General features: G+C 39.8%; 1 protein-coding gene across 2 annotated transcripts; it reads left to right on the forward strand.

The window, feature by feature from the left end:
* The first annotated feature begins 2,880 nt into the window (after positions 1–2,880).
* LOC148031724 (uncharacterized) lies at positions 2,881–56,301 on the forward strand. 2 transcript variants are annotated; one of them, XM_087685305.1, is made up of 11 exons: positions 2,881–2,952; positions 3,236–3,340; positions 3,488–3,593; positions 3,862–4,411; positions 22,831–23,055; positions 23,142–23,410; positions 23,534–23,727; positions 23,898–24,023; positions 52,786–52,971; positions 54,997–55,134; positions 55,247–56,300. In XM_087685305.1, exons 1-11 carry the CDS (start codon positions 2,896–2,898, stop codon positions 55,562–55,564), a joined length of 2,274 nt encoding a protein of 757 aa, XP_087541431.1. In that variant the 5' UTR covers positions 2,881–2,895; the 3' UTR covers positions 55,565–56,300. The 2 variants fall into 2 exon arrangements, with proteins under 2 accessions (XP_087541431.1, XP_087541432.1); XM_087685306.1 differs by lacking the exon at positions 52,786–52,971 and having other exon boundaries at positions 55,247–56,301.
* Positions 56,302–72,089: the final 15,788 nt, after the last annotated feature.

Consider the following 72,089-nt stretch of genomic DNA (forward strand, 5'->3'; position numbering starts at 1 on the left):
AAGATATTGGTGAAGGTAGTGGTGGTGGTGGTGGAGCTAGCGATGGTGTTGGCAGTGACAGTGGCGGCAACAACGACACTAAGTTGTATTGGTGGTGGTAGAAGTGGATGTGGATATATCTAAGGGTGGAATAAGTGAACTATGTGGAACAATAATAGCAAGGGGTTGCCCAAAAAGCTCACTTCTTGCCCTCCCCCCCATGGCAGCAAGGTCGTGAGTGAATAGCAACATACATGGATCATTGTCAACCTATTGCAATTACAATGTGATAATTGGATGGTAAGTGCGCTTGATACACCACCTCAAATCGATCTATCCTTGGTAGGTCAGTTTATATGTTTCTGTGCACGTGTAAGTAAGCTAGATAAGAGATAGCCTCTACTTCATAGATCAAAACTCTTGAAGGAATAAGAGAATGTCCTTGGTCCCAATGGAGCATGTGAACATAACACACCTTGACTAACCATAGTGAGCTCTTGATTGAGACTTGTAGGTCTTGATGTCTTTGTTGCACTAGATTAGATCGTTTATGTCATAATTTTTGCCCTTTTCTTCTCTCTTGGATCATTTATTTGCATTTTTATTTGATCCAACTTTTGGTTGATTTCTTAGCAAATTTATGCTCCCTATCTAACTTCATTCTTGAAAAATTGAATCTTGGGTGGCCAAATCTTCAAGTTAACATGTTGGTTCCAATCCCATGGTTGTGTTGCTAATTAAGTAAAGCATGTAATGATACCAGTGTTTTTGAAATGTTAAGGTTTGCTTCAAAGACCACCCTTTCCTTGATATCTACTCTCACTAACCACATTGGTTGACCATATTGATAGGTAGTTTGGTTGCATTGAATATTGCTTACTATGCTTAAGAACCCCAAAAATTTGTATAGTTAATTTTTATTTGTAATTTAACCAATGAAAGCTTGGTGTTGTTTCGATCCTTTTGAGTACAAGAATGGCCATTTTTGGAGTCTACATGCAAAACTTATGGCCAAATGAGCTCTCACGACTAGTTTGATTAGGCATCAATAGTGGGCAGGCTAACAATGATTTAGTACAATACTCAAGTAGGCTAACTTGAATAATAGGGATGTTAAAGATGAAGAGATAATGGTTAGAATGGGAGCTATTGAGGGTGAGGATGGATGTTCATGATTCTTTAGGGCATGTCTCTGAGGTGCACTAGAAATAAAACCTTGTGCTCTCTCCCTGAGTGTAGTGCCTTACCTACGAGTGCTAGTGATCCATGTGCTTGTGCAATGTGATTAGGAGATGGCTCTAATTTTAGGCAAGTTGAAACCTCTTAGCAATGTGCCATACTTGAGGAGACAATCAATGTACCAATGGTTTGTGCAATGAAACTCAGGGTGACAAGTCTTCCAAGCAAGCCCAAGGGTCCTACCCTTGATATGTCGTAAAGTTTTGTAGGGAAAATGGTCTACTAGTTTAAAAATGGAGCTAACCAACCAATGCCATTAGACACTTCTAACTTGAGGACCCCTAGATATAGTGCTTAATGTGTGTGCCTAGCTAAGGATGGAGCTTTTGCTCTCTTCCATTGCTTGATTTTCTCTTTTAGATGCAATTTCAATCCTTAAGAAGGGGGCACATGATTTGAGTAAGGCAAGTCATGCTCATTAGGTACTTCTTTACAACTAACCGCATTTGAATGGGAGCCCATAGAAGGAAGGGAAGAGAGTAATGGGAACCTTACTCTCAACCAAGTCTTCTAGTAGCTCCAATCAGTATGCTAGAAAGAGCATTGCATAGAGGATGAACCTAACCATGGCATCTCGGTCAAAATTGACCTTAATATACAAAAACAAGGGTGACAGTTGCTTCTCATATACTCTCTACATTTGTCAAAGTAGTAATATAGATGTGTGAAGGTAATTTTAGGTTACCAAAAAGGAGGGATCTAGAAAATTCACTAAGGTCGTAAGAAAGGCAAAGAATCGATGTATTAGATCCCTTGGCTAGAATAGTCAGGTAGAATATGGATCCATAGCATTCATATTTGATACCGTCAAGATGTTGAACCTCTCATGCCTATGTAGATCAAATGAAGCACCATGCCACCTTGGATAGGGCCAACATGTTATATTCTCTTTCCTATGTTATAGCCCTATAGAATGCAAACCATGCATTGCCATTTGTGTCTAGAATATTCTTCTCTATATTGGTTAGATTCCATAGGCATCCTTTAGTCTAAGTGCATATTTAGCTCTCCAAGCTTTGTTGTTCTTGGTTGCACTAGCAAATGCCTCTTAGTTGATTAATTCATAACATCTTCAAGCTATAAAGATACTTGATTTGATGAGCATATCAATTGTGGAGATAAATAGTACCCTCCTAAGGTTTGGTGGGATCACGAAGTTCAAGGCAATTGGGATATCAGCCTTGACTTGTGCAAACTTGAGTTTCTCAACTGACACTTCAAATTCTTTGGACTCCTCAAAGTTTGGCACTTCTATAGGTGTTTTGTTAGGTACATGTTGGGTTGCAGATCCAGAAGTCTTCATCAAGTGATGAGAGAGAGAGAGAGAGAGAGAGAGAGAGAGAGAGAGAGAGAGAGGTTTCTGCACAGGGAAAGAATAAATGTTTCCCTCACCACGGTCACAATGTTGCTTTATGACACATGAAACGACCTAGGGTAGAGGAGTCAATCATGTGACACCTTTACAAAAGGTGCTATGATCTCTACAAATTTGTTGTAATTTGGCAAACAAATTGGATCAGCAATTGCACAGATGCATCCCCATAATAGTGCAAATGACACAATCAAATGTGCAGCTTCCCATGGGTGCATTGCTGAGAATTTGTGAATTGCAACAAGAAAAAAAAAGGGCATTTAATTGTTGACATCCAAGTTGCCTAGTAAATAGTTCGCTACGGGATGAGTAATTGCGTTAACTACCAAAGCAAACGACCTTGTCAGGGCATTAGTCCGCAGGTAAACTCTGTACAAAGTGTTCGCTTACTGTTACCTGCTTTTTAACCACGGAATTGCGCTCCCCTAACAATTTTGCTCGCTAGAACGAGAATGGCCGCCGTTTAGTAAACCCACGGGTTTGGCATCCCGCATTCTGTGACTGATGATCTTGTAGCCTTGCAACAGCCAAAAAAAACCTCCTTGCGAGTGCAATTCAATGCTGGGTTTTGGGGGGCGGGGGTTTGGCGAATCTTCCATCCTATTCGTTCGTTTGTCTGACATACAGAATCCCTTGTCTTTATAGAAGCTCAACGTCTACGATGCTACAGTCCTGTTTGCTTCGGCTACCATGCTAGGATCTTTCGGACGACCTATTATTTCTATACTCCGAAAACTTCGCCACTGTCAGGTGACCACTTTCGATGTGCAAGTCTTTGCTGTTAAAGTCATTCGGAAAGCTGGGAATCCAAATAAACCTCACACATCTTCATCACGAACATTAAATTTGGCTTATTGCTGCTTTTTATAACGATTGGGATGAGATACTTATCTGTAGGCTTTCGCAAAGGAAATCCCCTCTGTACCAGGAAATCGAGGTTCATGGCAAATATCATTGGCTTTGTGTGCCTGCTGCAACAAAGGGCCTCGAAGACACTTCCACGGTAAGATTATGCATTGAAAGAAGGAATGGTTGTGTGTTGGGAAGAACTAAACAGAGCATTGAGCATTTTGGAAAAGCAGCGTTGTTCAAGCCGCTGGACCGACTCTTTAGAACCTTTACCTGACAAAGATCAACTTGGTTAATTCTTGAAGACATGAATTGTTTACCAGCATCCTAACCGGCACTCGTAGCACATGGTATGTTTTGTTTGTGAGTTTAGCTGAACTCGTGCAATGACGAATTTGGATTTTCTGCCAAGGCTGTTGCAGGGTTTCGTGTGGAGACTTCTGGAATGCTGTTCAATAGAGTCACAGGAATGCAAAACACGAGCTTGTCCGATGAGCATCCTCAGTGTCAAACAAAGGTGGTATTTGCAGATGCAAACAGTGTCCAATGTTTCAGTAGAGTGGTTGATAGAGCTTTCAGCACAGAGGTGGAGCTTGTGGCAGGAAATGGTGCAGAAACTGCAGAGCTGGACCTTGTGGCAGAAGAAGGTGCAAACAGTGCAAGATGTTGCAGTTATAGCACAGAGTTGGACCTTGTGGCAGAAGAAACTCCAGTCCTGGAAGTGTCTTCAGAATCTACGGAACTGGACCTTGTGGCAAGAGAAGATACAGACTTTGAACTTTCTGATGCAGAGAATCTATGTAGAGTTGAAACTTTAGAAGCTGAAGATTCCACGCATTTGGAAGACCAGAATCAAATGAACCAGAAAAGATGTAGCATGAATGTTCCTGGAGTCAAAACCAAGATTGATTTGCTGCCAAAGGTTATGATCTTAGGAAGACCAAATGTTGGAAAATCAGCATTATTCAATAGGTGCGAACCATACAACTCTCTCTTTCATGAAGATTTAACTTGTTTTTAAATCAAATCCTGTGAGCGGCCTTTTTGCCTTCTTTTCATGCGCTTTCTTATTGTGTAAGGGGGCAGCTGAGTTAACCTTATAATAGGTCCCCATGTGTAAACATATGTTAAACATCATATTGAGATAAGCCTACAGGATGGTAGCATGTGTATATAGTCCAATGCAGGTGGTGAGGTTAAATAACTATGAACTGCAGGTTGGGTGCAAGCACAACAAGAACAATTCGAACAGAAAATGGATCATAGAACTCAATCTATCCTTTGCATAACGCTCTCTTTAGCTGATCATGAAGCACACAGACAATCTTTGGTTTTTGTTAGGAACTTCTCAACTCATATGGCAAGCCCATAAGATGAGCTTATTAGGACAAAATGATTTAATAGTGTGATTCAGTTTTTCACAAAGGCTTGAGCATCAGGTGTGCCTTAGTTTTGAATCTTTGGAGTGGTCAACTACTTAGATGGTTGAGCTTCCTTGTCAATAGTGGACAATACTAAGGGCAATGTTGTACATATAGGCATAGGCTATCTAGAGTGTCACCACTGAAGTCTCTGTTGGAAAATGACAGCTAGCTATGGAGAGAAAAGAGAGACAATGAGAGCATGCTGAAGCGAATAAGTAGATTGTACTTCCTGAACTGAAAGAATGAGAATGAAAGGTACAAGATAGATCTAGCTCCAACTCAACTAGAGTTAACTGACTCTAGCTCTAACTCTAAGAGTGGTGACACAACTTATAACTTTAGTTGTGTTCACACTAAGAACTTGTAGGGCAAGGATAGGTACGGAGATCAAGGTAGACAGACCTTACGCGCAGTGAGGGAGACAGAGAGAGTGCGAGTGAGCAGAGTAGAGAGTGAACACGTTTTTTTGGTACAATGACAAGAGTGTACCACTTTAGGTTTTTAGATAGATATATGTATGAAAGTACAATGTGCTAAGGGTGTGTCCACACCCGTGTACTTATAAAAGGCATGATGGACCTTTATTCCCAACAACCTCCCACCTAAAGGCAATGTGCCTTGAGAGGAGAAAAGAATCAGCTAAGTCTAGGTATGTCCAAAGCTGAAATAAATATATCTATCCAACTCCCATCATCTGTTGGCAATGAGCAAACTGCTTTGCTGGAAGACCCTTCGTAAGGTCTGCAGGATTATCATCTGTATGCACTTTGACAAGCTCAATGCTCTTGCTGTCAAGTACATCTCTAATGAAGTGATACTTCACTTGCATGTGCTTTGTCTTTGCATGAAAGACAGGATTTCGTGCTAGCATAACAGCACTTTGACTATCACAATGGAGAACAGGTAACTCTGTGATGCCAAGCTCTCCCACCAGACGTGAAAGCCATAAAGCCTCCTTGCATGCCTCAGTGGCAGCTACATACTCTGCCTCTGTAGTAGACAATGCAACACACTTTTGTAGCCTGGAGATCCAAGAGACCGCTCCTCCTGTGAAAGTAAACACATATCCAGAAGTGGACTTCCTACAATTTGCATGACCAGCATAGTTTGCATCCGTAAAGCCAACAACAGATGCCTTCTACTTTCCAAAGCAGATGCACAACTCCTTTGTGCCTTTGAGGTATCTCATAATACCTTTCATTGCATCCCAATGCTTCTTGCCAAGGGTTGCTATGTATCTGCTAATCACTCCCACTGCAAAAGCAATGTCAGGACGTGTAGTAACCATAGCATACATCAAATTGCCAACAGCGGAAGCATATGGTATCTTGGCCATTTTAGCCTTCTCATCATCAGATGCAGGGCTATCCTCTGCATTGAGTTTCACATATGGAGGCAATGGAACCCCAATTGTTTTTCCCCCTCCATATTGAAACGCTGCAAAACTTTGGAGATATACTTCTGCTGAGATAGATAGAGTAAGCCTTTAGATCTATCTCTGATTATTCGCATGCTAAGAATGTGATTTGCATCACCAAGATCCTTCATGTGATATACTTTTGCTGAGATAGATAGAGTAAGCCTTTAGATCTATCTTTGAGTATTTGCATGCCAAGAATGTGATTTGCATCACCAAGATCCTTCATGTCAAAGCTGCCATGAAGACTTTGCTTCAATGAATCCAAGGCATGAGTATCCCTGCCAGCAATCAGCATGTGATCAACATACAAAACCAAGATCAACATACAAAACCAAGATAATCAGGTTGCCATCTACTGCCTTCTTGGTGTACAAGCAGTGATCCACTTGACTTCTATGAAAGCCTTGGGACTGCATGAATGTATCAAACTTATGATACCATTCTCTTGGTGCTTGTTTCAGCCCATACAAACTTCTTTTGAGTTTACATACCATTTTTTCTTTCCCTTGTTCAACAAACCCTTCAAGCTGTTGCATATATATGTCTTCATGCAGATCACCATATAAAAACGCAGTCTTTACATCCATCTGTATGAGCTCCATATCCTCAATTGCAACCAAGCCCAAAATGATTCTCAATGTAGTTATCTTGACTATAGGAGAGAAAATCTCATCAAAGTCAATTCCATGCTTCTGCTTGTATCCTTTTGCAACCAATCTTGCTTGTACTTTGGTGAGGAACCAGAAGTGACCATTTTGTAAACCCATTTGCATGGAAGGGTTTTTTGCCCTTTAGGCAATTGCACCAAGTCCCAAGTGCATTTTTTTCAAGAGATTCCACCTCTGATAGCATGGCTTTATACCATTTCTTGCTGTCCTGATTGTCTATTGCTTCCTTGAAGCAAGACGGTTCACCACAGTCTGTCAACATGACATACTCAGCCACATTAATTGCACCAGGAACAAATTTGTCAGGTTGTATAGTAGCCCTAGACGATCTCCTAACCCAATGGTCATTGTTTGCTGGCTGTTCTTGCAAATTTCCATTTTCAATATGCTGTCCTGGCATTTCAGCCTGCAAATCAGCATTAACAGCTTGCTGTCCTGGCTGTTCCTGCACATGTAATGGCTCATTTTCATGGGCAATAGCTGGCTGATCATTTCCAACATCATTTCCTGCATTTACAGGTTCATTTACAGCAGGTATTTGCTGCTGTACAACGGGCACATTTTGCTGTCCAAAAGGTATTTCTTCTCGGAATACAACCCTACGGACCTCCTCAGTCTTTTCGGGCTGTTTGTGCATGCGATTATCGTGGAAGATAACGTCATTGCTACGTACTATTTTCCTTTTCTTGGGATCCCATAATTTATACCCCATTTCACCCTCATCACCATATCCTAGGAAAATGCATTTACAGGACTTTGGCTCAAGTTTGCTGCATTTTTCTTTACGAATGTTCACAAAAGCCTCATAGCCAAACGCTTTCAGATGAGCATATGAAGGTGGCTTGCTTGACCACGCTTCTTGGGGAACCCCCCCGTTTGGTGACCGATTAATCAAGTGAATGACTGTCATAACAGCCTCTGCCCAAAAACCATGGGGTAATGCAGCATGAGACAGCATCGTACGGACCTTATCCTGTATGGTCCGATTCATACGCTCTACAACTCCAGTTTGGGGTGGATTATGAGGGGCAGTGAGCTCCCTCTTTATCCCTTTGCTGTCACAAAATGCCTGAAAGGCTTTAGACACATATTCCCCACCATTGTCAGAGCGAATATACTTAAGTGTCTTATTTGTCTGATTTTCAGCCAATGCTGAGAATTTTTTAAACTTGTCAAGCATTTCATCCTTGCTACGAATAGGGTAAACCCATACTTTCCGTGTAGCATCATCGACAAGGGTGACACAATATTTATTTCCCCCTAAAGATAATCCTGGCATTTGACATACATCCGAATGTACTAACTTTAGAGGAGAAGATTTCAAAGAAAGAGACTTTTTGTGAGAAGTCTGTGCATGTTTGCCATAAATACAATGATCACAGTGCTTAAAATCAGCATAACGAAGACAAGGCAAGTAACCCAAATGAGAAAGCACTTTCATTCCTTTTTGACTCATGTGTCCCAACCGGCCATGCCACAAAGAAACACTTGGCTGCTCGGTCACGGCAACAACATGGTCACGCACACTAGATACATGAAGTGGATACAACATATCACTCTTGCAACCTTTGGCAATAACCCTAGATCCCTTATAAATCTTTCATTTTTCATTAGCAAAGGTGATATGAAAACCATCATCATCTAGCTGCCCTGTGCTAATCAAGCTCTTCTTGAGCTGAGGTACATGCTGTACATGCTGAAGTGTAAAGACAGAGCCATACTGAAACTGTAACTGCACATTGTTAATACCTGCAATCTCACATGCATAGTTGTCCCTAAGATGAACAACACCATGTCGACCCCTTGTATATGCGGAAAACCACTCACGATGAGGGGTGACATGAAAGGAAGCACCTGAATCAAGAATCCAGGTATGCATGTCATCATCTGTATCTGCAAGTAGAGTATGTGCACCAAAATGTGAAGAGACAAAGAGTACATCACTTCCACTGTCACTGTAATGAGTGACTACATTCACCTCTTCAATTTTTACATTGTTTTTCTTAGGCTGACTGTCCTTCTTCTCTTCCTTGCAATCATCTGTCTTCTTGCCTTTTCCTTTCTCTTTCTTCCATTTGTAGCAGTCATGTTTAAAGTGACCCTTCTTGCCACAATGATGGCATTCAACATCTTTTCCATGTGATTTACTGCGTTTCTTGCCATTATATTTGCCCTTTTGCTGTGATCTGCCTCTAGTATGCAAAGCATTGGAAGACTTACTAGATGCATTGTTCTGCCGATTCATTTCTTTCATAAGTAGAGCACTCTCTACATCAGCATACAAAAGGATCACATTAGAATTGCTCATAGCAGTCCTGAATGTATCCCAACTCTCTGGTAGAGTGCAAAGCAAGAAAGTAGCCTTAAATTCCTCATCAATCATGAACTTCAAGGCAACCAGCTAGCTGAAAATGGAGTTAAACTCACTCAAGTGAGTAGACATTGCTGTACCTTCTTTCATATGCAAATCCATAAGCTTTTTCAGCCAATACACTTTACTTGCAGCTCTCTTTTGTGCATACAGTTCTTCCAGTCTAGTCCATATAGCATATGTAGAATCCAAACCTTCAATATTGATGAGCAAGGCATTAGAAATCGATAGCTCTATGGTTGAGTGTGCAAGCTCATTCAACTCATCCCAATCGTCCTGATCCATGTCCACAGGCTTTGCCCCTTTAGTTTTGATCGGTTTTGCCTGCTTCTTTTGTAACAGGATATTGTAGCACTATTTTTGCCACACTGCAAAATTATGTGTGCCTTCAAGCTTCTTTATATGCATCAAATTACTGCTGTCATTGCTGCCAGCCATGGTTTTCAGCTCAAAAGTAACCAAAAAACTAGTAAATGCAGGCCCAAATTGTCACCCAAGTGACCAAGGTACAAACAAGTATCAATCAGCAATAAATGACCACGCGGAAGTACCAATTTCAAATCTGTAATTCAGTTTTCAGAAGCACCAAACCAAGTGCTATAGCATTATCCAACTGATTACAGCCCTTCTAAAGGGCATGTGCATCACATTACATGAGAAATCCCAAAATTTCAGCTGCAATTTCTGTTGTACGTGTACCCACGGGCATAAAATTTGGCATGAACGGTCAAAAGCCCCAAAATTTTGTGCTCAAAAGCGTCAAACACTCATTTGCATTTCCTTTGTCATGCATAGAACTGTCCAATTTTGCCAAAATAAAGCAATTTCAGCAAAACCCCCAAATTTTACCAAGTGTTGGTGTCCAAATTGCGCGGAATTCAACCTGCATGTACATAAAATGACCAAATGCTGCACAAATTTTGCCCAAATCGCAAAAGCCCCAAATTCCACGAGGTCCAATGTGCCTCAATGTCAAGAAATTGGGTAAATTTCAGCCCAATTTGTGCATGTAAATTAAAAGCCCCAAATGTCGGAGGCAAGATTTCACAAATTCTTGCAATTTTCGAGACAAATGTGCTTGTCCTGCATCACATTCTCCAAATCTGGGAAAAGCCCCAAATTTTATGGATCCAATGTTGAGAAATTTCACTCAGATGAGTAGAATTTCAATAATTTTGGCGAGATCCCCAATTCAAATGCGCACAATGTCTGCAATTTCTGACGCAGATGCCTCAATTTTGCATGAACAATACTCAGTTTGAAGATGCCCCAAATTTTTGTGCCTAAATCTGCACAAACTTGCGAATTGTGCTTGAGCACGCAAGCCCCGGTTAGTGAGCAAGGGGTCTCCTTGTAAAATTAATAAAAAATTGATGTGAATTGCTGATATCGTGACGAAAACATCAGCCGTTGACCAGCCGCCTGTCCCACTTGCCTGTCACCTAACAAATCTGCCTGCGCCTGTCCTCGTGAGCTGTCGCCTCCCTGTCGTCTGCTGTCGCCTGCCAGGGAGGATTCGTTTGCAATTGTCTGCTGTCGCTTGACTATTACTTGCCTGGGAACTGTCGTCTGCAGTTGTCTGACTTGTGCAGGCTGTCGCTTGCCTTTCGCCTATAAGGCAGACCAGAAAACTGACGACTTGACCTGTGGGAGGTGATAGCTTGCTGAAATGTGTTGCCTTGATGCCCGCGCAGTAGTTTGCTGAAAAACGACTTGCTGTTTTCTTCGCTCGCGCGAGCTGAAACTGACTCGCCTTGACTTCGGGAAGTGCGCACCCCTTCATCGAAGCTCTGATACCAGTTTGTAGGGCAAGGATAGGCACGGAGATCGAGGTAAACAGACCTTACGCGTAGTGAGGGAGACAGAGAGAGTGCGAGTGAGCAGAGTAGAGAGTGAACACATTTTTTTGGTACAATGACAAGAGTGTACCACTTTAGGTTTTTAGATAGATATATGTATGAAAGTACAATGTGCTAAGGGTGTGTTCACACCCGTGCACATATAAAAGGCACGATGGCCCTTTATTCCCAACAAAGAACTAAAAAAGAACTAAAGACTAAAACATTGGGTGTTGCCCATAGAATTGGGAAATTCTAACACCTCCTTGCAGTGCTGATGTGGTAAAGTACAGGAATGATCAATCACCAAAGGGTAGCAATTTTAAGGATTCACGAAAAGCCTTAAACTTCTCATGAGGTAGTGCCTTGGTGAAAATGTCTGCAACATTTTTTTGTGTTGGAACATACATCAAGCTGATCTCTCTTGCATAGCACCTCTCTCTAACATAATGGTAATGCACCTCAATATGTTTCGTGCAAGCATGAAACATAGGATTTTGTGCCACTGCAATGGCACTCTAATTGCTAGAAAGAATGGGTGTGGGACCCTACAATGGTCTATGTAGATCAGCCAACAATGTGTGCAACCATACACATTCCATTGTTGCTTTGAAGGTTGCCCTATACTCAGCCTCACAGGATGAGGTAGTCACCACTGTAGGTTGTTTCTTGCTTAGCCATGAAATGCATGAATGGCCCAAAAAGAAACAATGTCCACTAGTAGAGTGCCTAGTGTTTGCATCACCAACCCAATTTGCTTCAGTATAAGTTTGTAATTGCAAGTCTCCCCCCGGGAAATAATAATGCATGTGATTGAATACCTTGCAAGTATGTGAAGATTTGCTTAACAGCTTGCCAATGTATAGTGCGTGGGCTATGCATATACTTGCTCACTTCAGATACTGCATATTGAATGTTAGGGCATGTGTTGCAAAGATAAATAAGATAGCCAACAGCTTGTCTCCATAGGAGTATACATAGGTTTGTAATCTTGCATATTAAACCTATGTAACAGCTTATCCACATACTATGACTATGACATGATGATACCATGCTGATTTTGGGTGAATTGAATCCCGAAATAATAGTGTAGACAGCCCATGTTTGACGTATCAAAATGCATGTTTCAATTCAGCCTTGAAATCTGCAATTTTTGCTTTTGAAGGTCCATTGAGTAGCATGCCATCTACATAAAGAATGATAATCAGCAACTCCCCTTTTCATTCTTAATGTATAGAGTGGGGGTAGTTGGGCTGTTTTTGAACCCTTTGTTGGCCAAATATGTATTTGGAGTATTATGCACGAGGAGCGTGCTTGAGAATCCTTTGCTGGCCAAATATGCATCAATTTTAGAGTACTATGCACAAGGAGCTTGTTTGAGACCGTAAAGAGCTTTGTTTAGCTTGCATACCATGTGCTCTTTCCCCTTAACCACAAACCTTGGAGGTTGTGATACATCAACATCATCATGCAAATCCCTATTCAAGAATGTTGTCTTAATGTCCAACTGATGTACTTTCCAACCATAATTTGCAACCATAGCAATTACATAACTCACTGTACTTATACGGAATGTAGAAGCAAAGTCTCTTCATAATCTATGCCCTTTTTATGCATAGCATTTTGCTATCAACCATGCTTTGTACCTATTGATGGTATCATTAGCCTTGCTTTTGAGTTTAAAAACCCATTTTGTGCTAATGGCCTTCTTGCTAGGTGGTAAATCCACAATATCCCATGTAGAGTTAGTGGCAATAGAGTCTAACTCATCCTGCATGGCTTGCATCTTCCCTCTCTATTTCTCTACCCACCCCTCTTTCACTCTCTCTTTACCTTTCTTTGTTTCCTCTCTCTTTGTTTCTTCCCTCTCCCCCCCTCTCTCCCTCATCGTTTCTCGTGATCTCACGAGTAGCCTTTGGCTTTGCTTGCCTTTGAAGGGCTGTTGTAATATTTGCAATTTCCAATCATCCCCTTGCTGCCTTGTGATACGTGTACCTGTTGACGAGCTACTACCACCATGCATAGTCAAAGGGAATGGGTAGGATGGACCTGTGGGACGTCAGGACGTCATCCTCGAGGTGGACATGTGACGAGATGTGCCACGTCTTCACGTGATGCCACTTTTTGTGGTGTCACAAAGTGACAGGATGAGATGCGAGACTAACTTGTTTGTGATGCAGAAAGAGATAGACATGGATGGGGTTGATTGACTTCTTGATTGTGAGGTCCTATTTTAGCCATATTATACCTGACGTTTAATATATTGATTAAATGTGACTTGAGGTTCAACGTTAACAAGGGTGATGATACGTCAAATAAAAAATGAGCTGAGCCTTTGCTTTTCTAAGGCGATACCAACTCGTTTATTTGCGTTGAACACAAAGACGTATCCCAACCGTTCTGCCACTTGCGATTGAATTGAGAAAGGCTCAAGCAAGCTCCAAGCTCCACCTTAATAGTGTGTTTGCAACTACAACCTTCCCCTCTCTCTCCCTCTACAGTCAATACACACTCTGATGTAGCTTGCAAGTTGCCCCAAGTTTCAATCCCTTGTTGAGCTAAAATAAGCATTACATGTTGAATCGGCCTCTTAAACAACCCCAAACATGCTTAATTAATGAAGACCCTAAAATGATGTGCCATTTGAGAGAGTTTAAAACGATGCGTGGTTCGAGGTCCCAAAATTTTCTATGAATATGTAGGTTGTCCTCCATTTAATCGAATCTCGTTTTTGCAAGTTTCAGACACTCTAGCTTTGTTGCCCACATTTATTTGGCCAGAAGTGTCAGTGGTGACACTAGAGATGTGGCGTTTAATGGTACTTAATGCCGATCCGATGGGCAAAAATGGCACAGGGACACTTGGGAGATGAAATGGCCTAGCCAATTTAATTATTTATTGGTTAGTTTATTTTTCCGGACACATGAATAATTATTAAATTAATTTTCAGAATTTATATTCTGAAATTTAATATAATGGGCTGTATAATGCTGAAAATTTAGTTTGGAAGACTGCTGCTTGGCAAAACTTGCCCATGTAAGTTTGGGAAAGCTGAATTGGGGCTGAAGGGAGAAAGAAATCTCGTTTTTGCATTTTGCAGCTATTGGAAATAGAGGTTAGGTTGCTGTTGCTTGCTTTTGGGGACATTTCTCAGCCATTGGAGACCATTTGGGTGAAGGTGTTTGCATATTCCTAACTAGAGGAAGTTGGTGATCATGGCTGATGCTCTTTCTCTTGAAGGTTACAACCTCTAATGCTCCCTTTGTTGTTGGTGAATCCATTTGGGGTTGGAAAATTGGGACAACAGCTCAATTTTTCAAAATTCTCACGCTAAGTCTCTGAATTTTCTCTCTTTACTTTCTCTTTCTCTAGGCATTTCCCAACTTTGCTTCAAGTTTTACAACAATCCAGCCACCTGGTAGCCATGGGAGGTGAGGATTTTGGGTGAATCTTTGTTGTAAACCCTAATTTACAGCATAAATTAGGGTTTGGCAGTTGCCTTGGGAAGCGTGCCAGACATTCAAGACTCCAAGTCTTGAAATTATTTAGGGTTGAAGGTGACTTTTGGTTGAAATCAGGTGGATGACTAGACCTAGCTAGCCATAAAATTTGGGGCATTTTTATTCTTCTTGAAGTGGGTGAAGGCCAATTACTTGCCTAAATTAAGGAGCAAATTAGATTGAAGACTTGCTGGTCTCTTTGGACAGCAAGTGGAGTTTGGATTGCGAAGGGGATTGGGAGAATCCCATTGTAAATCAACTTCTACTTGAATAAAGCTAAAGAAATATCGAATGGGATACTAGTTTTGGGACCAATCGGGTGTCCATTGTCCATAGATTAGTAGGTAAACTTGTATTTTCAGTTTTGCAATAAATGCTTAGTGCTGTAATTAAGTTGTAATCGAGGAATTACTGCCCATTCATCGAAGAAAGGTTGGTTTCACGGTTCCATTGTTGGGATACCATCAAATCCTTTGAATTGGTGGGCCCGTGGCATTTGATTGCAACATGGGATCATTGCAATTTTGCTGAAATTGCTCTCAGCAGTGAATTATAGCAAGCATGTCTTCACACGGTGATACGGGATCAAGTGGATAGGATGCATCACTCCTTGATTATTCATGTGGTGAAGGGGGAAATGCAATGATTGATGTTGGATGTGATTCTTAGCATGGACAGTAAGCTGAAAACATGGGAAATGACCCAAATGTTGGCACTTCTATGCATCAAGAGGCTAAAGAATTGGATGATAGCTTCAAGGATTGGATGCGGATAGTAGCAAAACTGTTTTTTGAATTGACAAAGGATCTCTAGTTTACTTGATTCTTGAACACTCCAAGGAAGGACAACAAATGTAAGGAGAAGAAGACCTCTTCTAAAGCTTTTGGATAGTTGGAAGAACTGAAGGAGATGCCTAAGTATTAAATGCGGGAGTCCTTTCTAGCGGTGCCCCCTCACTCAGCTATCGAGAACGAGCACGAGAGAGTTGTCTTCGATTCTCCCCCCAGCCACGTCTAGGAAGTTGCTGGCTAGAACCCCAAGTCGTGTCTCTCTCACCAGCCGTCCCCTTCAGGTGAGTTATACTATTTTAAAACTCACTCACTTCCTAGGCTCCCCTTGGCCCCGTTCGGGTGCCCAAGGCCCCCGGACGGTCTCTCGCACTTGTTCCCCAAGTATTACACCATAAATGTAACATTTCCTTCCCCTTAAGAATCAGTTTCGTCCTCGAAAACGATATTTGGAAGGTCGAACTGTAAATTGGGAAACCTTTTCCCTAAGGTACTTACTCGCTCCCATGTTGAGCTTTCTTCTGAACAATCTTTCCATTTCACCAGATATTCTTGATAAATAGTATTCCTCGTTTGTCTGTTACGAACACTTGAAATTCTTTTTGGTTCATGTGGAATAGATTGGTCACCTATTAGCTTCTCAATGTTATCATTTAAGATTAAATTATCCATATCACCCAGCTTCTTTCTTAACTTGCTTAAATGGAAAATTGGATGTGTTTTACTACCAGTAGGTAGTTGGAGTTTGTAAGCGTGTTTTCCCACCCTCTTAAGTATTGTGAATGGACCACAATACCTGGGTGAAAGCTTTGGACATCGTCCTGTTTTCATGGTTTTAGTTTGTTCAGGCACCTTAAGATAGACCAATTTCCCTTCTTCAAAAAAGATGTCTCTTCGGTGAGGATCTGCATAAGCTCTAGCTCGATTTTGAGCTTTCTTAATATTTTCTTGAGCAAATTTTAACATACTATTCATATCCTCCAAAAAATCCTTTGTTGCCTGAACCTTTTCCTTGTGCAATCCTACTGCATGAGGAGCTCTGGGCTGAAACCCACACATTAGCATAAATGGACTATATCCAGTGGAAGAGTGTTTGGCACTATTGTATGCAAACTCTGCTATCGGTAAATACTCTTTCCAATTAGTTTGCCTTTTACTTACATATGCTCTCAACATATCTTCAAGGATTTGGTTAACCCTTTTAGTTTGCCCATCTGTTTGCGGGTGCTTCGCCGTGTTCATGCTAAGTTTAGTATCCAATTTCCTAAATACAGCACACCAAAATTGACTATCAAATTTTCTATCCCAATCAGAAACTATATTTGCTAGAAGGCCATATAATCGTATATGTTCTCTATGAACAATCTAGCCAATTCTAGTGTTTTAACATCAGTTGAAGTTGGAATAAACCTAGTCATTTTGGTTAACCTATCCACAATCACCCACACAGAGTCGTGCCCCCTCTGTGTTCTGGGTAATGCGACAATAAAGTCCATGGAGATACTCTCCCATTTTCTCGAAGAAATCTCAAATGGGTGGAGAAGTCCTTCCATTTTCAATCTTTCAGCTTTATTAACCTGGCATTTATTACATTTGACCACATAGTCAAGGATGTCCTTATTCATTCCAGGCCAATAGAATTGCCTTTTAATAAGATTATAAATCTTATTAACTCCTGGATGTCCCGCACTAGGGGTATCATGACACTCAGAGTATCTGGCGTCTTATTTCTTCATCTTTCAGGACACATACCCTACCCTTGTAGAGTAAATAACCATTATCAATGGTAAAATTCTTCCACTTGAATCCCATTTGAGCAACCCTTGATGCTCCATTTCCTTGTTGAACATCCTCATATGTTCCTTTCTCAGTGGAGACCCTTCCATTTGAATCCCCATTTTCTATTGCTTCCCATATGTTGGAATATACTAGATCCACCTGGCATTTCCCGTTTAAGGATTCAAGCAAATCGGAAGTGAACTTAGTAAAACTCAATTCATTTATGATGGGCATTCTGCTGAGTGCATCAGCCACTATATTATTATAGTTTCCTTTTCTATACCTTATTTCATAGTCGAACTCTTGGAGGAGTTTGGCCCATCTGGCTTTACGCCCTTGTAGATCCGGTTGGTCATTAAGCCACTTAATGCTCTCATGATCCGACAAGATCAAAAGTTTGGCACCGTACAGATAGTGCCTCCATTTCTTCATTGCATGTACTATTGCATACAACTCCCTCTTATAAATAGAATAATTCCGTTTTGCACGGTCTAATTTCTTACTTTCAAAAGCAACTGGTTGACCTTCTTGTAATAAGACCGCGCCTCCTACTCTATCACTGGCATTAGCTTCAACCACGAATGGTTTATTGGGATCCACAATTAATAGTATTGGAGCTATAGCAATAGCTACCTTAAGTTTTTGAAAACTTTCATTTTAGTCTGTTCCCCAATTAAAGCTCTTCCCTTTCCCTTTAAGTTGGTCCGTCATTGGAACAACTATCTTGGCATAATCTCGAATGAATCTACAATAAAATCCAGATAAACCTATGAAGATTTGCCTTCCAGGTTCCTTGAAGATGGGCATTCAATAATTGCCCTTACCTTTTTTGGATCCATCTTGATTCCCTCTTTCGAGATAATATGGCCCAAATATTTGACCTCTGGTGCGAAGAATTCACATTTAGTTTTTTTCGCATAAAGGGAATGGGCTCTTAACAATTGGAATACTAATCGCAAGTGTTCCAAATGTTCTTCTCTTGATTTACTAAATGTGCGAGGTCTCGCTCAACTGCCAAGATCCACGGATTGCTTATTGCTTCAAGCGTTCCAAGCCGAGCACTAATGGCTACCTCTCACATAGCCGATGCGCCATCCATATCTACGGGTGTAGTGAGCTTACCTCCATGTCGATCGAGTTACCTCCTCTTCCGCGCAGCCCGGTAGCTCCACGATCCAAGTGCAAGCTTCAAGTAAGCTCTATCCTCAAGCTCCACGCTCCAAGCTCCATTGCCGCGACCAAGGGAAGAGAAGAGAAGAGAAGAGAAGAAGAGAGGAGAAGATGGAGAGCTTCTCCTCCTCGGTTCCTCACCCTCACACACTCACTCTTTCACTCTCTCATTCTCCCTCTCTCAAGCACAAGCTCAAGCAAGCAAGAATAAGAAGAGATTTATGTTTGCAAGGGTATATTGACTCTGATTGGGCAGGAGATTATGACACCTGGTGTTTTCACGGTGGCTATCTATTTACCTTGGGCATGGTACCCATCTCTTGGATTAGCTGTAAGTAGGAGATGATGGTGGCTTTCACGGCCGAGACTGAGGATAGGACTCTCTACTAACTTCCCTTCATAGAATGGAGTTGTTGAGCGTAGGAACTGGACCATCGTGAATCTGACACACACTATGCTGTTCGCAACAGAGTTTCGTGAGCGCCTTTGGGTTAAGATTGTTGACACTTCGATGTACATCCTTAATTAGTGTCTGACTGTGGTTGTTAATACTTCGGTATACATTCTCAACCGGTGTTCGACTGCGACTGTTTTTTAGAAGACTTCGTATGAGGCATTTTTTGGTACTTGACTTGTAGTTTTCCACTTGTTATACACATATCTATAGGTAGTAGTAGGGAAATTCCTTTAGTTAAGTACACTAGGTGAGATTTAGCATACTCATTTCATTTGCTTAGTCAGTATTTCACTGCACCTAGGATATCGCATTGGATTGTATATCTTTGTGTGTTGAGATATTTGTAGTGTACCTATTCTTATGGCATGATTTATGGTTTTGGTTTATGTTTGCAAGGATATACTGACTTTGATTGGGAAGGAGATCATGATATCTAGTGTTTTCATGGTGGTTACCTCTTTACCTTGGGCATGGATTCCATTTCTAGGGCCAATTGTAAGTAAGAGACGATGGCATCTTCCACGGTTGAGACCAAGTATATGAGTCTCTATGATGGTACTACGAAGACTATCTACTTGAGGAGCTTAAGGGTTGTACTTTAGTTTCCATGCGACTCTCCTACCGTTGTCTACTACGACAACTAGAGTGTGGTTCCCCTTGTGGGCAATCCGATCATTACTCCACGAACATGGCATTCGGAAGTCCACTTCCACTTCATCAGAGAACAGGTTGAGCTAGGTACCATTCGCCTAGAGTTTGTGCCTTTATTAAACAATTTTGTAGACATATTGACCAAGGTGGTCAATTGACTGATGTTGCAGTATATTCTACTAAGGATCGGCTTGGATATGCCCTGCTCTACTTCTTCAAATTGACAAGGAGAGTGATTTCCTCCATGTTTGCCTTCTAGTTTGAGAGGGGGTGGCTTTCTTCTCTTGGTGGTAATAGGATGTTGTTTATAGTTTCTTTTCAAACATTATGTATCTTGTACTTTCTATCTTCATCCACATCATCAAAATGATATGATTGTAAAAGAACGCTTGGGCAAGTGAATAATTTTTTTGTCGAGGGTATTGTTCAAGTGGCACCACTGCATAGCATTTTGCATGAACATAATGATACCTACATTGCCTCTTGCATAACTCTAGTGCATTGACATTTTGTTCTTATAAATATGTATCTGTGCTTTCCAAGGCAGTCTCCCTTACATGCTTAGCTTTGCTAGCTTGCTTTCCACACTCTTTTTTGCCTCTCCACATACTTACTTGTATTCGCTTCAGACACCCTTAGCATATTTCTTTGTCATTGACATCCAATAGTGGTAGGGACAGCTTACTAATTTTGTGAAAGCCTTTGGGTCTTCCCCTTAGTCTCTCGTCAATTACTTAATTGACCACAATCCACATTTTTTGAAACAAATACTAAAAAAAAAATTCATTGTGGTTATATCTGCCTTTACAAGACTTAGAAGGCCAGTGGGCAGCTAATATGCACTCTTTGTTTGATGCCCTACCCTCTTTGGGGGTGACCACTTGGACTTCCTTGGTAAGATAACTATCACCTTTGTACTCTTGGTAGACCATTGTGCAGCCACCGTGCGTCCTTTGTTCGATGCCTTGGTTGCTTTGGGATTGGACACCTTGGGTTAAAAAAAAAAAACAAAAATAAAAATACACAAAACTTTGGGTTGGCCTTCTTTTCTAGCTCAGTTTTTGGACCTAAGAGGGAATATTGAGCCTAAAATAAGCATTACATGTTGAATTAAACTCTTAAATAGACCAAAAAATACTTAATTAATGAAAACCCTAAAATGGTGCGTGATTTTAGAGAGTCTAAAACAATGCGCGGTTTGAGGTCTTGAAACTTTCTTTAAAATAACTAGGCTGCCCTCCATTCAGTCCAATCTCGTTTTTGCAGGTTTTAGGTGCTCTAGCTTTGTTGCGCACACTTTTTTTGTGGAGGACATCTCAACCAAGGCTGCCTAATATTGTCTGCATCCATTTGATATGGTTTCTAGACTCCATTGTGAAGTCTACATTGGTTTGTGCCTGCATTTGCTGATCAATCACATTGTCTGCAAGATGACTTGCTGAATTGCTGTGTTTGTGATCTGTGGCTGCTGTACAAACTACCACGTCACCATACATGTGTTTTTATTGTTGTTACCTACCACGTCATCATACCTGCGTTTTTGCTGCAATCTGCATGCCATGCCATCATTAGCTTGTTGTATTTGTAGTTTTCTCTCTGTCCACTTGCACGACACTGATTCAACATTGCCCTTGTTGTGTTTGTTGTTGTCAGATATCTTTGAGGTTGCCTTGCTGCATTTCAAGATCCATCGGTATAACACACTCCCCAACCCATTACCTCTAACTTAGTTCTTGAGACATGAGAGTTTGGGGTGCAAGTTTCATTCCTTGTACAATTTGTTTTCTGCATGAGCATTGTATATTCGGTATTTGGTCATTCATTCATATTTCCACTATGTTCTTTGTCTTTGAGTTACCCTAACCATTATGTATTCTATTGAGTTTATACTTTGTCATACGCTAGGGTATTTCTTCACATCTCTCTCTCTCTCTCTCTCTCTCTCAAGTTTCAATCCTCCTTCTCATCTCATGGTATCAACATCCCAAGCACGAGGTAATCACTCTTGTTGAGGTAGTCATCATGGCGGAAGAACTAGGAGGAACGACGCATGGTCTTGGTGGGATGAGGTGCAGGTTGAGTGCCCTAGAAGTTGGGGGGGTCTCGTGCATGGGATCATCGCATAAGTGGGACAAGCAAAGTTTGAGCTCACTGCTTGTACATTGAAGGATATGGGGTGTAATATTGCCCCAACGCGACTCCCTAGAAGAGAAGAGAGCTTATAGAGAAGGATGTGGGGCTACGAGCCTTGTCTTTAGTGAGGAGAGCACCATGTCTGCCAGCTGTTGACCCTGTTGTATGTGCGATGGCATTGACCCCTCATGTATCTTGTGCACCATCTAGTGTTGATGCTAGTCACACCTTTATTGGAGATGCATTTGGAATAGAAACATCTGCTGGGTAAGCATCAATTTGATCCTCCCAAGTGTCTTAAAGTTGTTTGGGATCCACCAAAAGAAGAGTAAGCTGATGGTGTTGTTGCACGGTTCTTTTTCTATGATCACATTTCATTTAATGCTGTGAGGTTTGAATATTTTAAAGCAATGTGCAAAAAGACAACGGAGTATGGTCCAACTTATACTCCTTCATCAAAGACCTTGCGTACCACATTGCTTGAAAGAGAAAGGCAAGTGGTGGAGCAAGCATTTGAAAAACTAGATGTGCATGGCAAAAGAATGGTGTTTCACGTCATTGCAGATGGATGGAGTGGCTCACATAGGAGATCTATCCATGGGGTGGTCACCTACTCTTGAGGTCAGATGTACTTCATTTTTCTTCTTATTATGCTTCAGGAAGAGGAAAGTCAGCTTATACGCTTGTTGCTGAGTGGACAGATGCAGTGGAGTTTAGTGGCAAAGAACTTGTTGTGGGGTCTGTTGTTGATTGTGAGCCTGCAAATAGGGTGTAGGTGTTATTTTATAGAAGGTTTATCCTTTAGTTTTTGTGCCATGAGTTCAGCAATATGTCTACTAAAACACTATTGAAATAGTCTGAAACCCAGTTTACATATCATTTCCTTATGTTGCGTCAATTGAGCAGATGGAGTGGTGCTTTAGGACAGCTTTTCATTAGTGGGTTTACTACTTCACCACTTGCTGACATTGCTGCAGGGATAGAATGCAAAGAATTGGTAGAAAACCTTGTGTTTTGGGAGGATGTGAAGTGTATTGAGGCTATGGTATAGCCAATAATGCGTTTGTTGAGGCTCGTGAATAGTATGCAACCATGCATTAGTAAAGTATATGTGGCCATGGACAGGATGATAGAGAGACCGAAAGATTTAAGGCTTTAGATTTTGGATTAATTCTTATCATGAACTTTGTAGGCTGACGAGGAGGAGGGAAGCATTAGTTTATGACACTCCAGATGGGCATGTGACTCGTGATGTTCGTGAGGGAGTTGCAAAGATTGGAGACTTGCGCTTTGTAGTTTGTGATACTGCCGGCTTGGAAACAGAAGAGGGTCCTGAAAGTGTTCTTGCAAGGACAGCTGGGATCACATCAAGTGCTTTGTCTAGATGTCATCTTGCTGTGCTTCTTATTGATGGAAGGTATGCTTATCCTTAGATATTGTCTATCATGTTACTTCTGGTTTGACATTGAATTTTGAAGCACTCTTCTTTAAAAACAATTGCAGGGCTGGGATACAGCCATTAGACTTGGAAGTTGGAAAATGGCTACGCAAACAAAATGTGCCCATTCCAGTCGTTTTGATTATGAATAAAGCTGAAGGAATACATGCAGATAGTACTGGCAGACTTCTGGCCACACTTGGTGAATCTTTTACTTTAGGATTTGGTGAAGCTGTTGCGCTCTCTGCTGAAACAGGAGAAGGCCTGACAGATCTTTATGAAGGTTTAAAGCCTTTGCTTATAAAAGCCCAAGAAGACATAAATGCTGCCCAAGGTGCACACCTCTGTCCTGAAACTTTCTCAAATTCTAATATGTTACTTGTTTGGGGACTTGAAAGTATTTTTTGCTTGTTTTAAACATGGTTTATTTGTTTCTTTTTTGTTTGATCAAATCCAGAACTGAATTCTGAGGATGAATCTGGAGGTCCTTTGGCAATGCAGCTAGCAATAGCTGGCCGCCCTAATGTTGGCAAATCAACAATACTGAATTCCCTACTTCGACAGGAACGTGTGCTAACTGGGCCAGAACCAGGTCTAACTCGAGATGCTGTTCGTGTGAAATTCTGTTACAACAACAGAACTGTTTACCTTGTAAGTGTGGCCTAGTTGAATTATTTGTTGCAAGAGGGAGATGCAAAGTTGAATATAAAAGCATGGCTGGAGCTTGGAACAAAGAGATTTTATATCACACATGGCCTAGTCGATTTATGGTTTCAATGGCCTAAGTTTTACCATGCTGATACTTTACTATGCAAATGCAGGTGGATACTGCAGGTTGGATGCAGAAGGCACAGCTTAAACAAGGTCCATCAGCTCTTAGTGCCATTCATGCTAAGCGAAGTCTTATGCGTGCAAACATTGTTGCCCTTGTGCTGGATGGAGAGGAGGTATAACTGTATTTAACTATTGTTATGGATACAAAAAATAGGTGATTTTTTTTCAAAATGGTTTCGAAGAAAGTTGTTTCCGTTGTTAAAAAAGAACTCTGGACTTGAACTGAGCTGAAGGGATCCACTACTTAGCATTCTTCCTGTCTATGAAAGATCAGTAACCAAAATGCATGTCCACATACAAGATTTTTGTGAAGTGTACAGTCCATGCTTTTTAAATCTTAAAAATGCAAAGGCTGATTTGTACCTACACTGACTTCTGAGATTCCACATGTGACATGCATATGTCAGACAATTCACAATTCAAAATACGTAATTTTAAAATGTTAGCTATTGTGCAGAAAGCATTCTGAAGTGGCCTTGTTGCTTACAGTGTTGATGTCGTCTTGCACTGTGCAAAGCACAAGTCATACGAGATGACTTTGGAAGGTGGCTATCGGTGGTTGGCTGGCTGGTGTAGACCACACCTAGTATGCTTGTGGCTGCCTGGAAGAGCAGATGAGACTGAAGTTCAACTCATTATATTAATGAAGAAGTATGTCCACAGTAGAATGTGATTCTCTGGCTGAAATCGGTAATCAAAACTTCAAAGTCGTCTCCTTCTCCCCATTCAGAAGAAAGATGGTTTCTGAGAATGTATGCACACTGTAAAGCCCTTAACAAGTAACATAAAACAGGTAGTGCATCCTAGAATTCATGACATCCTAAACAGCTTCAATGGAGCTTGTATAGCCAACAAAACTCATCTTAAGAGCAGATATCACCAATATCTTTTATGAAGACTTTTTGTCACATGCACAACATTCTACAGTGCCAAATAGCTAGTTCAATAACACCGAGATATATGAACTATTCTTGGGGCTGGACAGGAAGGGGGTGTGGAAGATGTCCTCTTTCTATCCGAGGATGTCTTCCGCCACTCATGCATTACAATGCCTGAGGTATGGCATGAGTATGTGAGATTTTTATATTATTTACCAGGGTGGCCCCACATCCCTCATCATCAGTGACCTTCTCAGATCACAATACTCTCATCATGATGTGGATCGCTTGATAGACTAAAGAATAGAAGAGCTGTTCAGGAAGTAAAATTAAAGCCTCAAATACAGAAAAAACACCATCCATATTGGCTTAATTTAAGTACAAAAACAGCCCCAAAAAAGAGTCATCAAAGAAACAGGCATTTTATTTGATGACAAATGCCCAAAAATCTTGTATAAAAAGACATGTTGTGGGCGTTTCACTGTCTGTCACTTGAATTGTTGACCAGCCTACCCATCACCATCATTGCCTACCCTTTGCCATCATTGCTGCCATCAATGCCCTGCTGTCTACTGCCTTTTGTTGGCAAGAATGCATCATAAGCAACACATGGTGCCGCTGGTGACCGAGATTTGCTGCAGGTGATATTACAATCTGCTGGGTGACATATCTGGCTGCTACCGTGGCATGATGTGTCGCTGTGTTTGCTACTGCCAACACTGTTCCTGCACACTGCCACTGTTTCCAGCCCTCTGGAAGGCTGTGTTTTGCTACTTGTCTCCATCGACTGCTGCTAGACTCAGTCTGATTGGCTGCCTGTGTGCGGTCACTGCCCTCTGACATCAATGGATTGTTGGATTCAGCAGTTTTTCTGCATCCTTGCAGCCTCAGAGTGACCATCTTCATCCATTGCATCAAGCGACAATTGTCAGTTCCTCAAAACACAGGGTCCGAGGCTTCATTGTATCATTCTCATGTCTGTATATTATCTTTTTCATTGGGCATTCCTCAGATTGTGTTTATTGTTGTGTGTTGTACATTTTGTGTTTCTCTTTGTTTTCCCAAGCATTTTCTTACATGGTATCAGAGTGGGGTGCGCTTGACTAACACCCCACCCTTGATTTGGAAAGCTTAGCATTCAAGAACACATAACTTTGAATTCTTTTAGAGATGTCTCTACCAACCTCACCAAAGCACTTCCCCTTAGACCCTATTCCCACACATCTAGTTTTCTTCTCTTTAGAGGCTCTTCAGCTATTGGTCCTTTTTTTCGTTACTCCCATTGACATGTAGGCATTGGGCACAAGTCACCATGGAGGCCGAAACTTGAAGGAGAAGTCACCATGGAGACCAAAACTTGTACCAGTATGGGAAAATGAGAAGATGTGGCTCTAGAAGTAGGACAAGTAATACTTCTTAATCACATGTTTAAGATCGCCTTTGGTGCATCATCTTCTCACATGCAAATCCACCCATTCCACCTTGTACTTATTCCATTGACATTATTTATGATGCCTGTAGATGGAGGTGACAACATTTAATGCAGGCAGCAGCAGTTTGACACCTTCTTGGCAGCAGGCGATAGCATTTGGGGCTGATCAGAGCAAACATCAGTCAATTTTCTGGGGTTTTCCGCATGGAAAATTGGGAAGTTATCTCTCTTCAGCATCCTCCCACCTTCTCTAGTCCATTCTCTGATTATCTTAGCAAATTTCAGTCATTTGAAGGAGATCCCAACTAGATTTGGTGGGCAGTAGTGGAATTTTGGCTGTAAACCCTAGTTCTTAGTAGAAATTAGGGTTTAGCAGCCACCTTGGGACTTGTGCCAGCAATTGGGGGCATAGAACACTGAAACCAGCAGCTGGAATTCAAGGAATTGCCAAGGATTTCAAATGCTAGCCCATCCCATTTGATTTGGGGCAGCATTTGGCTAGTCAAGGGTTCAATTTGTACAATTCTTGGGTGAAGATCAAGGGGCAAATCGCCTAGAAGGCTTGCGGATCATTTATGACAGCAAGGGGCTTTTGGATCAGCAGAGGAGATTAACAAATCTTAGTTATACCCCATCCAATTGGAATACAAGATAAAGAAATACTAAAAGGGGCGCTAGTTTTGGGGTCCACAAGGTGTCCAATGTCCAAGATTGTTAAGGTAAAGGGTTTATTTCAGTTTTTTGAATTTGCTAATTGCTGTAATTGAGTGCTTGATTAGGATTTCACCATCCTTTTCAAGAAGAAAGGCTGATTTCATGGTTCCATCGCCGGGATACCTTCAAATTCTTTGACTTGGTGGACCCGAGGCGCCTAATTGCAAGCTAGAAGCTTTGTGCTAGTGCTATAGTTGTGCTCAGTTGAGTAATTACAGCAAGATGTCGTCATATAGTGAGATGGAATCAAGTAGTGATGATGCCTCTTAGTATGGATATTCACATGGGAAAGAAGGAAATGCAATGCCTGATCTTAGAAAAGGCTCAGAACATGGACAAGAAGTTTAAAATGTTGCCGTTGGTCAAGATGTAGGGCCATTGAGGTAAAATGATGTTGATGACCAGCTAGGGAAAGAGGAATTGGATGATGAGTTTAAAAATCGAATGGGGATAGCAGCAAATCTCTTTGCTAAATTAGCAAGGGATCCTTAGTTTACTTGATTTTTTGATGCTCCAATGAAGGACAACAAGGGCAAGAAGAAGAAGTCATCTTCTACACCTTGGGACAGCAAGATGCACCAAAGAAAACACCAAAGCCTTCTCATGTAGCTCCCAATGATGCTAATGAAGAAAAGCAGTTGGTATCTATGGGGCAAGGTGTGCAAATGCAAGGCTATCACGGAAGTGCCAATCCAATGGATTTTGGACAGCCAAGCATGCATACAATGATGGGGCAGCCACGATACTTTGGTGGTAGTGCTGTTTTTCATGCAATGGTTTGTCAAGGAGTGCATAGGGAATGTATGGCACAACTCTTTATGGTAAGCAACAACCTATGCATGGTGTACAAGGCCCAACATATTCAAGTATGGATGGTAATAGGCATAACTCTATGTATGGTAGCATTGGTTTGATGGTTGGGGCACAAAGTGGCATGTTTTGTAATGCATGTGCATCCGGAATGCTTATGAGGCTCAAGGAATGAGTGTTGGTTATGCAAATGCTTCTTTTGGTCTTAGTGATGATGCAAATACAACAAATGCACCCTTTTGTAGCAGCCATTGTATGATGGCTGCCAAATGGGCAGCCAAAGAGTATGATGAGGGTAGAAAAGCGGTGAAGTTTGAGTCCTTAAGTGGTGCATGAGATAGGTTGAAAGCTTTGATTTTCATTGCAATGGTGGTCCACACTCTTAATGCAAGGAAGAGCATCATCAACATGGGTACAATTCAAGCAAATGTTAGCATTGAATTGGTTGACTGGTATATTTGAGGTGGACATCATCACAGCTTGGAATAAGCTAGATGCAAAAGCATGCAATAACTTGGAGCAATACAAGAAGAAGTTTTGGGACGCCTTGTTGTCAGTAACTTCTTATCATCTAGTTTCTCTTCATGAGCAAGTGGAAAAGTATATATGCGGGTTGTCTACATGAATCATGGATATTTTTGCATTAAATCCATTGTGTCTAGCTATCACGGGGACGTGAAATTTTGAGATGCTTTAATCTTGCTAGTATTTGATAAAGTTACTAATCAAATGTGCAAGGCTATTTAGCACATGTGATGCACATGGCAGTTATTTCATGGGAACGGGCCAAGGACCCCGAGGATGCAGTGGGTGTTAAAGGCAAAAGTTGTGTTAAGTTATGCCAAGTGGGTTTTGGTGGTCAGTTGGTGCCAGGTTGGACCCTAGGACAATTGTTTGGCCATTAAGTGTCAGTGGTGACACTAGAGACTAGCATTAATTAATTTAGTCTAAGGGTCAATAGAGGTTGGGTACCACTCCAAGTTGCAAATGGCCTAGCCAATTTCATTCCAGATGGGCATGTTTAATTTTGGGCAGGGTCAAAAGGGCTGAAATTAATTTTCAGAATTAATTAATTCTGAAAAATTAATTTAATGGCTGAAAATGCATTAGGAAGGCTGCCACTTGGGAAAACTTTCCCATGCAACTAGGGAGAAGGCTGTTGGAGGGTGGTGGAAGCTGAATGGTAGCCATTCGGAGCTTGGTGGAGGGAGAGGAGGTCATCAGATTTGGCTCTGAGATGTGACGATGATTGATCGCGTGCCGTGACAGGACAGGAGGCAGTAGGTTTTCTCTTCCGCCTCAAGAGAGGCGGCGGTAGGAGAGGAGGGCTTGCCAGTTGAGCTGGTGTTTTACCCCCCTTTTGAAGCTGTTGGTGCCATCAGATTTGTCAGTAGAGCTATGAATCAGAAGATACATTTCAGCTGATTTTCTCTTTCTACAACATTCTCTCATCTCCTCTAGTCTATGCTCAAGTATTCTCAACAATTCTCATCTATGGGTAGCAGAGTACAGCTAAATTTGGTGGACAGTAGAGAGTTTACTGCTGTAAATCCTAAATTACAGCAGTAATTAGGGTTTAGCAGTCACCTTGGAACCCGTGCCATCAGTCAAAGGCATTGTACATTGAAATCAGCACCGGAAATTCGTGGAATTGTGAGGATTTCAGATGCTAGCCCATCTATTGTGAATTTGGGGCAGCATTTGACCAGTTGGGGTTCCATTAGAGCAAGTCTTGGGTGAAAATCAAGGGGCAATTTGCCCGAATGCTTTGCTGATTATTGGAACAGCAAGGGGCTTTTGAATCAGCCAAGGAGATTGTGAAATCTCGGCTTCTAATTTATCCATCAGCAATTGAAATTAAAGAAATACCGAAAGGGGCGCCAGTTTTAGGGCCAACAGGGTGTCCACTGTCCAAGTTTATGAAGGTAAAGTGAGCATTTCAGTTTATGTTCATTTGCTAATTGCTGTAATTAAGTGCTTAATTAGGTTAAACCACCCTATCCGAGAAGGAAGGCTGGTTTCACTAGCATGTTTTAGGTTTTTATTGATTGCAAAAAACAACCACTTGTTGGAGGGATGGACATGTTTGATCGCTTATTGCCTTTGTTTCAGCATGGATACGTGAATATGGTCAGTTGTAGTCATTATTTTATTGCCTTAAAATTAGCAACTTGAGATTCAGCTCTTTGATCTAGAAATTGTCGATGATGTTGTTCATCATGAAAGGGCTGCAATTCGGGAGTCAAAACATCTTCCTAGATGGTTGTTATGTTGAGAGATAGGCATGTAAACCCATTGAATCAAGGGTGGATAAGGGTAGATAAGTGTAAATGGACTTGAGGGCAGGGGAAACCCTAACCCTAGCCATCCAAAGGTTATATAAACAACCCTAAGGTTCACTCTCATAGAAGAGAGAGTATTTAAGTTGTACTTTAAGCAACTTAATAAACAAGATCTTATTCTTGTACTTCGAGCTTTCTTCTCCCTCTTGTGTATACCTTTTTATGTTGCAACTTTGATATGCCAACATGGTGTCAAAGCCATCTTTGATCCATTAAGCTTCCCCTAACTTCATCTCATTCTAAGTGTACAAGAAAAGTTCCATTTTTCATCTTATCCTCTTAACCTCCATAGCTAGTTTTGGATTTGTAGACCTTGGAGGAATTAATGTGGCCAAAGGAGGGCATATCACTTCATGATTTCTTATGTGGATCTCTTCTCCACCTTAAGGTGCAGCTACTTGTGATCTAAATTGTCGACATTGTTTGCTCCAGGAACCGACATTGTTGAAATACATAGAAAAAGGTGCAGATTTTGTTTGAACAGATTTTTGACATTTCACATCTCAAGTAAGACATAAACCATGAGACGAGTGCTTGTAAGCACTAATGTCACATTTCTCAGTCATTTCTTGCTGATGTTTATCAAAAACCTGATGTTAAACTTGAGATATGCATGTCATTTAGCATTTTAACACAGTCAGTAAGTGCTTATCTCATCAAGTGACACTGCAGGACTATGTATAAACCTATAAACACATATACCATGCCACTGATCCTCTCCAAATGTTATCTTGTTGTTCTTGTTCTAATCAGTTCTAAATCACTTTTAGCCTGCTATGTACTTTGCATCATTTTATCTACTTCCACTCTTATTGCCTACTTTGTAAAGGAATAGACACTGCCATTGCCTTGTGCAATCCGTAGGACCTTTCTATCATAGTCTATGCCAATGTGAGACCTCAAATCTGCAAGTTTGATGGCCAAGCTTTCCATCCATGGCAGGTATTGGTGAAATATAAAATGATGGAGTGGGGTTACTAGCCCTTCATCAAAGGGACCAAGGTCATTGACCCATCCAATCCTAGAGATGCAGAAGATGATGAAAGAGCTTGAGCTATCATTATGTTGCATGTGGATGAATCCTTAATCCACCATGTTGACCAACTTTCAACAGCAAAAGAGAAGTGGGATGAGCTTGAGAAATTGTATGGTGTAAAAGGGAAGAACTCCAAAATCTTTCTCAAAATAGAGTTCTTGAGCTTCGAATACAAGAAAGTAGAAGACTTGGAGAAGTTCATTTTCCACATGAAGGGGCTAATGGCCCAACTAACTTTAGTACAAGCTCCAGTTGCAATATAGAAGATGCCATTGCAATAGTTTTGAAAGCTGTAAGGAATGTCTTCCCAACTCTTGTAACTACTCTAGCAAATGTACCCAGTCTTACACTTGAAAGTGTCATTTAGTCTTGTCTGGATGAGGAGAAAAGAATCAAGGGTTTTTGTGAAGCATCTACCTCAACCTCCTTTGACCAACTCCTTGTTCATGCCGTTTCCACTAAATGTTTCTTCTACAATAAAAAGGGACACATATTGTAAGCAACTGTTGGAAAAAATATCATAACAAGATAAAGTGCAACAAATGTAAACAAACAGGATATATCACTAGGAAATATCCTAACTCCATTGAAGCACCAAAAGAATTGGAGGTCAACTGTGTCTACAATGCATCTGATGATCGGCTTTTCTAAATCTCTAAATCCTCTATCTATAAGCACTCTCGTAGCTTGATTTATAAAGGCATTTCCTTCAGGGGGAAACATTTCTATGCCATGTAATCCAATGCCACTTTGGCAGTGAAGGGGGGTGTTGAGAGATAGGCATGTGAACCCACTATATCCAAGGGCGGATAAGGGTAGATGAGTGTGAATGAACTGGAGGGTAGGGGAAACCATAACCCTAGCCATCCAACGGCTATATAAATAGCCCTAAGGGTCAGTCTTAGTAGAAGAGAGAGTATCCCGGTTGTACTTTGAGCAACTTAATAAGCAAGATCTTGTTCTTGTAGTTTCAGCTTTCTTCTCCCTCTTGTGCACATCTTTTCATGTTGCAACTTTGATATTCCAACATGTTAGATACGTGGAGAGACATCAAATAGTCCGTTGCTTTCCAAGATAAAACTTGAATTCTTGTTGCTACAACATATAATGAAGATCCTATTTCTTTTGATGATGCTTCTCAGAGTGAGCATTAAATGATAGCCATGTAGTGAAGAGTTGGATTCTATACACAAAAATGGCACATGGGAGTTATGAATTGGCTTTTGGCAAGTGTGCCATAGACACAAAGTGGGTTTACAAACTTAAATGCAGATTTGATGGTAGCATTGATTGCTAGAAGGTAGGTCTTGTTGCCAAAGGGTATGCCCAATAGCATGGGATTGACTATGATGAGACGGTTGCACCCACTTTATGCATGACTACCGTTCATAGTGTTATTGCTTGGGTTGCCCATTTTGATTGGCATGTGCATCAGTTGGATGTGAAGATTGCTTTTCTAAATGGTGATCTTTATATGGAGGTTTATGTCACTCAACCTTTTCGCTTTGCTTAGAAAGGCTCAAAGAGCAAAATGTGTTGGTTGCATAACGCCTTATATGGTTTGAAGCAAGTACCTAACATGCACGGTATGATAAAATACATCCATATTTGATTGCTTTTGGCTTCAATAATTCACACACTGAGATCATGATTTATGTCCGAAAAGGGGGGGATAATTTGTTGATTCTCATTCTTTATGTGGATGTTATGCTATTGACTAGATCCCATGAGATATAGATTATAGCCTTAAAGGATAAATTGCAATATGAATTTGATCTTAGAGGTCTTGGCCACTTACACTATTACCCTGGTATACAATTTACTACAGTTGAGGAGGGTTTCTGTTTTGTGAGAGTCTAAGTACATTGGGTAGCTCCTTCAGCACTTTCACATGGAAGATTGCAAGCCTATCTCTACTCTAGTTGAGACAGGTCACAAGCTCACACTTGAGGAGGCAAGAGATCCATTTGATGTTTCTCTCTAGCAGTAGAGTGTTGAATGTCTATTGTATTTTCATAATACAAAATGGTATATTCAGTTTGGGGTCTCTTAGCTGGTATGCTTCATGCACAATCTTGACACTACGCATTGACAAGTAGTCAAACATGTCATTTTCTATCTTAAATATATTGAGATATTGGGCCTCTTCTATTCTAGAGACACTTTTCTTTGCTTGCATGCATTTGCAAAGATTGATTGGGTTGGTTGTTTTGGCACATAAGTGTCCACTAGTGGTAATCGTTTCATGTTTGGTGGTTTTGTATTTGTTGGTTGAGCAAGAAGCAGTCTATAGTGGCAACATCTCATTGTGAAGCTAAATACAGGCCAGCATTTACAGCTACATTAGAATGTGTACGGTTTAGATGTCTTTTGGTTGATTTTAAGGTGGGACAATAGTCACCCACTTGTATCTATATTGACAATTAGAGGGCCATGGTAGTTGCAAGGAATCCAAGTGTTTATGCTTATATTAAGCACATTGAGTTGCATTATCATTATGTTAGAGAGACTCTCCATGCATGGAAGATTAACTTGATTTATGTCTCTACAAGGCGTTTGTGGATTCCCCATGTACACTTACATCATTCACGTGAGGGGGGTTAGCTACACTTACTGTGTTTATCTATAGTTCTCATGTGAACGCTTCCTTATCCACGGGCACTATTTATCTTCTAATTGGAGAATGGTTTTTCCCTCGTGTGAACATTCGTCAATGGGTGTGATAGTAAAGTACCTTAGGAATTGTATTTGCATTATCATTCTCACATTAGTAGACATGATGTTCTAGCAACTCTCTACTCTCTTGTTAATGAGTGTGTGTGTGCTCTTGAATCCTAATCAACACACTTTCTACCACTATCATGAAGAACATGTGATAAAACTCATTTTAATCAAAGTATAGGATGTGAATGTCTAATGCAGTATTTGTTGAACTCCTAAGAGCTATGGGACCTCGCTCAAGGACAAGAACCCCAACTTGATCCATAGTGGCCTTCATATGAGGTTGTTCGCTCTTGAAAATATTGTAATGCCATAGCCATATTCAAGTTAATGCATGGTGTTATGCTTGAATTCCACTTCAAATCGCAATACTTTGGCCTTGCATTTGAGCGTTGCACACATTTGATCGATCTCTATGTGACTTGTGATCGTACTTGTTGCATCTTTGCTAGAATTGGTCCTCGAAAAGTTGATTGGTTTTAAGTCACTTTGTTCTTGAATAAGCTACCATCTAACTAATTTTTATTTCTTGCAACAAATTCTCACATGCACAATTACCTACTTTTGTGAGTTTGAGTGCCAACTCTTGTGTTTTGCATGGTTATTTGACCACGTTCACAGTAACTCTTTATTATCATCTTTTGAGGGAGCCGGATATCTACCCCTCAAAAGGGAAAGCCAAGGAGTGGAAAGAACAAGACCATTGTCTAGTGAGGAGTAGAGTAGCTCCTCACTACTAGCATTGTTCTTGGCAGCTATTTTATAGGAGTTATTGTCCTTGTCTTTGTCTTTGTCTTCGTCTTTGTTTTTATCTTCATGTTTTGCTTGCTTGTCCAATGCCCCAATATCATCTCTACACACACACACACACACACACACGGGACAATCCTCTCTCTCTTAGGCCTCCTTAGACTCCCTCACAGTCCTTTCTCTCACAACCCTCTATCTAGACCCTCTCTCTCTCAGCCTCTAGTAACCAACCATCAAGTTTTAGCTCGCTCACTTATATTCTCTCTCTCTCTCTCTCTCTCTCTCTCACTCTCTCTCTCATATTGAGGTTTGAAATCATTAATTCCCCCTTTGAGAGGATGGTCTAGGCAAAATGCCACCTATATAATGTTTGAAGTGTGCTTTTAGAGTGCCTTTGAATAGTTGTAAAGTTTTTGATTGCACAATCATGGAAAGATAACGTTTCTATTTTTTAATTTCTCATTTCTTCCTCATTCTCAGAATGGGATCTCTTGGTTCCCAAGAGGTGGTCTCCCCATTCTAGGTGGGTTTTTTGTTCTAGTCGCATTTCCCATTCCCTGTTCCACGTGGCTATAGGCTATCCCACTTATCCATGTGGCCATGCGATTAAGTGGGTTGTGGGAAATTGAGCTAGCTATCATATATCTCCCCTTTGCTATAATAGTAGGAGGATTTTTGCTGTAAACCTTAAATTTCTGCAGAAATTAGGGTTTGATAGCCACCTTGGGACCCATGCTAACAAGAGAAGGCATGGTATATTGAAATCAACACCTAGAATCTGTTGAATTGATAGGGATTTCAGATGCTAGCCCATCCATTGTAAATTGGGGCAGCATTTGGCTAGTTGGTGGTTCCATTTATGCAAGTCTTGGGTGAAAATCAAGGGGCATTTGGCCCAAATTGCTTGCTGATTATATGTACAGCAAGGAGCTTTTGGATCAGCAAAGGAGATTGGGGAATCTCAACTTGTACACTCTCCATTAGCAATCAAAGTTAAAGAAATACCGAAAGGGGGGCTAATATTGGGGCCAACCCGGTGTCTATTGTCCACAATTGTTAAGATAATGTGTGCATTTCAGTTTCTGCTAAGTTATTAATTGCTGTAATTCAATGCTTGATCAGGTTTTACCACCCTATCCGAAGAGGAAGGCTGGTTTTATGCTTGGCTCTCCCAAGGCTAGAGGAATCTTGCTATCATTGACCTCAAGGATCATTTGTACAATTTTTGAGAAAAAGCTCCAAGGCTTATAAAAGTGTATAGGTTTGTGAGAGGGAGGAAAAGTAGGGTGTGGTCTTTGAAGAAAGGCCCAACAACAAAGGCGCTTATAGCCTCCAACATATGGAATTCTTGCACTTAGGACAAGACTTCGGCCAAGTGTTTTGATCCAGAACTGGAAATTTAGAATGGATCCCTAAATATCACTCCCAAAACTTGCAAAATCTAGCTGGCCCAAAGGCACGAAACCTCTTATGCCTCCAGTTGAGTGGCCAAGCTTTGGTGTTGACTTGCTCTTCTTAGTTCATTTCTCAATTTGCAAAAACGTACCACATTGACCTTCCTTGCCTAAAACTAGCTTGTGACGTGTGATGACCCGGTTAACCCCACAATCTATCCATAAGAGTGAGAGCATACTAAGGTTGATTCATCTTTACCTTAGTGGTAAATCTTCTATTGTCATTAAATGGTTGTGAATATTGCTTCCTAATTGTGGACGATTAACCAGTGAGATGGGTGTTTTTAAAGGGATAAGGAGTAATAGTGGTGGTGAGTTTGTCTGCTATGAATTTTATGGAGTTCTTATGTGAGTACGACATTGAATACCAACTCACCATGATTAACTCCCCATCCTAAAAGAGCATGGCTGAGCTTAGGAATCAGACTGTGATAAACATGACATACTGCATGTGCTTTTTAGTCAAAGTGATTGAGCAGCTGTGGTCATAAATGGTTAATAGTTTGATATATGCTCTTTTTAGTTGAAGTGATTGAGTAGTTGTGGTTAGAAGTGGTTAATAGTTTGATGTAGCTTTTGACCATTGCTTGATTGCAAGGGTCCCTAAAAAGACCTCCCTTTGAGACATTCTATGGTACTTGTCCTATTGTTTCCAAATTCATACCTCTGAGTCTTTGAATGTTGTGCATGTATGCTCACACTAAATGATAAAAGCAGTAAGCTCGAGACTTTTTGAGCTTCTTATACTTTGGGTCACTACTCTGAGTCAAAGGCTTATTATTTGTTTGATATTTGGATGAAGAAGACCTTGAATTCGAGGGATGCTGCTTTCGACTAGAGGGACGTTTTGTACACTCGAGTTTATCACTCACGATACTACCTATTCTGTGACTATTGAGCCAAATTTACTTTGTTCTCTTGATCACTTGCAGAGACTTCTACTTCTAGATCACCTCCATGAGACCCATTACTTCGGTGGTACCATGAGGCTGTGTTGGATTTGTGAATCATGACAGATGAACAAGGCCTAAAAATGGGAATAAGGGACAATAGGACCAAAAACGACCAAAATCGTGGACCTGGATAGAGCTCTTAATGTCCTTCACTGGTTTAGTGTAGGGCTTACAACAAGGAGATGACTGTGACTGCTAACATCCCCTTTTTGATCCTTGGTGTGCCTGAATTCCCAAGGGACACAAAAGATGAAAAATTGAAGGCAATCGAAGAGCCTTTGTGAATTCTCACATTGTTCATTGTGAAGCCAACTCTTGCTGCTGGTCGTTGATGTGTTCCCAAACATAGCAATGTTTGATCTCAATGTGCTTTGTGTGATCATGAAGCACAGGATTTCTGGCTGGTCAAGCAGCTCTATCCTCAGGGATCACTATGGGTTGCGGTTGTGGAAATCAATCTCACCCATCCTCTTTCCCAATCAAACAACAACTTTGGTGGCTGCAAAAGCGGCTCAATACTTGCCTTCTGTGGAGGAAAGAGCAACAATAGGTTGTCACCTACTGCTTTACGAAATGGCACTGATGTGAGAAATTGTGGTACAACTTTGACCTTCGATCCCATGGGGCATGAAATCTACTTGCAAACAGTCATGCTAAAGGTTGGTGATAGCTCAGCCATAAATCTTTGTTGTGAGATGAAAATGCTACTGGGCGTTTGAAACACTTCTAGCCCAAGGAAACATAAAGTTATCCAACTGTCATTTCAAATTTAGTGTTCAATATCTCTTTATAAAGAACTACTTGTCCATAGATAACAAACACAATTGTATGACAAATACAGATTGATAAGGAACACAGTTAAGGTTAGCCTGACTCAGAGACAAAGTATAGATTGATAAAGAACACCATAAGGTTAGGCTAACCCTTGAACTCCGGTGTCTCTAGGACTGGGGCAGAGAGTATGAGTTGGAGAGAGTACTATACTTTGACGGATCTCAAAACACAGCAAACAGCTTTCGAAGATGTCTGGCAGCAGCCATAGTTGTTTTCAGATTCATCTGGAAAAATTTCAGACATTTATAGGTGTTTGAAAAATGTACTTCAGACTTCACAGTTTTTTAAATTCATAAAAAACTTGGGAAGACTTTTAAAAAACACCGATTTCAGGTTGCTTTTGCCTTTCTACTGGTCTGTGAGTGTGCTGAACCTGGAAATTGCCTTTCTTGACTGAAAATCTCTACATAAATTCCAGAATCTGTGGTAAACACAACTGCCTGCTTGGAAACACTGCTGCCCCTATCTTTTGACCACCAGGTAAGATTCTCTGCACACAATGTCACTACTCTCTCTCTCAGTCTTCAAAGACTGCAGTGTGCCTGCGCTCCTCTCTCTCTCTCACAGCTGAAGCTTGAAGGTGGAAATTTTGAATTTGGAAATTGGGGCTTTGCAATAATTGCCAAATCATAGGGTGCTTTGGCAAAAGCATGGCATATGCAAGCATGAAAGGAAGTGGACATTGTTCTTTGTCACTTCTTTTATGTAGAAGATATTCCATTTTGGAAAGCAAAGAGCCCATATTTTCTTGGTATGCTAAAGGCTGTTGGGCAAGTGGGTCAAAGCTATAGACCACCTTCATATCATAGTCTATGCATGAAGGACTTTGTGGATGAGGTTAAATGCATTGACCGTGACTTGCTTGATATCAGAGAGAACTGTAAGAGAGATGGATGTAGCATTATTTGTGATGAATGGTCATATGCAAGTGTAGCCCTATTCTAAATGTCATGGTTGTATCCATTTATGGTTTAACTTTTTAAAAAGTTGTTGATACAAGTGGAGAATACGAGTCTGAGGAGTTCATCTTTGGCATCTTGAAAGGTGTGATTCTTGATATTGGGCTAGATTATGTGGCACATGTATGTATGGATTATGCATCTAATTGTGTGAGGGTTGGTGACTTGTAAACGCCTTGAACAACGTAGTATGCATAACAATTATGATATTCGCTTGTTTTCGAGATCTATTATAAAAGAGAATGAACACTTAAAGTTGAAAATGAAAATTACTCACAAAATTACAGCCATGAAAATGTAAAAGTAATGGAGACAAGATTGAGGGTTGAAGATGGGCAACCCCCCCTCCCGAAAGAATGTATTTCTGCTCAACCCAAGTTCCTTAGGGAAGAGCTCAGTTACACTCAACCTGAGAGTGAGGAGAAGTAATTCTTACTCTCACAAGATCATGCAAAGATGTACAAACACACATGCATTATCTATTATGCAATGATAAGAACTGATTTCTTTACAGTATGAGAGAAGAAAGAGGGGAAATCAGCATTTCTCCATTGTTGAACAGCAATACATGGATAGGGCTTGCTTCTTTTTGCTAAAATGGAAGAAAGAGCTTGAGAAGGAGGTGCTGTAATGAATTTATAGGCTTGCTGTCCTATAAAACAGTAGTGATAGAAGAGGGAATATGGAGAAATTTGATAATGGAGAAGTGGGGAATGATGATGGGGATGGATGGGGCCAGTTTCTGGCTATCTGTGGGTGCTGTACATGAGTTTACAGCAAAGAAAAATGATGCTGAATGAAGAAAAACGAGCTCTTATTTATAGGAGAGGGAAGAGCTAGTACATAAGGGGAAAGTGGAGTAGCACAAGACAAGTGTCCAGCCACATGTCATGAGATGTGACAAGTGGTGGGACACTTGGAAACTTGTGTGACAAGTGTCTTGACACTTGTCTCTTCTCTATGGCCTTCCTTTTTGGGCTGAATACTGTCAAGAATAGAAACAACCAAATTTAGTAAGCACAGTCAGAGTACAGAACTTACTATTTTTAGAATGATATCCCTATTTTTTTGGACTAGCATTTTAGGCTAATTCGAGGCTCCTAAAATTTAGGGACCTCCTAAAATTTAGGGACCCCCCCAATATAGGTGTCATATGAAAGCTTTTTTCGTGTACATCGCAAAAACGGTATCAGAATCTTCATGTGACTTTCCTATGCAAAGAAATGTGCATTTCAAGCTTTCAGCCCATACATGCATATTGTATAAGCATTTCATGATCATGCCATCTTGTTGATTGTAACTGTCTGTTCTGGCGGATCTAGCCCACACTTCAAGGCATCAATCCTTTCAGTGTGCGAGTCTAACCCTGATATGCGTGAGTTCTGGTCACAGGTGCCCAATCGGCCTATATAGGTGGAAGTGTGAACTATCTTTTCTCTAACCCACCGCGTGGGTCCACCATAACATGTGACCACTCATCAGTGGCCAGCTCCAATGCACTATTCTTTATATCTAATTAGTGCAAAGAAAAAAATTTTAATAAATCATTATATAGACAAATTAATGAAAAAGGATACAAATTCTGTTTCTATAGAGTTGTGACAGCCCTCTGGCTTTTATTTAGCTGTTCTCAGCTGAAAAGCCTCTTGATATGACTGAAGAATGTCTGGGTAATCCTTCATGAATTTTTCATCTACCCACTGTGCATTTGTTGTGGGTAGATTCTTCAATTTTAGTAAGAATTTTTGTCACAAGGCCACTTCTCGTGGTTTGATCCTTGTGAAACAAAATCTGTTCAGGTTTCAAGAGTTGCTCTGTTTCTTTAACTTCTGGGGGACCTTCAGTAATGGGTTCCTTTGGTTCTGGTCCTATGTAAGGTTTTAGCAAACCTACATGAAAAGCATTGTGTATTTTCTAATGAGCAGGAAGCTCAAGTCGATAAGAAACTTTATTTATTTTCTCAATCACTTTGAAGGGTCCAAAGTATCTACTGGAGCCCAAATTCTCAAATAAAGCACGCCAAAAGTTACTTGTGAATTTGGAGTCTCTATCTGAAATGATCTTAGAAGGCATACCATATAATCTGAAGATATGCTGAATGAAAAGTCTTGCAGCTTGTGCGGATTTCAATGTTTTATGACATGAAATAAAATGTGATTGCTTGCTGAATTGATCAATTATGACCCAAATCATATCATGACGTTGAGGTGTTCTTGAAATACCTGAGATGAAATCCATTGTGATAGATTCCCATGGATCTTTGGGCACTGGAAGAGGTTGCAACAATCTTGGAATCTTCTGCCTATCATACTTGGATTTTTGGCATACCAGACAAGCCTCAATGAAGTTATGTGTATCTCTTCGTAATGTTGGTCAATAAAAGTAGCGCTCAATTGCGCTTAGAGTGGCTGTCCTTCCTCTATGCCCTGCATAAGGGGGTTCATGACTTTCATTCACAAAGGCGATTGTTCATGAGAAGGTAACCGTCTTTGATGGAATAATCTGGATGAGAATCTCCTTGCTGTAAATTTGATCAAATTGCTGCAAAATCAATATCTTCATCATAAGTATTCTTCATCGTTTGAAAATCTTCATGATGAGCCACTGTAATAGTTACAATGCGAGACACTGTAGAAAGTGCATCAGTAACTACATTTTGTTTCCCTGGAGTGCACATAATTTGAAAATGAAACATAGACAAGAAATTTTCCCATTTTGCATGTTTCTTTTGCAAATGCTTTTGAGTCTTGAAATACTTCAAGCTCTGATGATCAGTTTTAATAAGGAATTCATTGCCTAAAAGATAATGTTTCCATATCTTCAAAGCATGAATCGCTGCTAAGAGCTCCTTTTCATAAATGTCATACCTTTTCTCCACATCATTTAGACGGCGGCTTTCAAAGGCTACGGCATGGCCTTCTTGATTTAGCACTGCACCAATACAATCACCGCAAGCATATGCTTCCACCACAAATGGTTTTACCAAATCTGGAATGATAAGAACAGGTCTAGAAGTAAGAGCTGTTTTCAGCCTTGTGAAGGCTGCCTTCTCTTTTTCCTTCCATTGGAAAGAGGCCTTCTTCTTTGTAAGGTCATGAAGTGGAGAAGCCATATGTGCAAAATGCTTGATGAAGCGGCGGTAATAAGAGCATAAGCCAAGAAACGATAGCATCTCATGTACATCATGAAGATGAGACTATTCTTGGATTATCATGATCTTTTCAGGATCCATCTGAATCCCTTCAGAAGAGATGACATGCCCAAGGTAATTTATTTTATGCATGAAAAATTCACTATTTTTACCATTTACCAAGAGTTGATTTTGTTGAAGTAATTGTAGAACAATCTCCAAGTGTCGATGATGCTCCTCTTCATTCTTGCTAAAGACAAGAATATCATCAAAGAAAGTACCGACATATTGTCGATGCTCTCTAAAGATGCGCTCCATCATTCGATTAAAGGTGGCTGGTGCATTGGTTAATCCTAATTTGATGATAACCACTCTTTAGATCAATGCGGCTGAAAACCTTTGAGCCTCCTAGATGATCCAAAATATCGTCAATTCTGGGAATAGGAAACCGATTCTTCACAATGATTTTGTTGAGGGCTCAGTAATCAATGCACATCCTGAATGTGCCATCTTTCTTTTGAACAAGAAGAACCGGTGAACAAAATGGTGAGCTACTTGGCCTAATTAGCCCACGGTTGAGTAGGTCTTCGACTTGCTTTCTGATTTCTTCTTGTTGAGGACAGCTCACACGGTATGGTGCTATGTTAGGAGGAGAACTGCCCGGAATAATATCAATATGATGGTCTTCTGGCCTTTCTGGGGGAAGCTGATAAGGAAGATCTTCCGAAAAACAATCTTTATACTTTTCCAAGAGTTGAAGTCGCTCTTGGTTTTCAGCATTCATATTATCTTTTACATCAGTGACATAAAACAAACAACATTGAACACAATCCTTAATTGCTCTAGAGACTTGCATATGGCTTACCATAGGTATGGTGTCTCTAGAAACTCTAGCTTGGATCTCGTACTTCTTGCCTTTGTTGGTGAGTTCTACCTTTTTTTTCTAAGAGAAGATGGTTGAATCTACTCTATGATTCCAGGGCATGCCAAGAATCACATCGCAACCATCAAGGTCTCCGATACAAAAGATATCTTTGTTACTGTAGCCTTGAATTTGAAACTTGAGCTTGCCAATGTAGGGTGTCACAGTCTTCACTGTGTCACCTTCATCGGCATTTAAAGCTTGGCGAACTTCTGCCGGAGTGTCCATCTCTTCATTCTTTAATCCAAGCTCTTTAGCTAATTGCAAGGAAATGACATTTTCATTCGCTCCAAGATCTATCAAGAATAGTGCTTGCTTACCTTGCAACTGTCCCCAAGCTTTTAATAATTTGCGCATCTCTGGAGTGTGAGTTGTGTTTGCAACTACATCACTGATATCATTGATTTTCACTGGCGACTTAGGCTTGTTGTCAGAAACCTTGCTTTGTCCTTTGTTTGGACATTGCTTCGCTATGTGGCCTGTTTGTCCACATTTAAAGCACTTTCCTTCTTTCATGAAGCGCTGCTTTTCTTCTTCGGAAAGTTGCTTTGCTTGTGGGTATAGATTGGAGCGAAATTGAGGAGCATTAGGAGGTGCATAGGGCTTCATCTTCTTTTGATTTGATGGCTGCTTTTGCTGCTGTTTTTGTCCTTTATTTGGGGTTGAATACTTCTCATCATTAGCTACTCTCTTCTTATCATTCTTTTGGAATGATTTGTTGCCATTGTGCTCCATTTCCCATGTCTCAGCATGGCCAATGAGTTCCCTAAGACTAGAACAATGATAATGATTAAGAGCAGTATGAAGTTTAAAATGTAAACCTCCTTGAAACTTCCTAAGCTTTTCCGAACTGCTGATCTTCTTGAAATGTTGGACCTTCAAAAGTAGCTCCCAAAATCTCTTGGTATAGTCACCAAGTGACTTATTTTTCATTTGCCAAAGCCGATCCCATTCCATTTTTACATCTCTTTTGAAATGAACAGGAAGAAATTGGCTTTGTATTATGTGAACAAAGGACCGCCATGATTTTGGGGTAGCATGATCATATTCCAACCTCGTCCACTAAGTATGGGCTAAGTCGGTTAAATGTAAAGCTGCAAACTTAATCTTTTCTTTTTCTTTATACTTCTCACGACCATACAAAATTTGAAATTGACGAATAAACTTCAGAAGAAGATCAGGATTTCGGGAACCATCATACATACTGAACTTGATCTTCTTTTCAAGTTGAGATAGTGACTTAGTCTTCTTTTTCTTCTTATGCCTTTGTCCATGCTTGGATCTTGAGATTGAAGTTGGTGAAGTGCTTGATGGGGATGAAGATGGAGACGAGGGTGAAGAATATCGATGCCTTTGACGATGATGAGGTCTTCCACGAGAAGGGTTTGACTCTTTGTTACTAGAGGAGGGTCCATCAGAGTAGGCGCCAGATGACTTTGAAGAAAAGAATGAACTTCGACGCGATCTCCTCTTTGTCTCGAAGTAGAATGGGACTGCCTCTTAGAAGTAGTTGGACTTCTTGATCGGCTCCTTTCATTGGTATGGCTTTGTCTCCTTGAAGTAGATGGGCTTCTTTCCTTGAATTCTTTGGAATTGTCAACTTTTTCTAGTTTGAGAAGTTGCTCTCGAATTTGCTGATTCTCCTTTCTAAGACTTTGAATGGCTTGAAGGATAGCACTCGACTCATCCATTGAGACTCTAAGAAAAATATGCTCAAGCACTCAATGCAAGGGCTGAAAACAAACAAACTTATAATTGTAAGCACTACCAGTGTTGGGGTGAGGACCGAGCCAAAGCTTTGATACCACTGTAAATGCCTTGAACAACGTAGTATGCATAACAATTATGATATTTGCTTGTTTTCGAGATCTATTATAAAAGAGAATGAACACTTAAAGCTGAAAATGAAAATTACTCACAAAATTACAGCTATGAAAATGTAAAAGTAATGGAGACAAGATTGAGGGTTGAAGATGGGCAACCCCCCCGAAGGAATGTATTTCTGCTCAACCCAAGTCCCTTAGGGAAGAGCTCAGTTACAATCAACCTGAGAGTGAGGAGAAGTAATTCTCACTCTCACAAGATCATGCAAAGATGTACAAACACACATGCATTATCTATTATGCAATGATAAGAACTGATTTCTTTACAGTATGAGAGAAGAAAGAGGGGAAATCAACCTTTCTCCATCGTTGAACAACAGTACATGGATAGGGCTTGCTTCTTGTCGCTAAAATGGAAGAAAGAGCTTGAGAAGGAGGTGCTGTAATGAATTTACAAGCTTGGTGTCTTATAAAACAGCAGTGATAGAAGAGGGAATATGGAGAAATTTGATAATGGAGAAGTGGGGGATGATGATGGGGATGGATGGGGCCAGTTTCTGACTATTTGTGCGTGCTGTACATGAGTTTACAGCAAAGAAAAATGATGCTGAATGAAGAAAAACGAGCTCTTATTTATAGGAGAGGAAAGAGCTAGTACAAAAGGGAAAAGTGGAGTAGCACAAGACAAGTGTCCAGCCACATGTCATGAGATGTGACAAGTGGTGGGACACTTAGAAACTTGTGTGACAAGTGTCTTGACACTTGTCTCTTCTCTATGGCCTTCCTGACATCCCTATTTTTTTGGACTAGCATTTTTAGGCTAATTCGAGGCTCCTAAATTTAGGGACCCCCCGAATATGGGTGTTATATGAAAGCTTTTTCCGTGTACATTGCAAAAACGGTATCAAAATCTTTATGTGACTTTCCTATGCAAAGAAATGTGCATTTCAAGCTTTCAGTCCACACATGTACATTGTACAAGCATTTCATGATCATGCCATCTTGTTGATTGTAACTATCTGTTTTGGTGGATCTAGCCCACACTTCAAGGCATCAATCCTTTCAGTGTGCGAGTCTAACCCTGATATGCGTGAGTTCTGGTCACAGGTGCCCAATCGGCCCATATAGGTAGAAGTGTGAACTATCTTTTCTCTAACCCACCGCGTGGGTCCACCATAATTTGTGACCACTCATCAGTGGCCAACTCCAATGCACTTTTCTTTATATCTAATTAGTTCAAAGAAAACAAATTTAATAAATCATTATATAGACAAATTAATAAAAAAAGATACAAATTCTGTTTCTATAGAGTTGTGACATGATTTGATTTTTGACGAAGAGTGACCTAACATCTTTTTCAGTAGATGTACGTGCCATTGCTTAGATCTTCTTTTACAAGATATTGGGAAGCTTTAATGGATTGCTTTTGTGTTGGATAAAGCAAACAAAGTTATCACATTTGTTACACGCAAGCATACAATATTGACGTTGTATCGCCAATTCAACCAAAAAGAATTATTGTATCATGTTGATGAATTTGTTGGGTAAGAGATGCTACAATGGCTTGCATCATATGGTTGTTGCTGCAGCTTGGGTAAGAAAGAGAGCTTCATGTACAGTGATAGGAATGGAAGTGGTGAAAGACACGTTTCATTGCTTGCCAGTGAACTACTGAAGGGTTGTGCATGAACTTGCTTGATTGGGAGATAACAAACTAAAGATTGGGCCTCATGTGACATAGATAAATCAAGCATCCAACAGCCTGTTAATATAAAGTAGTGTCAGAGGATCTACTACCATCATTAGAAGTGAATTTGAAACCTTCTCAAAGGGAATAGACGTAAGCTTATAGTCCTCAAACTGAAAGCGGTGAAGAAACGAGTCAATATACTTGGGAATGTGTCATGATGATGTCCCCCTCAATGGTGATAAATTGGATATCCAAGTAATAGACCAAGATTTGTCATGGCAAAGGTTTAGTGTAAATAAGCCTCAAATGCTGCAATTTGACCACCATGTCATTGACATAAAGTACAAGAATAATAAAATTAGATCCTTGATGTCGAATGTAAAGATTAGCCTTAGTAGGACTATTCTGGAAGTCAAGATGTAGTAGATGAGAATGTATGCAGGTATATGAAGTAGGTGAAGCCCGCTTTAAACCATACAAAGCCTTCTTGAGATGACAAACTTTGTGCTTGGAGCCATTGACTTCAAATCTTGGCGGTTGTGAAATGTATACCCCTTCATTTACCATAAAGAAATGCCGTCTTGATGTCTAGCTGATGCACCTTAAAATGAAAGTGGTCAACAAGGGCAATAACAATCTTGATGGTGGTGATGCAAGAGGTAGGGGCAAAGGTCTCCTCAAAGTCACTTTCTTGTTGCTAAGGGTTGGGGCATAGCGCCTAGCAACAAGGTGGGCTTCATACTTGTCAATAGAACCATTTGACTCTCTTTTAATTTAATAAACCCATTTGACACCTTTTGCACGCTTGCCAAGAGGCAAGCCAAATAGCTCCCAAGTGTCATTTTGATGTATGGAATTAATCTATGCCTTCATTGCTTCCACCCAATGATCATCTAAAAACACATCTTTAGAGCATAAAAATTCTTCATTGCATGCTATAGCCAGCAATGCACATGCAAGAAGATTACCTTGTTCTTTGCGAGTAGGCTCGTATGTGGCTGACCAAAGGAAGAGGTTGTTTGCTGTCTCAAAGAGTGTCTAGCAGCCAATGGGGGACTCTTTTAGGCTATTGAAGTTCAGCCCTTGTGTGTTCCAAATTAGCATCAATAGTGGGCTGCTCATGGGACAAGGTATTCGGTTGCTGTTTTGGCTGTAAATCAGACTGATTTAGCAGTTGTAATGTTCCTGTAGATGGTGGAAATGAAGGATGAGGAGAAGGATCAACAATGGAACCATTATGGAAAAGTGGTAGTAGGCTATCGAAGATGTTTGAAGCATCAATGATAGGTTGTTTTGAACAGTCCAACAAAGGATGAGAAGCATTTTCAGCAAAGATAGCATCTTGATTGATAATAATCTTGCTAATAGAAGGTTGATAAAGCTGGTACCCTTTGCTTTCAACACTACAACCAATCAATATGCAGTGAACAGCCTTATCAACCAACTTGTGCCTTTTCTAAGAAGCCACATGAGCATATGCCAATGAACCAAAAGTCCTCATATGATAGAAGGCTTGGAGCTAGTCCATGCCTCATAAGGAGTGATGGTGGGCAAAGCTCTTGTGGGACACTCGTTCAAAACATAAGCGACACAAAGAATATCATTGAATAAAAAAGAATTTGGTAAATTCTTACTCTCCATCATGCATCTTGCCATCTGTATGAGTAATCTATTCTTCTATTGTGCTATTTCATTTTGTTGTGGAGAGTAAGGGACGGTACATTGATGAGGAATACCTCAAGATGCAAAATACTTTGAAAATTGTTTAGAAATATATTCACCTCCCTTGTTTGTGCGAAGGGTTTGAATGCAAAATGTGTTGGGTCTCGGCCACGGCAATAAAAGTCTTGAAGCAAGAGAATACTTCAAACGTAGACTTGAGCCCATATATTGCAACCAGCCTTCCTTCCGTGGATTGGTGGTGAATCCTTGATTACAACTTAATTACAGCAGAAAACAATTAATGCAAATCTGAAAATACAAATTTACGTACTGATCTTGGACAATGCACACTCGATTTGCCCCAAAATTGGCGTCCCTTTTGGTATTTCTTTAGCTTTATTGAAGAAGAAGTTGATTTACAATGGGATTCTCCCGATCCCCTTCGCAATCCAAACTCCCCTTGCTATCCAAAGTGACCGACAAGTCTTTAATCTATTTTGCCCCTTGATTCGAGCACTTAATTGGCCTTCATCCACTTTATAGATGATGGAAATTCCCCAAATTCAATGGCTAGCTAGTCCTCCACTTGAATTTAGTTGAAATTCATATTCAGCCTTGTTGAATCTAAGTCTTGGAGCTTTCAATTTTTGGCACGCTTCCCAAGGCTGTTGCTAAACTCTAATTTCTATTGTAAATTAGGGTTTACAACAAAGAAATTTGCAAATTCTTAGTCTCCAAGAGTTCAAATACTGAGATCTTTGGAGCAAGGTTATGAAATGGTTGGCAGATGAGAGAGAAAATTCAGAGTTTAGTCATGAATAATGATTGAAAATCAGTCAAATACAGCTGGTGCCCTGCCACATTAGCTTGTAGATGCAAAGAACTGAAGAAAATTAGTCATTTACTATTGTTGCCGTGTCTCAATAGCTTATAGATGCTGTCATTTGCTGTTGATTGGTCTTCTCCTGTCCTCGATTGTCTCAGAAGGTCCTCCAATGGCTGCAAATCAGACCAGCAACATCTCCTTTCTCTCTCTTGCAGTCTGAATACACTAAAAATGCCTCTCTCTAGCCTCTAAAGACGTTTTTCAGTCTTGCATGGACATTTTTGACAAGTGGCAGCCTTCCCAAATGGTTTTTCCAACGTTATTCATAATTAAATATTAATTTTCAGTCTTTGAATACTAAAAATTAATCTAATAATTATTGCGGCGCCTTGAAAAATAATTTGACTAGCCAATAATTAAATTGGCTAGGCAACTTCCATCCGCGAGTGTCTCTGCGCCATCTTTGACAATCAGATTGGCGTTAGGTACCATTAAATGCCACTTCTCTAGTGTCACCAACTAACACTTATGGCCAAATGAATGACCTAGGCCAACAAGTGGCACCAGATACCACCAAGTACTTGTGTAGCATAACTTACAATAACTTTTGTCTTTGACATCCTGTGATTTCTTCGGATCCCGGTCTCGTAAATTTACTTTAACCCCAGTTGCACTCCACATGTGCAATATTTACTTAATCATGCGATTAAAAATTAATCCACATATTAAGTGAGGTTTCAAAAATACCCAAGTGAATTGGGATTTGTTATCAATAAAGGTGACAAAATAGAGAAATCCACCAAGATGTTTGGTTTGCATAGGATCACAAACATCATTGTGAAGGAGATCCACCTAGTATTTGCTAGGCGTAACGTATTACAACTTTTGGCTTGGGCACCAATTGATATCTCGGGGTCCTGAGTCCCACATTGTGAAATATTTAACATGCACCTCACATGTGCAAGTTACATTTACACATTTGACTAACTTTTAATCAAATCCTAAGCAAAGCATCAAAAGAACACTCTTGTGGATTAGCCCATGGATAAGAACCAAGACCAAAGCAAAGGATTGTCCAACCTACTCATTCTAAAGGCAAGTAGCCGGCCTCCTCTTCAGATCTTGACACATAGGGATGGGTGGAAGCTCCATGCAACAAGGGAAAATCAAAGGAGGCTTCCTTGTACACAACACTTAACGATCCTTCCTTGTCCTCATAAGACCCTCTTTGGTCTTATTTACACCACCGAGATAAATCCTTTGACATGCCTACTACTCCAGTTTCCACTCCTACCAAGGATCTGCCAACCCCCAAACAAGAGCTGCCATAGCAACGATTGAGCTAGTTTTCGTTGCATGCATGTGACCCTTCAGCTTCAACTATCTTTTGATGATGCTGGTAAAGTCATTACCTCATGTTATTGCAAGTATCTAAGTTCCACTGGCCGCCTTATAGATGTGCCTTCTTCCTCATGGGCTGAGTGTCAGTGCCCCAATCTCATTGCAGTATTGGATGACTTCATTGAAGATGGTGTATTGGAGACATTGGTAGCAAAGGCCCAGGCCTAGTCCCAACGTGCTCTTTGCACTCCTTTAGTATAAATTGGATTTGTTCTGTTTGGTCTTTGCACGATGGCCTAGAGCCACCTTGCATTTTGTAATCTTGTAATCCTGTACTTTTTTCATAATCAATACAATTACCCAACGTGCTCTTTGCACTCCTTTAGTGTAAATTGGATTTGTTCTGTTTGGTCTCTGCACGATGGCCCAGAGCCACATTGCATTTGTAATCTTGTAATTCTGTACTTTTTTTCATAATCAATACAATTACGTATTACAAAAAAAGGGGGGGGGGGGGGGGGGCGTGGGTTGGTGTGTTGAGGGAAGGGAAGGAGGCAATCAGGATGACCCATTAGATTGATGAGCACAAGACCAACAATAGAGAATGAGCACAAAAAGATGGAAACACAGTGCTTGCAAACAGTCCAAAACAGGGGATGCCACGTTTCAGACTGTCAGCAACCAAAACTATACAGAACTTCATGGAACAAGATTTGAAGGGTTAGGGAACAGTTTAGAACTTTCCTTGTTAGCTTCACAGCCTAGGAGGGTGAAGAATGCATTAATCTTTTCCTATAGTTTAGAACTTTCCTTGTTAGCTTCACAGCTTAGGAGGGTGAAGAATGCATTAATCTTTTCCTACAGGCCAAAACACCCGTTCCACCTAACCATACTGATTTATTGTACCTGAACACCCGCTCTTTGGCGCAACATAGGAACCGAGAGGGAGTGACAAGCCAGACTCTTCTCTTTTGATTTTTGTTTTGTCCCACCATAAAAAAGACCAAGGTGTCAAGCAAAGTCTAAACGTTGACATGATCCTTGCCTTGGCTTGATGAAGGCCTTGGTGAATCATTACCTCATATAGTACTCAGCCATGTTGCCATGGCCGATGCTGGGACATTGCCCAATATTAATTCACTTTTGGTGGCTTGATCCAAGCCGGTGATGGCCATTTTTCACCTCCAAGGGAAGTAGGATGTTTGAAAGGGCTCTTGTTTGTTAACGATGTGTGTGATTGCATGAGGACTTGCACTAGAGCTTCTCAACAGGGAGAATGGGACTAGTTGGATGTGGCATGGTTCCAATAGTTTGATTCTCTCCTTTTGGACTGATTGCCTTAGGAGCCGCTCCCATCTTGACAAGCAACCTCAGGAGCTCAAATCTCAGATTGAGGATCTTAGGAAGGGAATTGATTTGGGTCAGCTCTAGCTTGTTCAGTGCTCTGGTGTTTTTGTTTTCAAGAAAAAGGATGAGAGCTTATCTTTGTGTGTACCAGAAAGCTCTGGGGCATCATGGGGAAGGTCCTACGCTAGAGAATTTATCTTGGCACTTCTTTTGGCCTTGGATGAGCAAGTTGTTCATTAGAATGGTCTTGGGATCCCATGTATGTTAGATCTCAAAATGGGATGACCAGAATAAAGTAGGGGAACTACATGCCTTGCGAATTCGAGACTTATGTTTGGAAGAAGGTTTTGATGGGCTTAGTAATGGGCCTTTCAAAGAGCAGAAGAGCCTGGAAAAATTTTGTTTTCACTATCATGAACAGGTTCAGCAAGCAGGTGAGGCTGATTTGATGCAAGCCCAACGTAGATGCAGTGGAAATTGCTAGGCTTTTTGTCAGGGAGATCTTCCAGGAACATGGATTGCAGAAGATGAATATGTTCAACACAAAATGGTAGTGAATTTGTAGTTTTTAAAATTGCAGTTACAATTTCTGTTGGCTAGAGCTGTGCTATGAGGTTTAACTGCTTGAGTGGCAACCTGTCTTGTGGGCGTGTCATATAATGAGGCTGGAGTACTTCTGACAACACATGGTGAGCATATGTGTGCTGATCAGTAGACACTGATATACTGGTTATTGAATATTTTACACTGCCAAGACTGGTGTCTAGTGGTTTACCCTTTGGGAGGAAAGGCAGTAAGGGAAACTTGTCATGCTCTTCTAACATCTAAGATTATTTTATCTCTAATTCTGCTATGTGCCAATATGATTGAAACAATGAGGTTTTCAAAGAAATAAGTTGAGAGGCATAAGCCATGTCTGTTGGCAAATATCAAGGTGCTTGGACTTTTGTGTACCTTAGCAAACCGGGTTCTGTTGTGTGCTTGGCTCTGAGTGATTAGTGTCTGGGAAATCTTGAAGCTACGGTGCTTTCCCCCTTGGAAGTGATTCAATATGCAAACTGGCTGGAGCTGCACTTAAGCTTTCAGGTTAATTCAATTATGCACCTGTAAGAGGATGCAAGGCTTTTTGGTTGTCAGTTTCCTTTGGGATATGAACAGGACCTTTCCTAACTCAGTTTAGTATTGCAGCCTTATAGATTTCACATCAGAAACAGGATTTCATTATTTGTATTGGTGGTTGGACATCTGCAGATTGCAAAAGCAAGGAAAAGTATGTTACAATCAGAAGTTGCACTTGCTCGGTGGGTCACACAAGAAGGTCGCGGTCTTGTAGTGGTAGTCAATAAGATGGACCGCTTGAAAGGAAAGGACAATGCTGAGTTGCGGAACAAAGTCATGAAGGCAGTTCCAGAAGAAATAAAAAATATATTACCTCAGGTCTGCTAATGGAAGCCTTGGGAATCCCCATATTTTTTTGTTTCCATGTTCTAGGATAGAGTTGCAACTTTAAGGCAATATGATGTAGACATGCTAATGTAAGGAAAAGGCTTTGTGTTGGATCTAACTGGCTTGCCATTTGTAGTTGTTGTTATTGCGTTTCTATTTTCAATGAGGATCTCACAATGGAGAGAGTGAAAACCATTCCATGTCATTTGTCCAAACAGCACAAAGGGTTCCCAACCTAAACTTTCCTCGTTTCCATTACTGTAACAGGAGTAGGGTGCAATTTCACTAGTTGTAAGGCTCAGCTGGAACAGTTAGAATAATTGATGTTGCACAGGAACTGGTTTCACATAATTTCGAAACATAAGAAAAACTTCGTATTAACGAAACCCATTTCTTGGAACACTTGGAATTTTTGAGGAGGAACAACAATATGGGATTCTCTGGAGACAAAAAATTGAACCCCTAAGGTATAAAATTTTTTGAAGAGGCTTAGCTTTGCAAATTGGTGGATTTCCTCCTAGTACGTATCATTTATAAGGTAACATATTGAAGTTATAATATGTGCAAATGTCTGTGTATCTACTCTATGTTTTATGATATTTGTTTTTCATCATTATGAATTGTTTCCTGTGTATGGAACCCATGTAAAACCTCCCATTCCCAACACTCTCGACTCCACCATGTTAGATGTAGTCTAGTTGGAGCTGAAAACTTAAAAATGTTATAGAATTATTGTGGTGAAAACAGAAGAGTAAATGGTGTACATTTCTATTGTAGAGAAGAATTTTCTAGTTAATTTAAGAGCAAGACATTCTTGATTTAACAGCTAGAAGCTACTAGCAAGATACTTGATTTCTAGATGCCTGGCAAGATTATGTCAAAAGAGAAGAGTAAGTGGTAAAAAAATGAAGAATAAACATTGGAAATTTCTGTTGTAGAAAGGCGCTTTCTAGATAATTTAGAGCAAGATATTCTTGATTTAATATCTAGGAGCTACTGGCAAGATATTTGATGTGACTTCCAGATTCCTAGCAAGATACTAGACATACCTTCGAGATTTCCAAGGGCTATATAAAGGCCCTTGATATGGCATTTTGTAATCCATCAGTTCGAATACAGCTTGTTAGGCTTTGGTTTCTCTCCTCCTGATGGGCGGATGATGCAATTTTCACTGCCTGGAGCTAATTAATGAAGCTATGCAACCTGTTGCATATGGGCTGTATTCTGATGTCTAGAGTTGAACCAAACTCTACATTCTGCTATCTTCCCAACTCTTGTTGGTGCCAGCAAAATCAGAAGTGAAGATGTTGCAGGCATCCATGGAGTGGGTGAAACCACAATCAAAGAACTTGCTTTCACTATGGTTAAAAAGAGAGACAAGTACCTGTTGCTCAGAAACAAAAATTTACCCCATATGTATGCAAATACAATGTAGGGCAGTGCTTCATTTATGAATACAGAAGGCGAAAGCTTGCCCTTCTGACTGCACACCAATTGGTTTTTGCATGTCGTTTGCCAATCTCATGGTAAGAATGCTTGTCCAACTGTAGTCTGCCAATCTCATTTATGAATACAGAAGGCGAAAGCCTGCCATTCTGACTGTACACCAACTGGTTTTTGTCTGTCCAATTGTCGTCTGCCAATCTCGTGGTAAGAATGCTCTGTTTTACTTTAAACAACCAATCTATCACAGGCAGCGAGACTACTCTTCTGCCTGTTTTGCTATGAAATATTATTTTTTGATTATAGGTCAGAACACTCGCACTGCAGTATAATAAGTGGAATAGTACGTTGATCTGACTTCTCTGCTGCACACCTACTTGTGTCTTATCTAGTTTATTTTGGCATATGCCAGTGTGAGCATATAGAGTAGGCAATTGATTATCTGAAGCAATCCTTATTCTCACGGTTTGATTTCTCTGTGGAGTGTTTGATTTCTATCGCATCATTGGACAAATTTGTTGAGGTTAATTATAATAGTAAAAGACAAATACTCCAACTTGAGCGATTTGGCAGGTAGAAGGTATACCAATTGTATTCATATCAGCTCTGGAGGGGAAAGGGCGTGCAGCCATAATGAGAAAGGTGTTCGAAAGCTATGAAAGGTGGACTGCTAGACTTCCAACAGCTCGGTTAAACAATTGGCTTCAAAAGGTCTTTTCTTTAAGTCAGCAAGCTGTCGTGTGATTTTTGCTATCTGCTTTGAAATGTGTGCTAGTTCAAGTGTGTGAACTTCTTTCGCTGACATGTTGATATAACACTGCAGGTTTTGAGCCGTCATCCAAGGAAAGGTGAGAGTGGTCATGGGGCAAAAATAAGATACATAACTCAAGTGAAGGCTCGTCCTCCAACATTCGTTGTGTTTGCTACTGGAGCAGGTGAAATAGAGGAAACTGATTTGCGTTTTCTGGCTTCTGCCCTTCGTGAAGATTTTGACCTAGGGGGAATACCGATTAGGGTAATACCTCGTCACACGAAAAGAGGCTCAAAAGCAGCTGACAGTCATTCTAAAGCGCTGAGACGAGTTCCTGCTAAGTCTTTGGGTAGCCAATTGCCATCTCTGACTAGGAGCACTGTAGCGTAAGTCTCGTAGGTCTTCATAGATCGGGATCTTTACAATAGTTTGTGATGTGCCTCTTTGGATCATGAGATGTATATATCGTACTGCATACAGCTTACAAAAAGAATGAGATTTTGCGGTCTACTGAGTTTCATTGCCCTTATTTACCAAGGACAGGCATATATCGTCCTGCATATATGATAGCCCGGCATACAGCTTACAAAACAATGGGATTTTCCGGACTACTGAGTTTCATTGCCCTTACCGACCAAGGACAGGCTATAAGATGAGAAACAATGTGTTTCTATTCATGCTCGCCTTCCTTGCATGCAAACCCTTTCCTCAATCAGGTCTTTACACAATCTTCACACGCCTTTGAGATCAACTCATCATCTCTCTGAACGTGTTGTATGTACTCGTTGGAGCAACAGTAATGCTCCCAACACGAGATGTACATTTTTCTCGGCGTGCTATACTACTTCCCAAACATCTTACTTTTACATTTGCTGGTGTATGAGCTTCCATCCGCTTTTCACAAAATTTTAAAAGCTGCATCATATCCACAAAAGCCCACTTATGCTGATGTTAACTATAAAAGCTCCGATGCTTAGTTGGCCAGATACTGAGGGAGCCGGGAAGGGACATTTGATTGGCACCGGATCTTTCTCTGAAAATGGTGAACTCGTTATGACAGATCCAATTGTATAGTTTTGACCTTGAATGGAAACTGTTGGTGCGGATATTTAAATCACTCACTTATTTGCGGGTAACAGTTGTCTAAAAGAAGTACTTTGTGCGATAAAGTAGGAGCTATTGGAACAGGTACATGGGTTGGGTTATTTCAACAAAAACAAAAAACACGGATCAAATTACGTTCGGGAGGAACGGAACTCTAGTGAGGAGTAAACTACCTGCATTCGATTCGCCTTGTGTTGTGGAAAGGTGGTGCCTTCCGCGTCCGCAAGGGGATGACGACGGTACTGATTTGAACCCTTTTAAATCGTCGATTAAATGTGTGCATACATTGTGTACAAGCTTGATGTCGTGTCGTCGTTAAATCGTCGAATGTGTTGGACAATAACGAGGTGTTGAGGCCACTGCGACTGATAGAGATAACAAGCGTCGATGCCCACAAAGTTGATAGGCGGTGTGCGACCCCTCCGCACATATACCGATGCAGGAGGCTTACATTTCAGAACTTCTTGTTCTCCTTCAAGTAATCGAGGGCACACCACGAGGTGCAACCTTTCTACCGTCTTCATTGCCATGCTTATGGGGTCTATGCCTGGCTTACTCACTCCAATCTGGCATGGACTTGTAGTAGCCCAAATTAGATAGATTGCTCAGAGAAAGTCCAAATGACCGCAAGTATGACCAAATGTAATGTGTCCAGTTCTTTTGTGATTGTATTGTTAACTCCAAGGTATGTGTTTTTTACCATGCCTCTTCGACTTTCTTGCTAATCTTGTTCTACACTTTTGGTCATTGCAAAATTGATTCTAGAGAGATGAGGCTTGTGTCCTTGAGCTAGATAAGTGGAGTCTAGTGCTGAGCATCAGCAAATTTTGTAGCTTGCATGCATTTTTGTGCTAGCGTTGGTAAAGGCCATCTTCAACGAGGGCTTCGAAGTTGCCAATGTTGATACACTCAAGCAATGCCAGTTTCAGCTCAATCTGAAGGATTGATTTTTATGTACAATTGATGCAATGGTGTCTATATTATCATCATCAATGTGTTTCATTGATTGTCATATATAATAGAAGAGGATTTTATGGACTTGCTAGTAATCTTTCAGCAATGGAGGATTTAACTTTGACTGCAAAATATAGTGACCACAAGCTAATAAGTCGCTTAACTTCTTGTAAGAGCATGCAAAGACAATAGGCCCTTACAATTCATATAACATTGTTATTGTCACTCTCTCTTTTGCTCTTGTATGTGAAAGATCTTTCTACACTTTGTTACAACATAGTAACTAAGTACAAAGGGTCTTTACATTTTAGAGGCATCTCATCTCTCTTCATAGGGGTACCCTTATCGTCATTTTGATAATGACAAATCACTGAAAAGGTGAATAATCGACCTCAACAGAAACCAATTAATCTAGGTACCGCTCTAGAAATTGCCTCGATTCTTAATGATTTAATGTATTGGCAAATTTTGCTCTCATTGAGCGAAGCACTAAAAACAAGTATTTATCGAAGCCTCTTGAAAGGCCCCAGGACTATAGGGTCTTTCCCCCGAGAGAACTTACTTCCTTTTGACCTTTGATGATCCTTGGCATTTTTGGAAAATGTAATCTAAAGGCCTATTAATTCTTGGTTTGAAAAGAGAAAATTCTCCATCAAACAAATGGACACATATTGTCGTATCCCATCGAAACATCAGAACATTGGGCATATCGAATTCCACTTGACTTGGTGGGGCATGGTCCCAGCGGGTGGATCCGTTCGTCGGGTAGGAGGGGGGGTGGCCCGTGGGACTTGCGAGGTAGCGAAGAAGGGCTTCCACTCTTCCCAAGTTAAGTTAACCAGGAGTCGCGTCGCGTGAAAGTTAAGTTAACCAGGAGTCGCGTCGCGTGAAATTGTTGCAAGAAAGGAATGGCAAACCCAAGTGAACAGCCCAAAGCGTAGTAGAAGCTAAGGCACACTCGTCAATAATTGTGCGAGGGCAGCACATGTCTTCCTCGGATTAAAACCGGACGCGACGCTAAGGAGAGCATCTCTACAGGCTTCACAGCTATTCTTCGTAGCACTTTCGATAGTAACGTAGGAAATTTCATGTTTGTTGGCTTCGGCAATTCTCAACGCTTTCCACATTGGAACCGTAGGGTGACCGAAGGCCCCCGCCGGCATCGGCGGGTCCCTTGCCTCACCGATAGAAAGCCTTCGGACGGTTTGCAACTCTGACATGATCATCATCGTCGTCATCGTCATTTTCCTCTTTCTCACCTCGTTGCATGCATTCCGCATTTCCAGCCATCCATCGCGTGCTTTCTAATGATGCCACGCTTCAACAATGGCCAATTTTCAAACGATCCAAAGGTCGAAGGGGGTCTCAGACACACCCCGATTCAGTAGGTAGCCCACAGGCATCCAATCGAGTCATAGATTTCATTGTCAGTCTATAACAGCATACTTCCATCTAGGCGTCTTCCAGGTGGACAAAAGCGTGTGGAGTTGGCAAAAAAGCTGTGTGGACGAGATTCGCTTCCTTGCATTAAAGGGAAAAATGGAAAACTTTTGCCAAATTTCCAATGATTTGATACACTTTTTCTCGACCTTTCTGGATACCCATTAAGCCAAGTCGCGAGGTGTTATTGATCTAGCCATGACAAAGATAGCTAGGATAATGTTTGGCAAATGCCTCAACAAAGGGAGGCAAGTATCACTAGACATATGTACACCGAATAAGTTTGCGATGTCTAGGCTTGTTGCAGCCACTTGACATGTGTTTTTTATTGTGTGCCAATCTTCCATCCCAAGGATTTGTCTCCTTAGATACAAGGCCTACGCTTGCACCACTTGAGTCTCTTCTAAGTGGGCAAGGCAATGGTCATATCATTTAGTCACTTGGGTGCATAAGGGCAAATTCTATAGCTAATCAATTGACACCAAGGTCTTATGCTTCTCATGAACGAGGATCACTTTGTTTAGAACTAAAATGTGGTAGTTTGGAGTCAATGTCTTGTACCATTGAAGTATGATTGGTAAAGTTAGCAAGTTATTTTTGCTTCATTTGAATTGTTAAACTAGTTGTGATGGTCAAAATATGGGGAACATGACATAACCTTCACAAGGAAGGTGTAATGGAAGCGTATACAAAATGTTGGTATATGTAGCCTAGATGAAGACCCTTTTCTAGCATTCTAATTGCTTTTATTGTTCATGAGTTTTGTAATGATTGGAATGGGGTTTTCTTATTTAATTCTCATCTTGGGCTTTTGTGCAACATTGGTACGTTGGATTGACTCAAATTGTTTCAAGAGATTCCCTTCTATTGTGGAATGAGACTCTCTCTCACATAGTTGACTAGCACTCTAGCTTTGAACCATCTATGGCTTTCTCTCTCAATCCCATGAAAGTAAGAAATAAAGGGAACTCAAAGTTTGCACTATGCTCACTTAGACTCACCCTTCTCATTCTAATGCATCGTGGAAGGGGAGTTGGACGACCTTGTGATTTGAATGTGCTTCTCTTGCACTTCAACTTTAACCCACAACCGATCTAATTCGCTCCATGCTACCAAGGAGAAGAAGAGAAATAGAGGAATATAAGTTTGAGTCTCTCTCTCTCTCTCTCTCTCTCTCTCAAATGGGCTATGAAGTTTCCAACACACTACATGGTATACAAGATGAAAAACGAAGAAGAGGAAGAGAAAGATGGAAGCAAGAAGAGCTTCACTCTCTTGGTCTCTCACTCTCTCTCACTCTTATCTCTCAGTTCATCACTTTCTCACTATTTGAGTTTCTCTTTCTCTCACAAGCCCTGACTATGGTGAAAGCAAGAAGGTACAAGAGAGAGCTTAAGCTCAAAATTATACAAACAAAAATGAGACATTCTAATCATTTTATACGTTATATACATAGGATTTTCCAAGCAAGTAGCGTCAAACCTTGAATCTCTCTCTCAAATTCAATCACCTCTCTTTTGCATGCATATGGTCTTTTAGACACACACACACTTGTGAATCTCATTAACTTTCTGGTGGAGGCTCCGCTCTGTCTCCCTCACACTCTTTCTCAACTCTCAAATGGGCTATGAAGCTCCCAACACACCACATGGTATGCAAGAAGAGAAGACAAAGAGGACACGAAAAAACAAAATAAAAAGAGGTTCGATATCTTGGCTCTCACTCTATCTCTCATTTTCCCGCTCTATGTCTTTTTCTCAAAAGCATTGACTATTGTAAAAGCAAGAAACTAGAAGAGAGAGCTTGAGCTCAAAATTACACACACAAAAATGAGACATCCTAGTCATCTTATATGCTATATACATAAGGTCTTCCAAGTAGGTAGCCTCAAACCTTAACCTCTCTTTCAAATATCAATCACCTCTCTTTTACATTATGCATGTGGTCTTTTAGACGTGTAGTCACTTACGAATTCTCATTACTTTTTGGCGATTCTTATGTGCATACAAGAACAAAAAATAAAGATATAAAATGTGACTTTGGGAGATATTACAATGTGCAAGGAAGTGAGCCCAACTTTTAGTGTTTCATAAGTTACTTCACAATAGGAAAGAGTAGTGACTAGCTATTTAAGTTAAGTTTCTCAACTATGAACTTCTAGTGCTTTGACCAACCTTTTACTTTTGAATTTTATAAAAGATTTTATACCATTTTGGAGCCTTCCCTATTTGGGATTAATGCTACTCTAGATAAATGTCAGACCCTTGGTACATTGGCGCCTGAGGTAACATGCCATCAGGAGCACTAAAGAAATAAACACTAGGGATGTGAATGCCGATGAGACAATGAATGGGATGGGAGTTATTGAAGTTAAAGAGCCATATTGATGGTATTGGGGTGTTTTTGAGGTGTACTTAGAATAAAACCTCATGTACTCATTGAGGGTAGTGTGCAAGTGTTGTGTGCTCGTGCATGCGTAGGGTGTGGGTCTAACACTAGACAAGTCAAAGCCTCCTTAGTATATCCCAAACTTGAGGACCCAATTGGTGAAGTGGTGGATGTGCAATGGAATTCAGGGTGAAACATTTGTGGAGAAAGCCTACAAGTGTCCTATCCTTGATGTGCTTTGAATTTGTGATGTGGGAAAAAATGGGCATAAGGGGTTAGAGATGGAGCAGATTGACTGAGGACATTGAGCATCTCTAACTTAAGGACCTGTAGATACAATGCTTAGTACATGCACTTATCCATAGATAGATATTTTTTCTTTCTTTTATTAATCTTATATTATCTTTTAAAAAAATGTTTACTTCTCATCAGGTAATAGACATAAGGTTTAAGTCATTCACAACTAGTTGCATTTCAATGGGTAGTCCTTCACAACTAGCCACATCTTAATGGGCGATTTTGAAAGGAAGTGATGAGAGCAATGGGTGAACTAATTGTTGGCCATGTTTTCTAACAATTCCAAGCAATATACAGGTAAGAAAGTAGCATGAAGAATGAGCCTAGCCATGGTTTTATGATTGAGTCTAGCATTCATATCAAAGAATAAAGGTAGTAGCCAAGCCTCAAACATTTAGGCCTAAGTCTTAATAGAAGAGTCAATAGGCATGAGTAGTTACATGAAGGCTAGGTGTGGGCAATTGGTAAATACTTTGACAAAGGTAGTGAATGATGGTGCCAAGTACCTTGGCTAGAATAATTACGTGGAGTTAAGGTTCTTGATATTGCTAGTTGGGATCTTTGGGAAGTTGACCTGCTTGTGCTTGTTGGGATGAAATGAGGCTCCATGCCACCTTGGCTAAGTTTATCACATGAGATCAACTCTTTGTTTTATAGTTGTCATGTAATAAGTGAATCATGTGTGGTTGTGGGTATCCAATATGTTGCATCTCAATGTAGTTTGGATATTGTAAGCTTCCTTTGGCCTAAGTGTATATTTCTATATCCAGACATTGGTATCCTTTCTTGCCTTAAAAAAATCCTCATTGACATCTTGTCCAAACCATTTGCTATCTATAAAAATCCCTATGCTGATGATGAGCCTATTAATGATGGATACGGGGAGGAGTACTCTTTTAAGGTTTTGTGGAATCATAAAGTTGAAGGCATGCAGAATGGGAATATTAGCCCCAACTTGTGTGGATATGAAACTCTTAGTGGGCACTTCAAGTTATTTTGGCTCATCCATCCTTGGTATCTTCAAGGGAGTTCCATTAGTCACATGGTCGTGTTGAAGTCCTAACTATTTTGATCATATGGCTAACAACTTCTAGGCTTTGCTGTGGTAATTCTGTTGTGGGATTTGTGCTTGTGTGTTCTTCACTCTTCTCTTAGGACTTATCCTCTTGATATATGCCCCATCGATAATCCAAAATAATGGTGAGGCCTTTCTCGGTTGTTTGAGTAGCTCTAATAGGTTCTTGCTCTAGCTCTCATGGTTTGTCATTGGAACTAGATGGTCCTCCTAGTTTTGTAATACATCCCATATCTTTGATTTGCCAAGTAATGTGGCCTCCGTTCTTGTAAGTCTCAATGAGGTCTTCCTTGGTATATTCTACTTCTGTCTTTGATATTGTGGTGCCAAAATTGTATTGAAGAGATGCTTCAACTATAACAGTTTCTTTCTAAAGTTCTCCAAGTCATCCTCTTTTGATAGGTTCATAGTAGTTTGTATGGATTTGAGGTTCATGTCTTGTTGAATGAACATGAGGTGGCTTTTGATTACCTCTCATTCTTGCAACTAGTATCTCTATAGAGCCACCTCTTTTAGATCCAAGTTTTAGATCTAAGACTAGGTTCTTCATCAATGCTTTCTTACACTATTGCAGTTCACTAGTCTCAATCTCTAGGGTCTTTGTAGATTGTATGAATGTCTCTCTTATGGCTTTCTATAGATCCTCAAAAGCATGCTCAAGTTGCTAATAGGACTCCCATAAATGTTGTAGGTTTGTAATACGTCTACTAGTCTTCGCTTTTCTTGAACAAGGTGTAACTGAAGTCTAGCTGTATGTTTTCCAAGTGCTAGTTGACTTATCAACTCCTCCTTCAAGGATACGATTTCTTCTTGCTAACTTCTACTTGTTTGTTCCTACTCCAAGTTTTTCTTAAGAGTCTTGATCTATTAAGTTGCTTTAAGAATTTCTCAGTCAACCTTCTTCCTGTTTGTTTGGTGTGAGGCTATTTCATCATCTAACAACCTTTCAACCTCTTGCGTTTCCTTTATCGCTCTATCCTAGTCCTCCTATGACTCCTAATAGGTTCATCAAGTATGGTGATAGAGGCATTCGATGTTGGCACCTTAGTGGGTTGGCTTGTATCAGTGTGTACGTGCCAACTAGACTTTTGGTCATGGAGGCTAATGCAGTGCTTTTTATGGATAGCTTTTCCATACATTATATCTTCTCAATTACTTACTTTACTACCGTTGCTTGGCCTTGTACAAACACTTAAATATTGTATATTCTCTATTAGTCACGGAGGCTAACGTAGGGTCTTTTGTGGATAGTTGCTTGGTACATACTATCTTCTCAATTTGTTGCTTTACTACCTTTCTTCGCCTTGTACAAACCCTGAAATTTCTAAGGTAAACTATATGCAATGGTTGGCACTTCCTTAGCACTTTCTTTTTACCCTTCATTGCACTTGTTGCTATTTGTTCTTGAGCATTTTACAATCTTTCTTCATATCCCTACTATAAGGAGGATTTTTCCTATCTTATCTATTCTTCAAAAAATATTATTATTTTGTTCATATTCCTTCTCCTTTTGTCCAAGGTCTTGGACACCCTCATGTTTTTTCCTAGATTGCTTTAAGGCTCCTCTCAATTCTACTTCCTCTTTTAGTCTACTTTATATTGCTTCTCCCCCCTTGTATTTGCTTTATCCTATTCCTTCTTATTTGTTCTTCTTTCAGATGATGTTGCTTTTTTTAATACTTTTCCTCCATTTGTGTCCTTAGTAGCTCATTTTTATCTTGTTCTAAGCTCTCTTGAAGAGGTGGCTCTATGTTCCATTGTAGGGTGAAGATTATATTAGGGTGTGAGGATCATTGAGAGCCTCATGGATGATTTGAGTTAATGCATTGCCAAAGATAATCATGCTACCCCTCACATCCACTCCTATTTTATTTTGGGAAGCACTTTTCATGTTTCCTAGATACTCATGTTGTCTTGCAACTACTTCTTGCTTAGTTTCCACCTAACATGTATCCTGATTTTACTTTATGATTATTCTTGCTAAGATATCTCCCATGAGGCTTTTTGGAATCCTCTTCATTAGATTGTTCTAGTGCATTCTGGGGAACATTGTGCATAAAAATTGGGCTTTTCGCTTCAGCTCTTTGTCCTCAATAACTATCAATTGCAAACCATCTTGGTTTTAGCACAGGAAGGTGTCTCCACCTCAAGGTAGTTTCTACGGCTTGGCTCTTAACATAATCTTTGACCTTATGCTTGATGCCCAAAGCTTCTTCCACTATCCGATGTGCCAACTCTTCTTCCACTATCCGTCCTATTAGCATGATAGGGTGCTCTACCATGCATTGTAGTTTTTCTGCATTAATATTTCCTCCCTTGGTCCACACGTTGTAGGGTGCTCTACCATGCCTCGTAATGTTTTTACATTAACAGTTGCTATCCTGGTCCACACCGTATAGGATGTAAGAGATTTTGTGCACATCCTATGATCAATGTTGCTTCTCAATAGTAGCACATACTTGTAGAAGTTTCATTCCTTGAATAAGTTGTTTGATGGCTAGATTGCTTTCCACCACTAGATCCAGGTTTTCCAACTATGGATATTTAAGTTCTTTGTGCTTTGGGAATTTAGCATATCATGCATTTTTTCTTGATTGGTAAATGGGAATTGGAAACTCCTTTGGTTTCCTTAATGATCTCATCATGTGCTACCAGTTTGCAAAATGCACAATAATGTTGCGTTGAGGAATTTCTCTACACTTGTAATGATCTAGCTTAAGAAGAAATTTGTGGCTAAAAACTATGGCTTCATTTTTGTCCTTAGTGACCTCTATTGTTACTCCTCTCCAATCAACAAAATTGTAGGGTATCATTTATGTTGACACACATGTCTCTTGTGTGTAGACAATTTTTAGTTAAGGATTCATTTATTTATAGGTTAAAGGAATGGGGATTTTATTTATGTACATAAATAGTGGGTATTATAGTAGAAGTTCACTCTCCTATGAAATAAACAAGTCATAAAAATTTGGATTGGAGTGGAGGGTAGCGTTCACATCTAATATGTGTGGCACTTCTTCCAATAGTGAGATACAGACATTTACGTTTGTGATCATGTCCATGGCTTGGCTATGTGTATATAGTGCTCCACTATTAGCATTTGATTAATCATATGATGATGTACCAGTTTGTCCTTTAATGAAAAATTTTGCATGATAGGCAACTCTATAAAAGAAGTGGGTGCCACATAGTTTGGATCACACTTAGAAATCCTAAAAACATGCCAATGTTCAACATTTGTCATCAGAAAACTTCGTCCTTTAAGTCACATAGTAGCAACACTCCAAGAGAAGTGGGTGCCATGTACTTCTTCAGATCACCCTTAGAAATCCTAAGAACATGCCATTGTTCAACATTTACCATTAGCCAAATTTTAATTTCAACATTTTTAGCACATGTGACATACCATTTCTTTTCTAATGGGTTTCATTCCATTGTTTTTTTCATTATCTCTAGTCATTCCTCTAGATATGGAATCTTCAATACATTCCAAGTCTTTAATACCTTGGTTGTATACTGAATCAAAATCAAAACACTATTGGAAGTGCTTATAACTAAGGCACACAATGCATTTGCATTTCTTTGTTTCTAAGCCCATAAGAGATAAACATTTGGAGGAATCATTGCACTTGAATTTTATGGGTTGACGATAGGTTATGGTCCTAGGTTAGTCCCTAGTACCATCTCTAGAAGCTCATAAGAATCAAGGATAGTTATAATTTTAAACTTTTGTAAAGTGTAGTTTGTACCATCTAACTTGCCTTCATGAAGGTTGGTGGATGGACCTCAATGTTTGAATTGCTAGTATAGTAGCACTACTTCTTGGTGCACCCAAACTTCTTTTTGATGTACCAAAATTGCTTGTGTATGTTGACAACACTCCTTTTGCCTCTTGAATCCCTTGCCTCTCACGTAATCTTCAATCCTTATATCCTCATGGGCTCTAATACCATGTAAAAATCAGATGGTGTTGCATATAGAAATTTTGCAAGAAATAGACTATACACAAAAAATAGAGAATAATCGACATTTATTTGATTGCAAATATACTGATACAAAGATCACTATGAAGTTTAGATGGTAATTTAGACAAAAACTAGGTGAAGAGTTTAAGGCTACTTGGAAGAACTATGATAGGGTGAAATATATATAGCCATAGTTTTGAGGGAGTCTTCTCTTTATAGATTGCAAATACATTTAGATTGGCATCGTGGACCTACCAAATTATGAACCTTTATAATTCTACCATTTGTCCTTTACTGTTGAGTTGGGGGTGCTATCCTCAAATAGTTCCCTCTGGGACCCCCCTCCCACACCTCGCAACTTGACATAATATGCCTTGAGTTGTTACTGACTTAAGTACTCTTTCTAACCCAAATGTTAGATACATAAAGGTCATCTTTTGCCATCTAGTCACATAGGCCTCATCTCACATACAAGTCATGATCCAAGCAATGCCCCTGGTCAACACATGGCTTCTTCTCACAATAGGGACCTTATAGATTTGAGCACCATGGATTCATTGGTGGCACCTTTTGAGGATGGGGTATTACGCATATCTAGCAATCCTCCAACATGATGTAGGGGTAAGTAGAAAGCAAAAACAAATCCATCACAACTTAGTGTACTATGTACTTTTTTAAAAATATGCAATTTTCCTTACTACATAAAAGCATCCTTAGGTGGGTACATTACATTGAATGTCCTCAAAAAAATCAAGACATCCTCATCTCAATAAGATTGAGATATTATAATTTATTTATCAAGGATGTGACTACGCTTATATATAGAGGCATTTTATAACTTCTAAAGAATATGATATTCATATTATATAAAAGTAGTCCTATGCTTAGAGCAATTAGCTCTAAAATATCATGGCCCCTTGCAATGGATGCAACTAGACCTTCCTCTAGGTTGGTTCTTTGCTTCCTTTATAGCTTCAACATGAGATCCATATTTTCTTAAAGGATTGTTCTTCAAGGTAAGATTTGGAATTTCCTTGTTTATAGAGAACTGTACTGCATTAGCATTGATCTTCTTAACAAGTAGTTTGCTTTCTTGAGTGCATTAGTGTAAAACTGTGGGTCCTATCACTTTTAGATGAAGGTCTAGGGGGAGTATTAAGATCTTGCAAAATCAGGCCACTTGTTGTTTGATCGTCATTGTAGGAGCATACTTTCTTAATGTGATGATCTTCAAGGGTAATTTTCATTGCTTTAGGCTAAAAGACTTATTCATTTTATGGATCATGAGAGGGCAATAGATAATTGTCCTTCATTGCTCTTTTGATGTCTTTCCAAGTTTGAGGGGCTTTTGATACCCACTATCCTTACACCATTGTTTCTACCAAAGCTTTGCATTGTTAATGATATGAAATCTCAACAGCATAGACTTGTTAGTGAAAATAGTGCTAGTAAAATGAAAAAGTAGTAATCCATGGCCTCTATCCAAACCTCGACATTCTTGTCCATTTTGGATCCCACTTCATTGAAGGAGGGTGGCTACATCTACTTGAGAAGCAATTACTTCTCTTCAACTTTTGTCCATAAGCATTAAATTACTATTATTATTTACTAATGATGAGATTAGTGAATAGGCCAATAGGATTGCCATATGTAGTCTGATGTAACATTTGAATTTTTACTAATTTTGCCAAACCTCATTTATCTTTAGCGAAAAGTGAAAAAGGAGCCTATTTTTACGTGCCAATTTCAACAAAAAGTACCTAGTTAATCATGACATTTTTTGGCTATTTTTTCTTATTTTCAGCACCATGATGTGACCTTTTCAAAAGTCAAGTAAATCCAAAACCTTTTATCTTGATTAAAGAGACTTCAAAAGTTTTTGTAGTTTGTGCCATTTATGTATGCATTCCTCTTGTGGATCTCATTGTTTTTGGTGTCTCGACTTCTTCAAAGTTATTTTAACACATTAGTTCTATTCTATTTCACTCATTTCTCGCTAATGCCACAAACTTTTTCCATGGCTTCTTCTAGGTGATCATCTAGCTCCATACATGCTACAATAGAAGATAAGATGATATGTGGTATCCAACAATCTTCAAGCACAATGATTGGATAATAATGATTTCCTCTTGTAAAAGTTCTCACAAAATCAACAAATGCAAAAGAGAAAATATAATATGGCACCACAAAAAGAATGGATTTTGGGCTTTAGGTTGTAAGATAAAAAAATGATATGCAAAGATTCAACATGTGTATGTTACAAATGATGTTTACTTAATGCCTTGTATGTAACAACACTTTTCACCTCATTCTAAGACAACTAAATTTATATATCAAGAAAGTTCCACATTTAGTGTGTATTTTGATTTTAGTTTTTATTTCTACACTAAGCTAGTACACTAGAATGGCATTTCATAGAGTCACTCACAAGCACATGTAGCATCATGCATGACAAATTTGACAACCTTATTTACCCTAAGCATCCTTCATTCTTTTTCATTGAAAAGAATTTAAAGTTTTATTTTGCAACTTATATTATTCCCCTAAATGCACAAACATTTGGAAGGTTAGAAGAGCTTTGTTCACTTGATCTCAATTCATTGACAAATTGGGATACTCTTGATGTTGAACCATCTAAGACTTGAAGTTGAAGGTCATTGAAGATATTCAAGCTCTATGAAAATTGAAAGAATATCAAAGAGAGTCAGTTGATCTTGGATTATCCAAATTAATGTCTTTGGATTAATCTTTCAAGGAAAAAGTACACTAGGGTGATTTGTTTCTTTGCAAATGTTTGGAGGACTTTATCACCTTATGATACAACATTTTGAGGCAAACAATACTTCTAGCTTTCTTGAATAAGAGACAGAAAAATGCTAAGGATGCATGAGCATCTTCAAGTTGTAAGGAAAGTAATAATTAACAAGAATAATTGAGGATGTATTGATTTTTGTTGTTTACAAAAGGTTACGTATACATGTTTTCCTCAAACATTGCTAGCTAGTGTCAACTTCGGTACCTTAGGAGATACCCTCGCCTTTGCCTCCTTCTTTGGCATCCTCATGGAAGCTCTTCTAGGGGAGGCTCGGGGTTCGATGTTCATTTTTGGGGATTTTCATTCGAGGCTATTTGAGGGGCCTTTTCTAGAGGCTTCTCTTGGAGGGCCTTCTCTAGGGTCTTGTTTTAGGCCTTCTATGTCTTTCTTGGGCTATCCTCAATTGAGTTTCATGCCCTCATGATTTCACCTCTTGACCCTTTTCTTGTGCACCTTTTGTATCCTTTTCTTCATCTTAAGGTTGCCTCCTATTATATGTTTTTTTTTTTAGTCTCCTCATCTTTAGTGATCCTCTTTTCCTTGTCTTTTTTGAAGGCTTGCACTATTTTGGTAGCAATTGGCTTTTTGATTAACCATAGGCTTCTTGGGAGTAGCTAGCTTTTTGAAGGCATGAATGCTATAAGGTACAAGATTCAATATCCTATTTTGTAAACGAAACAAGTAAATCATCTACTTGCAGTTATTCTTTTCTCTTCAAGCATAAACTTGATCTCCAAAAATGTCTAGCTATTGGCAATTACCCTCCAACCATAGGAGGAGTTGTCAAGTAGGTGTGGTGAGGAACCTAAAGGCTATAGACAATGACATCCTTGTCCCTTTTCAAGAATGAATATTTGTTCTCTAGTGTAGCAATTACTCTTTTTGAAAATGTGTTGTGAAAATGTTCAGAATACACCAACTTATGCTTCAAAAAATTTGAAAACTTAAAATATTTTGCACTTACAATATAACACTAGAATCATGGAGAAAATTCATCAAGCAGATTTTTTTTTTTTGAAATGGAGGTACAAGATGACACTACTGTAGTATAATTTGCATGAATACATGTAAGTTAAGTGTGAAATTTAAGAAAAGTATTCAATTTCTACCTCTTATCCAAACATTGTCAAAATATAAAACTAACCCTCATGATATGGAATGATAAACATATTGTAGATTGTTAGGGCCCAAATTCTCCAAGAAGAAGTCTATATTTGAAGCATTTGGATTGGTAGAAATCAAGGAATCCATGTACACTTTTCTACTTCTCTAGTGGCAATGTAACTAGGAGACACCTACAAATAATTTTAAGATTGAATGGATGAGACACAAGACCTACAAACTAATCAAAATATATGGCACCATGTTTTTCTAAAAAGGCCTAAAACTTGTAGCAATACAAAATAAATTCATAAAGTGCATTAATAAGGCCAAATAAGAACCCAAACCCTATGACATATAAGGAGGCCATTAAATAGTGCCAAAATTCCTTCTTGCATACCATAGGGTATGGGTCCAATATTGACAAATTTTGTGATTACAATGAAAATCTAAAGATTCTAGGAAATGAAGAATTAAGGTATAACATAGGTTATATTATACAACTTCGTATTATCTTATGTTGAACATAATACAAAGAATTATTACAAGACATCTTAGCATACTTGAAAAGAATTAAAATTTTTGGATCATTAATCTCCTTGTCCTTCATATGGAGAAAGATGATATCCTTTGGATAAATGGTAAAGTAACTTGAGTTGCCACCAACTCCAACATCCATAAAATAGGCATATCATAGAAGTGCATAAAGTGCACAAAAGATAGTTAGTTTAGCTCATATACAACTTTGAAACATATGATAATAGTAAGTGCTTTGAAAAAAATATAGTATTATGGGCTAAAATTTAATGCACATGAGCTAACATTTGAGATGCAAGGAAAACACAAGTAGAAATATGAAAAACTTGAGGGTAATTATTTTATGTGAGGATTTTGATAATTTTAAGTAGATGAGCTTAAAAGGCCCCTTGGCAAATTTCTAGTGCATTTTGACAAGGACCCTATGGCATGGAAAGGCCCTTTCGACTTTTCTGCGCCATAGGATCATGATCAAACTACACCAAAAAAATGCCACAACTTCCATTGTGAAGTTTATAACGGGGTCATTTTATACTCAAAATGATTTGAAGGGGCCTTCTGAGGTTATCTTCTATGGCCTTAAATGATCGAAGTCCTTACCAAAAAAAAATCTATATTGAGTATTTTCATATTTCTACTTGAGTTTTGCCTTACATCTCAAACTCTAGCTTCTAGTATTGTCTTTTTCTTCAAGTAGTTAGTATTATCATACTTTATCTCTAAGTAGTGTTATCAAACTCACTAGGATTACAGAGTTAACTCAAATAATTTTCATCTTCTCTAAGTAATTGATGTCACGAGTACTTAGAGGAAATAAGAGTTGATGCAAAAGGATCATTACTTTGAATAAGAGATGAATATGAAATTTCAACTGATATATATATTTTCTTTATAAGGCTAGACAAACTTGTTGCTTTGATAGTGCCAATAAGATCTTCAAAGTATCATGCAATACATTGTGTATCATCTTCTCAAACACTTATAGTAGAGATATTGGTGACAAATACTTTTGAACCAAAAATACAGTCGTGAGAGGTTTCATTGCAAGTGCCACCTATTATTAAGATTAGGTATCAATCTATTTAATGGAGTGATGTTAGGCATTTACATATGCATCATGAACTTCTCCTATTTTCTACTTAAGGTTGTTGTATTTGTTCATATATAGCATTCACAATTACATCAATATACATTGATAAGTCTTTAAATGTGTCAAATTTAGAGAAATTGCGTTATTCT

The sequence above is a fragment of the Lygodium microphyllum genome, chromosome 9, assembly GCF_053477565.2.
Source record: "Lygodium microphyllum isolate KBCC chromosome 9, Lygodium_microphyllum_v1.1.10, whole genome shotgun sequence".
Taxonomy (NCBI): Eukaryota; Viridiplantae; Streptophyta; class Polypodiopsida; order Schizaeales; family Lygodiaceae; genus Lygodium; species Lygodium microphyllum.

Bases quoted from the DNA above. Each gene is read 5' to 3' on its own strand.
- LOC148031724 (XM_087685305.1), top strand. From the start codon at position 2,896: ATGAGTAATTGCGTTAACTACCAAAGCAAACGACCTTGTCAGGGCATT. The intron at 2,953-3,235 runs GTAAACTCTGTA...TTGTCTTTATAG, and splicing joins GTCAGGGCATTAGTCCGCAG to AAGCTCAACGTCTACGATGC. The intron at 3,341-3,487 runs GTGACCACTTTC...ACTTATCTGTAG, and splicing joins GAAAACTTCGCCACTGTCAG to GCTTTCGCAAAGGAAATCCC.